Source organism: Hyaena hyaena, unplaced genomic scaffold (assembly GCF_003009895.1).
Source record: "Hyaena hyaena isolate Hyena2069 unplaced genomic scaffold, ASM300989v1 scaffold_0, whole genome shotgun sequence".
Classification (NCBI taxonomy): domain Eukaryota; kingdom Metazoa; phylum Chordata; class Mammalia; order Carnivora; family Hyaenidae; genus Hyaena; species Hyaena hyaena.
In genome coordinates this window covers 5838670-5910758 of record NW_024080632.1, presented here as the reverse complement: position 1 = coordinate 5910758, position 72089 = coordinate 5838670, and the positions used below count along the sequence as shown (strand labels likewise).

Sequence of the window (72089 nt, the reverse complement as noted above, 5' to 3'; positions counted from 1 at the left end):
ATACAGTTTGCTAAGTCTACATGATGTTCATCAGACATGAGACATTTGGAGGTCTGAAATTCATCCCATGAAGATTAGTAAAGAGAAAATGCTATGAAAGCTGCTTTAGAAGAAAAAGAAATGAAACCTTTTGGGTAAAAAGGGAGGATGACTATAGGAAGGTCTTGGAAATACTAGGAAGTAATAAATTGGATATACATACATCATATTAAACATCTGCCAGATTTGAAAAAGTACATTACTTCAACACTTGCCCCTTGACTTTGGGACAATCAGGGTCTTCTGGATTACAAGGTATAGTACATCCCACAGAGTCCCAGAAGAAAGTGGACCCAATAACTATGGCAGGTGGAATCTGAAGAGATGTACTGAATAGAGTTTTATTTATTTTTGGATTTAAACACTCCTCGTTTTCTGAATGCACATTTATAGGGCAAATTAAAATGCTACATTAAAAACTGTCCTCATAATATGTAGTGGTATTGCAATGAAAATGTAAGTGAAAGTAATAAATGCAGGAACATGTGGTAATGTATGTCAAACAACTTAGATGAAAGTTGGCATGTCCTAAAACTGCTGGTGAATGGAAAAAGTGGCCCAAGACAAAGACTGATGTCTATAGATGCATATGAGGAGTTCAAATGAAATGTGGAAGAGTAAGAAGTAGTAAAATAAAACATTTAGTATATTAAATAAATAAAACCTCAGCTACTAAAATGAATAATAATAGTGGATGAATCCCTCCTCCTACATTAGTATGTTTTTATAGACTGAATAATTCTAGTTAGAGCCACTGGAGCTGTCAATTCCCACTTCCCCTTTACCTCCCTGAGCCTCTCATTCCCACTCAGTGCTTGAGATGTGTGATATATTTGACTTCTTCCTCCTACTACTTGTCTTAGGACTCTCATATCTCCTCTTCTTCTTCCTCCTTCTCCTCTTCCTCTTCTTCTGATGGAGCCTCTTTGGCTGCATCTTCTGCAGCAGGTATTTCAGGCTCTGGTTCTGGGGACTTTAACGCAGCCTCTTCTGGACCCTTTTCTGTGGGTTCTGGAGGAGCTTCTTTTGAATGTCCATGAAGGATGGTGACACAAACAATTATCGATAATAATACTATGCCCAAAAGTATCGGGAGTAATATGAGCAAATGGTCTAAGAATTTTTTTTCATCTTTGTGAACAGTGGTAGTGTTTTGAGTTTCATCTGGGTGTGGTGCCCTAGGAGTCCACGCTACCCCCATTTCCTGCAGCTTTGAAGTTGGGCGGGTCATAGCCAGCCTCACAATGGCAGTGCTTTAAATTGTTGCAAACTCCTTTCCCATTACACATTTCTTTTGGTTCACAGTTGTAGCTGAGCACAGCATGACCAATGCAGGAGTGATGCATACAGATTTTGTCTGGGGCACAAAGAGTGCCATTGTGCACATGTCCATCATCAGGGATATCAGTAACATAATAGGCATCCATGCTCCAGCAGAAATCATCTTTATGAGGAACCTGAATCATTGTTTGATTAGGTTTAATTTCTGGTAAGTGTCTAATATTTGTACATATAATTTTCCCACAATATATGTTTTCATCTTCACATTTAACATATTCTGAGTGAGGTGATGTGGGAAGGCCACAGTTTCCAAATCGGTCCTCTTTCGTATTAATGGAAATGTAACAGTCTTCTGGGGCAGATCTTGCAGGGTACCCAAAAACATGTAGACAATGAGTATCAGGGGTCCTACAAACACCTGCAACAGAATAGTGAACTCTTTCACAAGGTGTACCATCTTGCTTGTATGTGTCATAGGGGCATATGTCAGTGGTACCGTCGCAATATTCAGGGAGGTCACACTCTCCAAAAGCAGGACGACACATGAATCCCTTTTGTGCAAATCCACATGTTTCATTACAGCAGGGTCCAGGATTACACTTTGCATTTTCTTTCAGCCTACACATTTGGTCACAGCACTGGTTATTACCACAGTCGGGTCCACAGTCACACTCCTCATTGTCCTCCAAGACACCATTTCCACACTCTGTATTCCTACGCAGGCGACCTTGGGGCCGAGGCTTGTTAAATAGGCAGGTCCCTTTGTGTTCCCGGAGGAACTGGTAGAAGTAGTCAGAGCTGCAGTTGCTGAAGCCACCTTCTTTGGTGATATTTTTGTGCATGAGGCACAAGTGTTTATCCTCACAAACGCAGGCTGAGTGGTCGTGCCGAATACCCAAGTTGTGCCCAAGCTCGTGGGCCATGAGCGCTGCAGACAGGAGGACATCTTCATGATGGAAGGCTTCAACAGCTGCTGCAAGGCCACTTGAACAGGCGCCATTGAGAAATGCCTGTCCCACATCTCCTTCAGGATGATGTCCAACGATCATGTGGGCAACATCGTACTTCACACGATGGGAGAGCTTCTCCTGTCTCCAGCTGTTGAAATTCCTGAGTGTAACTTGCAAGTCCGCTGGGACTTCTATGAGGTCCTCCTCGGTCCAGATCTCCATTCCAGCCAGCACCACCTCTGTGTTTATTCCCCTAGTGAAGCTGTTGGCCAGAACGGTGATGTCCATTACCCTCTGGACTGTCTCACTGACGTTACTGCCCCACATTTGGAACCGCTGGTTGTCGACCACGACAAATATCTCCACGTACTTGGTGTGTGACCACGAGGAGGGCAGTGCCTGTGGACTGCGAGGCTTCCGGCTCGCCTGTTGCCGGCTGGCAGACACCACTTGGCTGCCTTTGGAGGTGACCCCACAGGAGACTCGAGCTTGGTGTGCCATGGTGTACAACACATGTTCAAAGTGTTTTGAAGTGTCCTTGGGCTTAATGCCATAGGGATTCCCCTCCTTAATCAGGATGCCCCTGAGGCCTGAACAGGTGTTAAGAGAAACAAAAGAACCTGGGACTCCTTCTATGTAGCCCTCATAGTGACAGTCATGTGAGATGAAAGGCATTTCTTGCCGCAGGACACCACTGTGGTAGCTGAAGACTGGAAAGTTCTTCACAAAATAGTCTCTCTTCACCTTCAGGTGAATCACCCATTTCTGGTCCTGCATAAATATCATATAGGATGTGTCTTTCACTGGGGTGTCCCTTTCCTGAACAGTCAGCTGCCTGGGGATGACTATTTCATAGGAAGTATAATATACAGATCCCAGGTCACAGTACAAGGTTGGCAGGAAAATCAGCGCCAACGCTAGCATGATCCCTAACCCGACACACAGAGGTCCTGGCACCACTAGTGCCCACCTGGAACCCTTCATTTGGGAACCCCAAGTCTGAAGCACTCTGCCAGCCTCATGCATAACCACTTGGTATTCTGCAGACAAGACAAGAAGGAGGTAGAGTGTCTCACAGAGGCTGCCACTGACATGGCCATTGTGAATCAATTGATGGTGTGTGGCCTGTGTCCATTAGCACCAGCTCTCCCTGACACACAGACCCTCAGTCAAAGCATTAGCTCCAGATCTATGCTGGCTGTGTGAAGGTTGGCTGCTGCCTACTTCTGAGAGGCACAGCCTCTGGCTGTGTCCTTTCCAGTCTTTCTGATCTCTCTGTAATCCTTCAGATAGTGTCCTTTCTCTGTGACTTCTTCCACAGCATCAGCTTTGGTGCTCCTTGGATAAAGTCCTTTTGACACGATGGGGTGATGAAATTATGAAGGGCGGCTAACTCTAAAATGCAAGACCATACCTTGAAAATGGAAACAAAACCTGCATGCCTTCTTCAACTGTGCCACACGGAACGCCCGCCCCCACCCCTCCTGTCGTCCGTTGCTTGGCTAACTCCAATGTTCCAGACGAGGGGGCTTAGACATCTTTGGTGGGCACACTCTGTTGCTCACTTCCCCTCTTCTAAACCTCTTGCTCTGTAACACGTGTTCTTTATCCCTCAATGAGGTATTATACTGATATGCACACCTCCCAGGCCAGTCTGTTAGATAAGGCAAATGAAGTGGCGGCCCTGTGCTGCAGGACAGACCCAAGTGGGCTGGTTGACCACTAAAAAAAGAACAGCTGAGCCAGACACACAGGACAGTATTTTATGATTACATTCATATGATGTTCCTCAAAGAGTCAAGTTCATAGAGACAGAAACTAGCATAGAGATGACCAGGAGCTGGGGAAAAGAGTAATGGGGAGTTATTATTTAATGGGTACAGAGCTGCAGTTTGGGATGATGAAAAGTTCTAGAAATGGATGGTGGTGACGGTTGCACAACAGTGTGAATGTACTTAATGCCACCAAACTGTATACTTAAAAACAGTTAAGATCGTTAATGTTGTGTATATTTTACTCAGGGAGAGAAACAGCTGTGTGTGTACAACCCCAATGAAGTAATCAACAGTTTTAGCTCCACAGAAGTTGCCCATTTACCTTTCATTGCCAATCATACACCCTCCTGCTTCAGAGAGAACCATGATCCTGTCTCTTACGGTAACTACTTTCTCACTTTTTAAATTGTTTTGCTTCCTAAATAGGCATCCCAGAATTGTGTGACTTTAGATTACTTGTCTTTTAGTGACACCTTTATTGAGCTACAACTCACATACTATAGTAGTTATGGTTTAAAGAGTATAATCCAGTGGTTTGTAGCATGTTCAGAAAATTATGCATTCTTTGCCACAGTCGAGTTTGGAGCATTTTCCTCACCCTCAAAGGAAAGCTCTCGTATTCATTAGCAGTCCCTCTCCATTGTTCCCTCCCCTGAGTCCCTGGCCAACACTAGTGTACCTTCCAACTTTATGACTGTTTGTTCTGGGCATTTCATAGCAATGGATTTTCTACCGTGTGGTCTTCTGTGACTGCCTTATTTCACCTCACATCTTTTCAAGGAGGAGCCATGTTGTAATATGTATCTGTACTGTGTTGCATTTTGGCCAAATAATATATGCTTTTTGAATGAGTAAATCAATGTACCACATTTTATTTTTTGACCCATCAGTCAATGACCATTTTGATTGTTTCCACTTTTGGGCTATTGTGAGTAATCCTGCTGCTTTGGTCATTTGAGTACAAGTTTTTTCATGGACAAATATTCTCATTTGCTTTGGGTAGGTACTTGGGAGTGGAATTGTTCAGTCATATGTTAAGTCTGTTTAGCCTTTTGAGGAACTGCCCAACTGTTGTCTAACGCAGCTACATGATTTTACATCCCTGGCAGCAGTAAATGAGGATTCCAGTTTCTCCACATCCTCACTGACATTCGTTCCTGCCTGTCCTTTTGATTTTAGCCATCCTAGTGGATGTGAAGTGGTATCTCATCGTACTTTTGATTTGCACTTTTTTGGTAATTAGTGATATTGCACAGTCTCCTTCCTATTCTTATTGATCATTTATTTCTTCTTTGGAGAGATGTCTGTTCACATGCTGTGCCCTTTTAAAATTGGGTGTCTTTTTCTTCTTGAGTCGTGAGAGTTCTTAATATTGTCTGGGTATTAGTCTCTATCACATAGATGATCTACAAGTATTGTCTCCCAACCCATTGTCTTTTCACTTCCTCAGTGCTGTGTTTCTCTCTGAGCAGACAACTATCTCATTTTTTTCCTTCTTCTTTTAATGTGTTAAAACACACAGAACATAAAATATAGCATTTCTAAGGGCACACTTCACTGGTATTAAATACATCAATAATGTTGTGCTACCACCACCACTATGGATCTCCAGGACTCTTTTCATCTTATAAGTGAAACTCCATAGTCATTAAGCTGTAAGTCCCCGGGGCCCCCTTGCCTCTGTCCCCTTGCAGCCACCATTCTACTTTCTGTGTCTGTGATTGTGACTGCTCTGAGTACTTCCTGTGAGTGGAATCATAACAATATTTGTCTTTTGGGGACTGGCCTATTTTGCTTAGCATAATTTCTTCAGGGTCTATCTGTGTTGTGGCACGCGTCAGGATTTCTTTTCTTTCTAAGAGTGAATAATGTTTCATTGTATGTGTATACCACATTTTGCTTATCTGTTCATTTATCGTTTGTCAGTGGACACTTAGATTGCTTCTGTGTTTTCGCTACTGTGAATAGTGCTGCTAAGCACATGGACATACAGATCTCTCTTCCAGACCCTGCTTTCAGCTCATTTGGGTATATACCCAGAAGTGGAATTGCCAAACCATACAGGAATTCTATTTCCGATCTTTTGAGGAACTGCGACACTGTATTCCGCAATGGCTGTATCATTTTATATTGTCACCAATAGCACACATGGATTCCAATTTGCTCCACATCCTCTCCAACACTTGTTATTTTCTGATTTTTTGGACAGTAGCCATCCTCATGGGTGTGAGGTGGTACCTCACTATACTTTTGATTTGCATTTCCCTAATGATTAGTGATGTTGAGCATCTTTTTATGTGCTCAGAGTCCATTTGTGTATCTTCTTTGCAGACATGTCTGTAAAGTCCTTGGCCCAGTTTTCGAATCAGGTTGTTGATTTTGTAGTTGAGTTTTAGGAGTTTTTCTGTATATTCTGGATATTAATCCCTTCTCGGATACTTGATTTGCCAGTATTTCCTCCCATTCTGTGGGTAGCGTTTTACTGTGTTAATAGTGTTTTTTGATGCAGAAGATCTAAAAATTTTCATTAAGTCCATTTTGTCTATTTTTTTGTAGCCTGTGTCTTTGGTGTCATATGTTGGAGAAATCTTTGCCAAATCCAGTGCCGTGAAACTTTTGCCTTCTGTTTTCTTCTAAGAGTTGATAGCAAGGCAAGTCCTGTGAGTGAGGATTTTCTGGGGAAGTGCCAGATGTGTAAATTAGTTACAGTTCTATGGCCATGGGGCTTTTGAAGAAGCTCCAAACTGTTCTGCCCCTTGCACTGGATGCTAGGCTGCCTGTTTTCACAGCTACAGCTGTTGATATGATGTGGTTTTTCAAGGCTACCGGGGACCTGAGGGAGAAGGGGGGTATGGGACTAGGGCAATTAAAACTTCACAGAGTTCACTTTTCTAACCAAGACTCAGCTGCTTTACTGTATTTGTTTTTGAACAAACCAGCGTCTCATGGTTCTGTCTTGGATTAATTTCCTTACTTGCAAGTAACTTCCTTACTTTGACTATTTTTGCTTGTGTTGTAACTGCTTTTATAGAGGAGGGGTTTTGGGGGGGACTTTGCTTTCACCTTTTGGAAGTCTTCCCTTTTTACCTCTTACCTTCCTGTGAATTCAGGGGAACGCAGTGTGGCCTCTTTTGCTCCACATGGTATTAAGTTTACACTTACTCTTTTTGGATGCTGCCATAGCTCACTCCTTTCCACATAGTTCTACACTTGCATTTCTCTGTGTGGATCAGTCACAACATTCACTGGATTATCTGTGAACATGGGGTTCTTTTCTTTTGGAATACTATGAAGAGTGCTTCTGTGACCATTATTGTCCAGTAACATGATGCCAATAAGCAGAAATTTCTGGGGTATTTGCCAAGGAGTAAAATAGCTCAGTTACAGGGTACTTGAGAAACTGAATGTAACTGCAAAGTAAAACGTGCTGTTTGAAAGCGCATGGCAGTGAACACTTCTGAAGCAGTTTATGAGCGTTTCCGCTATTCCACAGCAATACTTGGAGTTTTCAGTTTTATATGGCCAATCTTTAGGTGTGTGGTGGTATCTCTTTGTGGCTATATCATCTGTATTTTTCTGAATACTGATGATGTTGAACACTTTCACAGATGTTTGTTTGACTCATCCTTTACATTTCAGCTCCAGTAGAATGAGTTTTCATTCCCATCCATCCATCCAAGTAACTCTCCGTTGTCAAATCAAAGATCACCACTCAGTCCTCACCTTATGGGCCCATTGACAGCATTTAAAAGATTATGGGTAGATTCTGCCTTGCCTTTTAAAATAATCACCCTGCCTGCTGGGTGGAAAGTAGGCTATTCCACCAGGGTGGAAACAGAGAGCTCAGCTAGAGACTGCATTTGGCAAAGAGGGAGCTGACAATGGCTTGCAGTGCACTGAGAGTGGGGTGGTGGTGGTGATGATGAGGTCACGTTCTGGATATGTTGAAGTTACAGCCAAGAGAATTTGCGGATGGATGGGTTTTGAAGTGTAAAACTCTTCCAGAAGCATATTCTTTCTTGGTTTTCAGGAAGGCATTTTCTCCTGGCGGTACCTCCACCATACCAGCCACTTCTCCCACTTCTTTCCTGAATCCTCATCTTATCAATACCTACACAGTCCTCAGATCTGTTCCTTTCTTTCACTTTCTTCTTTATTTATTTAAAATTTTTTTTTAAATTTACTTATTTTGAGAGAGAGAGACAACGAGAGAGAGGAAGGAGCAGAGAGAGACAGAGACACAGAAACTGAAGCAGGCTCTGGGCTCTCAGCTGTCAGCACACAGCCTGACACGGGGCTCATGGACTGTGAGATCATGACCTGAGCTGAAGTCAGATCCTTAACCGACTGAGCCACCTAGGTACCCCGACTTTCTTCTTTTAAAAAAGTTTACTGTTTACTCTCAGAGAGTTCTTCCTGGTTGGATTCGTTAGGCTAGGAGAACACAAGACTCAATGCTTACACAGCACTCATGCTGTTAGCATCCAAGGAGAAGAAAACAACTTTCACAGTGCTTAGGAAAAGTAATCTATTGCTTTCTCTTATGCTTGAGTTGTTTTGTAAAACACTACTAGACATCTACAGTGGTCATCAAAACAGCGAACATGATAAGAAAGGTGATATTAAAAATTGTATCTGTCTTGGGGGCGCCTGAGTGGCTCAGTGGGTTAGGTGACTGACTTCAGTTCAGGTCGTGATTTCATGGTTCGTGAGTTTGAGCCCTGCTTTGGGCTGTCTGCTGACAGCTCAGAGCCTGGAGCCTGCTTCAGGTTCTGTGCTTCCCTCTTTCTCTCTGCCCCTCCCCTGAATATGCTCTGTCTCTTTCTCTCTGTCAAAATAAATAAACAGTAAAAAAAAATTATATCTGTTTTGGAAAAAAATCATCAATAAAACTAACATAAAACTAACAGTTTATTTTTCTAGATGTGTATTATTGTAGAAAATATAAATACTTCAGTAGAGAATGAATAGTTGGGGGATCTGATGTACTTGGTATCATTTTGTTGCAAAAGTTGTATAAAGAGATTTCTGTCTGTGGCCTTTCCTTAAATCATGACACATCAGTTACCTCCAAGTTGGAGTCCATTCTGATTTTTACAAAGCACAGAACTGGTAGCCTTTGCTTTATTTCACATACTTAATTGCATAGCTGTATTTTTCTAATGCCGTAGCTTACCTGTGGATCATAAAGGAAGCTGTGGGTGGAAAAGGGGTCAGTGGATGGTATGAGGGAGGGCCTTCTCTCCTGTACCTTTTTTATTTCTGTTTTTCTTGGGAAATTGTCTGCACTGACACCCCACTCGTGATTATTTGGCCACTGGAAACGCATTACTAGAAGAAATGCCGCAGCTTCAGAGATCACTTTTTTGTATCTCCTATAGGTTTCTTTCCATTTCTCCACTAACGCATGAGTCCCTCCAGAATTTGAGGTTCTGAGAACATGTTGCCTGAGTAAACACGTTGCTCACTCTCAAAGTACTAATTGGAGATTTCACTCAAGGAAGGACAAGGATGGGTACTCCCTGTTCTCTAGAAACCATCACTTGATGGTCTGTTTCAGACTGACTCCCCTCATAGTTCTTTCTATGAGTATCCTCAAAGGGAACCCATGTTTCCTTCAAAAATGTAGAGAAAGGTATGCTGGAGCAGTTTCAAGAGCCTCCCTGGAGCTGTGATGGTTGAACCAAGCAAGGGTGGGGAAGGGTTAGGTCATTTGGTGCAATCATAAGCTCAGAGCTGGAAGTGGCCATGGCGTAGTGAGGACACAGCTCCTTCCTGTCAGACATAGGTGAGGAAAGAGGGCATGCTTGTTTTCAAAAGTCATAGGAGACAGTGGCTGGAAATGCACAGGAGGACCCAGTTGTCACACCCTTTAATGGCACACCAAGTTTACATCTTCTGCTCTAGAAAACCGAGAGAGCAGTGGAAGTTCCTGAACTCCAGACTGTGGTGACGAGATCAGTGTCTGGAGAAGCTTAGGAAGGCCTTTAGAAAGCCGGTCTTGTAGTTTACAGCAGTAAAACGGGCAGGTAGTTGTAATTACTTGGTCAGCCATGATTCCACCTCTGATATTTCCTTTGTAGATGTTAAAACTTGGGGCGCCTGGGTGGCTCAGTCGGTTGGGCGTCCGACTTCAGCTCAGGTCATGATTTCAAGGCTCGTGGGTTTGAGCCCTGTGTCAGGCTCTGTGCTGACAGCCAGCTCAGAGCCTGGAGCCTACTTCTGATCATGTGTCTCCCTCTCTCTGGCCCTCCTTGCTCACTCTGTCTCTCAAATTAAAAAAACAAACAAATGTTTTCTAACTGTGAGAAGAATCCCCATGCTTTGTCATTCACAAACTTGCTTACTTACCCTCATGCATTTCCTTGCATAACCTCCTCACGTGAGGCGTGCATAATTTTATTAAATAGCAAAATCAGTATTGGGCCTTTTTTCCTATTCTTCCCTAGTCCAAATATTTTTAAAGATTAATGCCGAGAAGCAGGGGGAATATTAATTTTAAAGAGTCAGCATTTTGCACAGATTCTTGGAGGAAGTCTGCTCTTGGTTTGGAGAAAACATTTCAATTAGCATATTTGCCCAAAGGAAACAGCAATATTCTGTTCTGAAATTAAGTTTGTAAATACTGGAAGTTTTTAATTTTTAATATGATGTCAAGAAACTTTGCGAACTCGGGCAAAATGTTATTTAGTGCAGAACTGCCTCCCTGTGAGGTTGATAATATCACCTGTGTTGAAGGTATATCTTTTTGTTTTCCTTCAGCTGAGCCCCAGAGGAGAGGTTAGTGTTTGAGTCCAAGTTATGAGGACGTTCCCCATAGCACTCCTACATGGACAAAGAAAGATGTCAGGTTGGGGACATCCAAAGAGAGCACCTATCCAAGTATCCCAGGGAGGGAGGGGCAAGACCGCTGGACTCCACCGGTATTAATACTGGCCACATCCAAATGCCTTCTTTTCCATATTGTAGTTTCCCTTTGTTCCCTCAAAGTCTGGACAAAAATCTAGAGCCTGGACTTGGCTGTGCTCTGGGAAACTAAGGGAAGGGGCTTGGTCTCCACCAGCCTTAGGGAGCACAGAGAGGAAAATGGCCACCCAGGGAAGACAGGTAAAGGATGACAAGGAGTCACTGTCAGAATCTCTTGGGGCTGCAACTGGCGGGGTCATGAGTGACTACCAACACAGATCACTGGAACACGTAAGCAAGCCTTCCTCAGAATCCCCCAAACATAATGGGGGTAGGGGAGGAATCCAGTGAAAGAACGTGCTTTGTTGAAACAGTCACACAAAATGCAGAACGTTGAACCTTGAACCCAAGCTCCCCTACCTCCTCTCTTAAAATTGGTCACCTCCCTTCTATAGCGAATCTTAAAGAACCCAACTTCAAACCCTGGAATTTGGGGGCTCCACACATTTTAAGATCTACCTGGCAGTCATAAATATGTCCAATTTTCTATCACTTTTTCAGAGGAAGTTCATTTGAATAGCCTGTCCTAACCTTTGTTTCCTGCCTTCAACCTTGTCTTGCAATCATAAAGACAGCAACTAAAAATAGACTATTCCACCTGCCACTTCTGTAGTGCTAAATTTTTGTAAATTTTGTTGTCAAACATTGTGAAGTTTTAAATAGGTTTTATTGATTGATTCCCAGTTTTCTATCTGACTTTTGGTCTGATAAGAACACCATTTAGTTAAGCATAATCGCCCCATACATAAATCATGAGTCCCTTATACTTGAGAAGCTAGCAAAAATGTGATGCTTTTTAGCTTTTATCATAGTCCCCATCACCTGTGCAGTTAGGAATGTCACCCCGCCTGCTCTCCACTGAAGTGTTTCTGAGCAGAAATCCTCCACATCGTTTTCAAAAGTCTCTGATGACAAGTTTACATGTGGAGGCCTTCACTTACCCAGTTTGCCCTTGTTCCCAAAGCTCTCGGCTGACTACCTATTAATGGTATGTTTTCACCATGAATCCTGATCTGTCATAAAACACTCTGAGATTTGGTGACCAGCAAATCTCAGGACCTGGAATCTTTCTTACATACCTGAGACCCTGATTTTTTATTTTCCCCTGAAGTCTAGTTTTGTTCCACCAAAAGTAATTAATGTGAGCTTCTAAAAAGCAGAAATCAGGTCTTATCCTTCCTTTGTCTGCACTTTTCTGCTAACGTAGGTCAAGCAGTTAGAAGAGGGACTCAGCAAAGGTATCGTTAGGGACTGATGCTCAGGAACTTCCCTGAAACTCTGAACGCTCAGCCTGTAGCAGCAACACTGCACCTGAATAAGGTTTTGGCTAGTGCCATCCATAGATATTACCCTCCTATTTTAAGATTGGCTCTGGTTAAGTCCTTCACTTGGTCAACATTTACTGAGCACCTACAATGAGCTGAGACCTCACAGCTGAATAAGATAAAAATCTGCTACTCCATGAGGTCAGGATGTAATGGGGCAAAGAAACTTTTCATCAGTAATGACTACACAATGTGGTAGGTTCACAACAGCAATCGGCATCCATCCCATAGGGGTTTCATTTCCTTAGAGTCACTGAGGAAGAAGCCGTGTTCTGGGCAATAAAAGGACATACCGATTGTTGTTCCGGTCACTTTTTTTTTTTTTTTTTTTTTTTACTGAAGGCAGGGCTCATGAGGCAGTGGGGAATGCAGATTCAGTCATACCTGGGGCAGGACACAGGTTCCACCCAGCACTAGAGCAGAACTCTTGATGTCTGTTTCCTCATGTAGAAGATGGAGGTCTCAGAAGATGGATGGGAGGATAAAATTAAGGCAATGAATGTAAAGTGTTTGGCACAGTATCTTGCACAGAATGGTAGTGTTATTGTTATGTGCTTTGTGCTCTCTCTACAAATATCTACCAAGTTAATGTATTGTTACAGGTAATTTGGAGGTTCCCATGAATTTTCAGTAGATAAATATCAATCTTATAGAAATTAAGAAATCAAGAGAATTAACAAATATTCAGATGTGAATTCCACACCACTGTGTACATGTCCCTGGGCCTCAGATGCCTACTCCTGCCCCATTCACCCAAATTCTTGAATCAGATGCAGCCCCCCCCCCCCCCAGAGACTCTTAAAATAAAAATTAAAAAAGCATTACTAGGGTCCATGGAGTCTGAAGTGATGCTTCATCCAAAAATTGCCATTTATTTATTTTAAAAGACGTCTATTTCATGAATAGAAACTTCATGGCAAATTAGGGTACTCAATAGATAACATTCCTAAATAATGCATTGTTGTGACTTGGGTGTATAATCAGTAATGACATAGGTACTGATAGTACATTGTGCCAGACAATGTAGATGGAAGATGGTATTGCTATGAAAAATAATTTTAGTTCAGATATTGACCCAAATAGTACAAGACATTGCTAACAATGACCCATGAGAAGAGCTTAAATAAACTTGTTTCATGAAATGAGAAAGAGCAAAACTACAGAATATTTTGTATGAGTTCTTATATCAATGTGTAACCAAAGTACTACAAGAAGTCTTGAAATCTGGGTTCCCTCCTCCCAGGTTACTGTTTCTCTAGACCCTATAGTCCAGTTAGAGCCACTTGGAGCTATCAGTTCTCACTTCACCTTTGTCTCTGTGAGCTTCTCATTCCCACTCAGTGCTTGAGGTATTTGATGTATTTGACTTCTTCCTCCACTATTCTGCCTTTGGTTATTCCTGTCCTTCACCTGCTACCTCTTATGATGCAGGTTTTCCTGGGGCTTCTGGTGGTGGGGCCTCCGGCAGTGGGGCTTCCTATGGTTAGGGAGCCTCTAACAGTGGGGAAGCCTTCTTTAGTGGGGGGGCTTCCTTCTCCAGTGAGGGGACTTTCTCTGGAGCCTCCTCTAGACGCTTCTCTCCAATATCTGTGGGTTGCTTTTCTAAGGACTGTGTTTTCTTGTCCACAGTAGGCTCTGTGATCTCTGAGGAGCCTCTTGGCATCTCTACTGACTCAATTCCAGCCCTAAGGGTAATGGAAAATATTAAAACCAACATTAATACTAGAAGAAATCCAGGGAGTATGAAAATTATCATGCCATGAGGCTTCCTTTCATTCTTACGTTTAGCAACATTGGCACTTCCTCCTGCACTTAGATTGTCATGAGTGGGTTGCCCAGGGGGACCACTGTCCACACTACCCCCATTTCCTGCAGCTTTGCAGTCAGGGGGTGCATAGCCAGCCTCACAATGACAGTGTCTTAAATTGTTGCAGACTCCTCTTCCATTACACATTTCTTTAGGTTTACAGTCATAGTTGAGCACAGCATGATCAGTGCAGGAGTAATTCATGCAGACTTTGTATGGGGCACAAAGAGTGCCAGTGTGCACCTCTCCATCATCGGGGATATCAGTCATGTTATAGGCATCCATGCTCCAGCACCAGTCATCTTTGTGAGCTACCTGGATCAGAGTATGGTAGAGTTTGATTGTTGGTATCCGTCTAATATTTGTACATACAAGTTTCCCACAAAATATATTCTCATCAGAGCACTTAACATACTTTGTCCTAGACGAGGCCCTCAAGCCACAGTTTCCAAACCGGTCTCCTTTGGTGTTCATGGAAATATAACAGTTTTCTGGGGCAGACCTTGCAGGGGACCCATATATATCCACGCACTGATTATCAGGGTTCTTACACCGGCCACCAAAACAATAGTGAATCATATCACACAGTGTACCGTCTTGCTTATAGTGGTCTCTGGGGCATTCTCTGGAGATACCATTACAATATTCAGGGAGGTCACACTCTCCAAAAGCAGGACGACACATGAATCCCTTAGGTCTCAACTGGCAATGAGAACAGCATAGTCCATCACTACACTGTGCATGCTCCTTCAGCCTACACATTTGGTCACAGCACTGGTTATTACCACAGTCGGGTCCACAGTCACACTCCTCATTGTCCTCCAAGACACCATTTCCACACTCTGTATTCCTACGCAGGCGACCTTGGGGCCGAGGCTTGTTAAATAGGCAGGTCCCTTTGTGTTCCCGGAGGAACTGGTAGAAGTAGTCAGAGCTGCAGTTGCTGAAGCCACCTTCTTTGGTGATATTTTTGTGCATGAGGCACAAGTGTTTATCCTCACAAACGCAGGCTGAGTGGTCGTGCCGAATACCCAAGTTGTGCCCAAGCTCGTGGGCCATGAGCGCTGCAGACAGGAGGACATCTTCATGATGGAAGGCTTCAACAGCTGCTGCAAGGCCACTTGAACAGGCGCCATTGAGAAATGCCTGTCCCACATCTCCTTCAGGATGATGTCCAACGATCATGTGGGCAACATCGTACTTCACACGATGGGAGAGCTTCTCCTGTCTCCAGCTGTTGAAATTCCTGAGTGTAACTTGCAAGTCCGCTGGGACTTCTATGAGGTCCTCCTCGGTCCAGATCTCCATTCCAGCCAGCACCACCTCTGTGTTTATTCCCCTAGTGAAGCTGTTGGCCAGAACGGTGATGTCCATTACCCTCTGGACTGTCTCACTGACGTTACTGCCCCACATTTGGAACCGCTGGTTGTCGACCACGACAAATATCTCCACGTACTTGGTGTGTGACCACGAGGAGGGCAGTGCCTGTGGACTGCGAGGCTTCCGGCTCGCCTGTTGCCGGCTGGCAGACACCACTTGGCTGCCTTTGGAGGTGACCCCACAGGAGACTCGAGCTTGGTGTGCCATGGTGTACAACACATGTTCAAAGTGTTTTGAAGTGTCCTTGGGCTTAATGCCATAGGGATTCCCCTCCTTAATCAGGATGCCCCTGAGGCCTGAACAGGTGTTAAGAGAAACAAAAGAACCTGGGACTCCTTCTATGTAGCCCTCATAGTGACAGTCATGTGAGATGAAAGGCATTTCTTGCCGCAGGACACCACTGTGGTAGCTGAAGACTGGAAAGTTCTTCACAAAATAGTCTCTCTTCACCTTCAGGTGAATCACCCATTTCTGGTCCTGCATAAATATCATATAGGATGTGTCTTTCACTGGGGTGTCCCTTTCCTGAACAGTCAGCTGCCTGGGGATGACTATTTCATAGGAAGTATAATATACAGATCCTAGGTGACAGTACATACTTGGCACGAAAATCACCAACAGCAGCACAATCCCCAACCTGACACATGAAGATTCTGGCACTTGCCCCAGCCTCAAGTTCCTCTTCTGCTGAGCCCAAGTCTGAAACTTTATCTTATCCTCTTTCAGGGCCCTTTGGTCTTTCCACAGAGATGACAGTATAGAGGCAGAGTGTCTCAAAGAGGCTGCCACTGACACAGCCATTGTGAATCAGTTGGCACTGCAGGGCCTCTGTCCTGCAGCAGCACCTCTGCCTGGCATGCTGAGCCTCAGAGACTCGAGTATTAGCCCCAGATCTGTGCTGGCTCCCTTAGGGGTGTCCAGCTCTTGGGTTGCAGACTTAAGGGCTGTATTTCTATTTACTCTTGGCCTTCGTTAGTTCCCTTACCATATGACTTCCTTCCAACAGCAGTAGCTTCAACGTTCCTTGGGTAAGTTCCCTTTATCCTCACAGAGAGATATGCCACGTAGGTGGACTGTAATGATCCAGTCAGTACTATAACTCAGGCAAATTATCCTTATTCTCAGCCCAGGCCACACAACTCCTGATATCCGTTAATCTGCTCATTCTTTGAAACCCAACATTCTGGCAGGAGGTTGGGGGGAGGGGACAGGGATTCTTTGGGGATCTCTAAACAGGACAAAGTTCTCTGTTGCCCACTGCCTCCTTTCCTCATTTCTGTAGTATTCAGGATACAGTTTCTCAGCCCAACCCTCCTTTGTCAGCTTTTGTTCATAACACATGAGCTTAGACATTTTATATTTGCATATAAACGTAATTTTTTCTGCTATGAAGTTTTCCTAATGCACATACTAAGAGGCAAATGAAATGAGCTCAGTTTTACCATGGAAGTACCTAAGTGAGGAGGATCAACATTCAGTTCCTCCCAAGTGACCCAACATAAAAACAAACTGATTAAGTAGGTATCTAGTTACCATTTCATCAAGAAAATAAAAATGGAGTCTATAAGAATTTTTTTGAAGAATTCTTCACTCTTTAACTAAAATTGAACTGTAATGTCTGTGTAAGTCCTTGGATTCGTTTCTGTGTCAATTTCCTGGAGTATTTTGCAGTACAAATCCGAAAGGAAAAAAAAGCACTATCTGTCACATTCCTTGCACAGTTATACTCCTGTACATTCTAAGATGAACTAAAATAAGACTACGTATTTTATAGTGCATAGAAATAATTTTATATCAAGTAAAATATTTACAATATAAAACCTTTAAAGTAAGGGTTATGACTACAACTAACAGTCAGAAATGAGATATCCCCTATCTAATTAAAAAAGGAATGGAATGGTACAAGATCTCAGATATGAGCAGAGCAGGTCACCTCAATATTTAACTCCTAATACAGATGATAGAATTTGTCATTAGCATCTGGCAAGAAGATTTATACTGTCATACCACAAACCCATTGAAAAATTTATAGCAAATAAGGTAAAATAATTTTTAGCTAGATTTCTTCTTTTATTTAAGAGAAAGCCTGTTCGAATTCTATAATTTGGAAATTAATACAGACTTAAGGTATTTCCCTGTATTTTAACCAAAGAGGCAGGACAAATGGAGTCATTTTGTGGGATAAAATAAACAAATCAATAATGAAAGAACACTTCTACTTTTTAAATAGAAATATAATTAAAACTAAGTATATCCAATTTTCCATTTCTCAAATTGAAACACATTTTCTTTAATACATACGCACATATGTGTTCACAGACAAGCTCTGATTTGGACCATTTGAGTTCTTTAACCAATAATTCCTTCAATTTGTTCTTCCTCACGTGAATACAACAAACTCTTCTTAAAAAGTTATCTCTTTGGGGCGCTTGGGTGGCTCGGTTGGGCGTCCGACTTCGGGTCAGGCCATGATCTCACGGTTCGTGGGTTTAAGCCCCCTGTCAGGCTCTGTGCTGACAGCTCAGAGCATGGAGCCTGCTTCGGATTCTGTGTCTCCCTCTCTCTCTGACCATCCCCTTCTCACGCTGTCTTTCTCTCAGAAATAAAACGTTTAAAAAAATTTTTTTAAAGTTATATATTTAAAGAAAAAAATTTTCACTTGTTAAGTAGACTCTATGCCCAATGTGGGACTTGAACTCACCACACAAGATCAAGAGTGGCACACTCCACTGACTGAGCCAGCCAGGTGCCCCTAAAAAGCGTTATCTACTTCTAGCTTTAAAAAGCTAAAAAGCTACCCTCCTGTGTTTCAAACACATTTCTGACAGGTATTCTCCTATGCTTATACAATTAACCAGAAAGATACACAAATTGTTATACGTCAAGCACATTTATAACCATGTTCAAGTCTATAGGCATTGGAGTGGAAAGTAATGGTTTTAGTTAAACAGAGGGATAGCAAATCATGTGGGAAAACTGGAGACTAATCTCCTGCCTAGAAGAACTGTTCTTACAACGTGAACTGCCTGCAGGTATAGGCATTTAGAGGCAGGAAAAGACGAAGATGATTTTGTTTCACATCCAGTTACATGTGAAATTTGCTTTATTAGGAAATCTGGTTGGCATGTCAAAGCAGAATTTGCTACTGGCCTACAAACTCCACAAGCAAAACTGCACTTTGAGGACCACAAACAGTGCTGAGTCCTTTGGGAACTACTGTTCTGTCAAGGACTGTTTGCATTATAACAGCTAGACTATCCTCCAGGGTATTCAGCAGCATCCAGCATGGAGCTCTCACGTGGGCATAGGTGGGTGCAGCACTTCTTTTCGGGGCCAGATTAATTCGGCCTGGCATGACTAAAACGTGGGCAACTGTTGCTTAGAGTAAAAGGAAGCACTGTTGTGGCTGTCCTTTTAGATCATGCCTAAAATCCACCACACGCTAAATTTGGGGGAAAAAAATCATCCAGAGTCTTTGGAAGAAGGTACCCTGATGAAAAATTGAGAAGTTAATGGTAGACTGGGCATACCAGAGGTTTACTCTGAAGAAAAAGAGTAACAAAATTTACTATGGCCTTCCTCCCTCCAGCCAATACCTCTGCCCTGAGAAAAACAACAGGCGAACATTTGTTCCGTTGTTCTAGAAATAAGTGCAGTGTTTTTCCTGATTTTAATAAGCGATCTGTAAGACTGCATTTCACTAAAAAACAACAATTTAATTCAACCCTTAATTCAACTCTCAGCTAAGTCTTCTGGTCAATAAATAAGAAAACATTTTGTTTTTGTCTGCTGCCTCACTGTTCGATTTTACTACATTTAAAAGCACTGAATTCTCCTTACGGGGAGAGTTATTACAAGAGTTATTAGTCACCTAAGATTAAGGAGCCTTACCACAAAAAAAATACCTATTACCCAATATAATAAGGTAATCCTTGTAAGATGCTTTGTGTTTTTATCATGTTATTTCCAGTCAGTCACATACACACGATGCACACTAACCAGATGTCATCCTGAGGACATGTTCAGCAAAGTGGACGAATCAGAAAAGAAGTAAAGTCTATGAGGTCAATTTTGATTGAAGAGAATGTGACAGGACAAAAGTGAAGAATTGTACCTGCGACTGTCTTCCTCTGCTCTGTGAATTGGAGTTTGCCTGTTAGCTCTTCTATTTACCAACACAGGACCCACCAAAAACTGATAAACACACAAACAAACAAATAATGGTTTGTTATGGAAGCCCATGTGCATAACAGAAAACTAAAAAAGCATCCAGCCTTCTTTTCCATTCAAACAGCTGACCTCTGGGCCAAAACCACCCTTCCTGAAAATGAATAACACTGAACGAAACAGACATAGCCTGGGGATGCCAACATGAAGTGCAGGCTGAAACATCAAAGAGTAAAAGGGCAGCTTTAGGAGAAAAAACTGGACCATCTTAGATGCTAATCCAATAGTCCAGTTTACATGATATGTAACTTTCTCAGAAAAATTATCTGATAAAAAGGGCCAGGAGAACAGAAAAAAGGAAGCAGCAGCAACGGAGCTTGGTGAGGCCTGTGGGGAAGGGAGGAGGACTGAGCAGGTCCTCAGAGGAGCAGAATAAAGCTCTAGTTCTACATGAAAAGAATAAACTCAAAATCCTGTCAGATTTAAGCAACCCACCATATCTTTTAAAAGATATGACAAAAAAATAAAAATAAAAAAGGAAATGTTACCACTTCTAAGGAATTAGAGACAAGAGAAATGAGGGCTTAGCTCCTTGCCCCTTCCATCATGGGAGTTGGCATCCTGTGGGTTCCAGCAGGCAGTCTGCAACATGGATCCACAAAATTTTTTTGGCCCCAGAGCTAATCTACCAATGGTGCAGAAAGCAAACACACAGGGCGAGTAAAACCAGATTCCACAGTACTTGATTCAGATGTTTACTGGACAGGTCAGTATAGTCGGCCCTTCGTCTATCACTGGCAAATGATTTTTGTACACTTTATTACAAATAAAACAATCTTGTTTGACAGTACCATCTGTCATCTTACAAACATATGAGAAAACAGTCCTAGAGTAATAGTATATCTCTAGGAACTGGGCTTTTCTTAAAAACAAACAAATGAACTATACTATGAGTAAGTCCTGTATTTAAATCTATACAGTGTCTTTAAGTAATGTGGAAATGTAATTATGATTTATTAATTTACATAAAAATTACTTTATACATTAAAGAATAATTTTTCAAATTGTTAAAAAAAAAGTCTGAAGTTGTCATTATTGGGATTCATGGGACATGGTTTGCTCTTCTATCACTTGCTTCACAATTTCTGCCAGTTTTAGTCGGTCCACTTTATCTGTGAATCCACGACCTGAAATGCAAAAAAAAAAAAAAAAGTCAGTCTCCAAATGTTTGGAGGTGAGATTCTTGACAGGGACCCAGTAAGGTACCCAAGGGGTGTGAGACAGGGGCTCTGCAGTGTGGAATCTGCAGCACACAGTTCATCTGAACTCTGGAAAGCAAGTGAGAGGGCAGACGTCCATGCCTGTGCAGTTAATGTAGGACTAACCCTGTCCTAGAGTATGCCATTCACTTTCTAGCCTCCACTCACTTACCCTCAAAACAGCCCCAGCTCAGCCCCCAGACATCCTCCATGTTCCACATGCAATCACTTCTCTGCATTCATGGAGAAAGGGAGAAGTTACCTACCATTCCAACTGAAGCTTTGCAGAGTATCTCTCAGGAGTTTGCATTCCCGGTTATACTTCCAAGCCTCCTGCATTACTTCATTCAGCTTTTCATCTTCATTCTCTCCTATTAATAAAGATGAAGAAGAAGTTGCGTTTTCCTGTGGCATCATGGGATGTGAAGTGTCAGAGATGGAAAGACCTGATGTCCAGCTTGTTGAGAAGTGGTGAGTTAAGGGGAAAACTTTCACAGATGCTGTACTAGTCCTTACATTACATGGAGGCCACTTCTGGGCTTTGAACTCTTTTACTCTGACAGCCTCACACAACTCCTCTCATAGCCCCAGGGTCTAAGCACTTGGCACTTAGCACAGGCAGTCAGACTCTGCTGCGAGCAAAAACACTTGGTTAACCTATGAGACCAAGAGAGGAAGAGAGGGCAAGGCTGAGGGGACCACCTCTTTCTCCCAGGCTCATTTCTTACTTTGGAAGCTGAGGTACACTGTGAGTTCTCTTAAAACCCAAGAAATCTACACGGTTTTCTGATCTACTACTTGAAACCTCTCATTCATGTGCTGAGAAGAGCCCATGACACTCCGCTGAGTGTATTAAAAGAAAGCTCACTCAAAAGGAGACATGTACAAGTCACACTCTGCCCATGATACAAGTAGCAGCAGGGGTCACTTCTGAACTTGGAAGGTATTCTCTTTATATCCATAAGTTAATGACAGCCTTACACTCTAAAGGCTCTGGAAATGTTCCTGACCTCCACAAAGCTGATCCTGACCCTGTCCACTTTTCCATTCTCCATCTTCTATCCTGTGCCCTCGTTAACAAACTAAGAAAACACAAAACTGCATGCTGCACGAGATGCTGGCAATTAAATGTCAACCAGTAGTTTCACAGAAAACCAAAAAAGGGATGAAATGTACCACCTTTCCGAGTTCCCACTACTCTCTCTTTTTAGTGGGCACAGATTATATATATACACACACACACACACACACACAATTATATAATAATTTATATAAATTTATAACTTAAGTAATTTATATAATTATTTTCTTACAACACAAAGGTGGAACAGACAGCCTCAAATTAAACCAGTCCTGTCATGTGCATGTTTGTGCGTGTGCGCACACACGCACGCACGCACACACACACACTCACACACACGGAACATTGGTAAATGGCGTGACCTTTACCAGCCTGGGGGAGAATACACTGAGCAATCACATCTCGGAGCTTTTCCAAGGCAACATTTGAATCTTCGGCTCCATTTTCACGGTCGTGGATATAAACACCGTCCTTTGGCTTGGTGCTTTAAAAGTTTGGGAGAGAGGTAATAACAAGGTGAAACCTCAAAACAACTCTCCACAGCTGTTAACTCTAAAGATAAGGCAGCACATTTTTCCGATAAATAATTAACTATAGAGTGTCTCCAACCTCTGATGCTATTTAACAAGCCATCCTCTCCACCCTCTTAAGATGTAGAAAAAGGGCAGGCCCCTGGCTGACCTCTCCCAATCCTGCACTCAGCCACACCAACCATGGAGAATCCACAAAACAAGCTTAGTTACCCGAGTAATTTCCTCTTCCTCAGAATGGGGTTGTTCACAGAGTGCAGGGGTTTGAGGCTGACTTTCAGATCCTGGATTCTCATGTTGGCCAACTGTTCCGCGTGAGCCTGCTGGATTCCCGCAACCACCGCCTGAATGTAAACACTGTCATCAGTTTCCACTCACTTTGAGGCACCTAAAGAGCCAATCTAAGAGAGTATGGAGAAGCTCAAGGAACTAAGAAAGGAGTTTCACTGTTATGCTGGCAGAAAACAAATTTTGATAAGCTAGAGCATTCTTCCCATGGATTGCCAAGCCCAGGGAATACCAGGCAAACCAAGGGCCAAACAACAGCTAGCTCGTCTTCCCTGCATGTGGACAGAAATGCAAGTAAGACGTACTAACAAGATTCATGTTCACAGTCACTGGCAAGAGCAACTGTAAAGAGAGGCATTCGTGTCCATCAGGGGAAAGGCTGGTAGGCTGCTGCCTGAGAAGCTTCCCATAGTGGCATTTATTCACTGCCCCCACAGTGTACACAATCATTTCAGCCCTGATGGCTCAGAACCCCAACTACTTCATATGGCTAAGCATGGTAGATCATCAGAAACTGATCTTTAAGCCAGTCAATTAATTTACAATGAGAAATAACTGTCAATGGAGTCTAGAACTTCTGAAGTCTGTGTCTTTATGACCAGTGCTGGCTCCTACTATGGGCAGACCAATTAAGAAAGATAAATAATCAGCAGAAAGCTTTCTAAGAACAAGATGATCCCAGGTTTATATTTTTAAAAAGGACAAACTGTGAGTGTATGTGTGTCTCTGCAGAAAAAGATCAGTAAGGATACATTAAGCCATAGATGACCTCATCTCTGAGAGGTGAGACTGAGGCCAGGGGAATGAAAAGGAATTTATGCTATTTTATATATCTCTGTACTATTTGAATTTCAACAATAAAATTTGACAGTTTTAAAAAGTAGTTCCCTGTTAAGCATGCAATTAGATCAGGGAGAGTTTGAATTCATTTAAGGGAACTATAATAGCTAGCCTTGGCTAAACTCCACTGCATATACACATCACCCCTATCAGTGATGGCTTGATAAAAAAGATGAGAATAGCTCAAGGCTGTCAGCTCAGACTCCATCTCCTAGGCAGGGCTTAGATGGGACACTATTCAATATCCACATATGTGGCCATTTTTCTACACTTCAGAGTTGGCCATCCTACATCATGACCCCATCATTTCTTTAAAAATGGGAATATACGGTCTGTCACCTTGCAATTCCATCTTCTAGGCCTAGGGGCTGCTCTTTCTCATTAAGAAGATTCTGCATCTTCCGGGGCGCCTGGGTGGCTTAGTCGGTTAAGCGTCCGACTTTCGCTTGGGTCATGATCTCGCAGTTCGTGGGTTCGTGCCCCGCGTCGGGCTCTGTGCTGACTGCCAGCTCAGAGCCTGGAGCCTGTTTCAGTCTGTGACTCCCTCTCTCTCTGACCCTCCCCAGCTCACGCTGTCTCTCTCTCCCCTAAAAATAAAAACATTAAAAAAAAAAAAAAAAGAAGATTCTGCATCTTCCTATTTGGCTTCATTATGCACTAAGTCTAAAGTAACTCCAGAAAGCAATTTTACTTCTTCAATCCCACGATCTTGAGGAAAGCCACACTATAACCCCCATGTGCCAATTTAAATAATCTCTTAGGATTTTGGACTGATCAAACCAATTCTGGACTATGGGCATATTTAAACAAAGAGGAGAACCACACAAAATCAGATATGGCAAAGAACTCTGTTCCTTCCAGCTCTTTCTTTCCTATACTCCAGCAAAACTAAGGGGGACTTAGAATTTTTTCCTATCCCCTTATTCTTTCTCACATTTCAATCCCATGCCTTCTAAGTGGGTAAAACTCATGTCTGTGTCACTGCTTTTACCTCTCAACTACACTATAGTCCAACACAACCCATCTCATTCATTTGCATGTCCATCTAAACAATACCTAAACCAGCTTTGTTCCTGATTTCCCTCTATTTGTCAATGGTATCACTGGATATGACACCCACTGTCCCCTTCTTATCTACTAAGTCACCAAAAATTGTAGAAATCTGTCTTAAAAAATATTCAGTCTATTCATATGTTTCCACTTCTCTGTTCCTAGAGCTGCCCCTCAGCTTGCAGATTACTGCAGAAGTCTTAGGTTGGCAAGATCTGCAAGACTGGCTGACCCTCCCTAAATACCTTCCCTGTGGCAAATCTCTTCCTCCAAATTTACAAAGCCCTCTCAGCTATGCTCTACTAAGACTTAAGCTCCTCTGTGTACTTTCAAAGACTAGCCCTGCTGCAGATGTCTCCTGGACTTCCCGTTAATAAGCCAGGTGATTTTTCCCACTCAGGCACTTCGGTCTGTAATGGTTAGCTCCTGGTGTTCCCTACACCTGGGCACTTACTGCAGTCTGCTCAAGTTCTCTGAGGCAGCTCATAGCTAAACCTGTGAACAGGTTAAAAACTGCCATGTAGTAATTAATAAGTATGGGGGAGTTGCCTTCTCTTTGGGAACTCTCCGTAATTACACCCCTTCAAAGATGTTTTCTTTTTCTGAATTCCCACAGCATTCATAGAAGATGCAGCATGCAAAGCTCTGATATCTAAAATATTGCCTCCCTGTTTCAGGTAAACTAGTCTTTCCAACAGGTCTTGTTTAAGCCCCTCGGGGGAAGGGAGGGTGTCTCATAGTACTATGTTTCCCCCAGCCCCATAGCATAAATATGGAAGATCTGGATTTTCCTTCACCGGGCCTTGATCTGGTCTTTATGCAAAGAAGTTTTATTTCAGATCCTGACTTTCAGGAAAGCAGGGATATCTCTCTGGTAAAGACTGAGTGCTCTGTATTGCTCTGCCTTTGGCCCCTCCCTGAACTTTGTTGAGCATTCCTTCTCAGCAGAGCCTTTTTGGTGAATAAAGTAAGCATCATTCAAAACCTTATCCATCATCAGTTGAGCAGAGGGTAGCACATTATCCAAGGCCTCAGTTGAGTTGAGCCATGGGTGGTCCAACACGCCCTCAATGGTGAGTCTTTCCTCTGGTTTGACCTTCAAGAGCCTGTGGAGAAAAGGCCAACAGGGGTGCTGTGCATAGTCACTTCCAGAAGGCCAGGAAGTTCCTGAGTCTGGTTCTTACCAGCTCTAGCTTCTGACTTTCTACCAACTCCTACAAGCTTAGGCTTTCTATCTGCAGGCAGGGGTGGGGTTCTAGTTCCTAGCCACTAGTTGTGAGGGCACTGTGTCCTTTGGTAGTCCTTTCTACACTAAACAGAGTGAGATAAAACAGACAGGAAAAGGCTTAATTCAGTGATACTTCAGACTGAGTTCTAGATTCAGTAAGACCATACACAGCTTACAGTTCCTGAGACTTGAATCTCCATACTCATGTTTTTAGAACAGTGGGGTCCAATTTCCAAAAGGGACTCAAAGTGCTCTTTTCACTGACAGTCACTACAAAATTAAGTGAAGGGTCATGTAGTAATGAAAATCCAGGTTGGTACTTGTGATAAAACTGTTAGATTGTAACCACATGAACCCTTTATTCCAAAAATATTCACAAGCTAAAAATTTAGTCTCTGAGAAGGGGAAGAAGGCATTTCTTTCTAAGTCGAATGTATTGCTGTGTACCATCTGCATTTTGATAATTCTTTACATCTTGTCTGTTCATGCGGATATAATTCTTAGCTCACTTCAGCATGTTTCCTGGCCTTTTTACAGCCCCTCCAACTACATATGCTCTGACTATATACGTCAGAGTAAGGACAACATGTGCACTTGTTCTTTCAGGTTCTCTGCAACCTTCTGGATCGTTCTGAACAAACAGCTTCAGATTCTAAAGAAAGGATTATTTAGAAAAGAATCCAAGGGGCACCTGGGTAGCTCAGTCAGTTAAGCATTCGACTCTTGATTTCAGCTCAGGTCATGTATGATCTCACGGTTCACGGGTTTGATCCCCGCATCAGGCTCTGCACACATAGTGCAGAGCCTGCTCGGGATCTTCTCTCTCCCTCTCTCTCTGCCTCTTCTCCCCCTCAAAAATAAACAAACATTGAAAAGGAACGAAGGAAGGGAGGGAGGGAGGGAGGGAGGGAGGAAGGAAGGGAGGGAGGGAGGAAGGGGAAAGGAAAGGGAAGGGAAGGAAAGAAAAGAAAAAAAAAAAAGAAAAAGAAAAGAATCTGGAAACTGAAAGAAGATAATCAATGTCACTCTAGGGACAGGAAATATATTCTACAGAACTGACAAAGAACCACTTAGAGGACACTGATGTTTTGGTTAAGTAGCTGAGAATACAGTGTGGAAAAAGCATGGCAAGACAAATGATGCTGTAAACATTCCCTCCACCCTCCTAAAAACTTTTATTTGTATAGTTTAGAAACTAATCCCTCTTTATACACACAGATTCTTAACCAACAGGACAAGCTCACTTTTGAAAGGGAGTAATCTCCACAGAGAAATGGCTGTACTGTCAGGAGACAGCTCCCGGGCACTGCCCCTTTAATGCTTATCTTCACTGCATTGCAGATAAAGAAAACTAAAACCAAAAGAGGGAAAATTGCTCAGTGAACACGAAGCAGTAGGATTGCTGGAACAGTGCCCAACATTCTAAGAATGCAACAGGTGGAAGCAAAGCTCCATTTTCACCAAGGTGGATATGCAGAGCTCTCATCTCAAACCGCAGGAATGAGATATCTATGATGTGCAAACAGGAAGGAACATGCCTGGGAAACCAATGACTTTTCCCCTGTGTTCCACCACCACCTCAGGCCTCCTTGGCCTCCCCACCCTGCAGGCTGGGGACTCACTTCCTCACAACATCTTTGGCCATCTCTGAAATCTGGCTCCACTCTTCTTCTGGGAACTCAAAACTGCCTGTCATGATCTTTCTCCGCATATCCTTTGGGATTGTCCGGCTGTGGTGTTTGGAGTAAAAAGGAGGGTATCCGCACAACATCACATAGATGATCACCCCTAGGGACCACAAGTCACAGCTCTGAAAGAAAAAAGAAAACAGTCACTTACGAGCAGAGGTACAGCCCCAAAATAAAGCCCCCAGGACCAGCCCAGGAAGAGCCCCTAACATACACAGGCTGGCATCTCCAAAAACCACTTAACAGAGACTGGAAAAGTTTCAGAAGTCTTAAGGGAACTAACCTTTCTCTCCATATGTTTTCTATGCCACCACCGCTACATACATACACACCAGCATACAAGGCCAGTCTAGGGTAAAATAAACAGTCAATTTTATTCTCACCACTCAGGCCCAAGCTGCTAACCGATCCTTGGGTACAGGTGTATGACACTTCGTCTCCAGCTATATTAGTAACAGATATAAACCAGCTGGTTGAGAAACATGTACTATGTCAACCTGGGCAGGGTTGAGGGTACAGGAACAAAGTAGCTAAGACACAGACAGGCTGACCCTTTGATATACCACAAGTCATTTCATCAAAACCCAAAGCAGTTTGCCACAGATCAGAAAGAGGCAGTAGAGGGAAGAACAGGAGGTCTACAAGCACTCCTTTGCCCACAGATGACTCACTGCACCCATGTGCAAGACCATATGCCATTCTTGGGGAAGATCGTCTAAGAGAAAGAAAATTACCACCAACTACTTTGTCTGTAGGTGTTAAGGTGCCTTCATGGGCAAGAGCCACAACATGATTATTAATAAAGGGCTCCTAAGTTAGTTAAATGCACATCTACCTGCCTCAGAACCTGGGTCCTCAGAGGCTTCAATTCAAGCCTGTCTTGAATTGCAGGACAGAAGCAGTGTGTGCCTGAGAAAGGCAGCCCAGGGAGCCTGCCGCTGCGGCCACGTGCTCTCGCCATACCACAGCTGCATCTTGCTGAGAAGAGCTTGAAAACAGGGTGTCTCAGGTACTCCCCCTACCCATGTTTTGGCATCATACTCATGGGTGTTTGTAGATGACATGACCCATGCTATAGAACATAATTAAAAAATCATAGAAATGAAAGGAATCTTAAAAACAATTCAGATCCCTCATTTTCCGCACGAGGAAACTGATACTACTGTTTTTTTAAATTGAGGTTGATCTGTTTAACTTCTAAAAGTTTAATTGCGGGGCGCCTGGGTGGCTTAGTCGGTTAAGCGTCCGACTTTCGCTTAGGTCATGATCTCGCGGTTCGTGGGTTCGAGCCCCGCGTCGGGCTCTGTGCTGACTGCCAGCTCAGAGCCTGGAGCCTGTTTCAGTCTGTGACTCCCTCTCTCTCTGGCCCTCCCCTGCTCACGCTGTTTCTCTCTCTCCTAGAAATAAATAAAAAACATTAAAAAAAAAAAAAAACTTTAAAAGTTTAATTGCATCTTACTATGTATTTTTGTTAAAATATTATTTGCAAATATAGCATTCAGTGTTCATTTAGTTGCCAGTATAAAGATTATCTCTAGACAAACATATATCCACATTCAAAAGTAATATGAGCTCTTTGTTATTTCAACATGTTATTCATGTGCAGTGTGTAATTTTTATGAATGCCATGCTAGTTAGTGAGCACCGTAAGGTTTACAAAATGGAACAGGAAAAGAAAAAAATAGCACCAGAAAATAATATATCACACAGGAATCCACTGCATTCATGCCGAGAAGATTTTAGCAAGTAAATCAATGTCATCTAAGTGCTTCTACTACTCACTTCCAGCCTGCATCAAGAAGCAGGAAGCAGTTTCTGAATCTGATGCCATAATCAGCACAGCCCTCAAACCTTCACTCCATAAGGGCAGAGCTGCCTGTGGTTTTGAGTTTGTGAGGCCAAGAAGATGTGGAGCAGTAAGTACTTGGGGACTGACAAGTGTTAATCATGAAACTAGATGTTCAGGGTCCTGGTTACACTGTGTCAGTGACAGTGTGAAGTGCGGAGTCATGAGTGGAGCTGTGTGTTCTTTGTGCGCTGCCCTCTAAAGTGCAGGACCCAAGAAGAGCCAGCCTACTGCCTTTTTACCACACCCAGGTCCTTCTCTGTCATCTACATTCAGGCATGAGTCCCCCAGCAGCAGTTTTTTTTTTTCTGATCTACTCAGTGACTCCAGGACCTGCTTTAAGAGGCCCTAATATTCTTGTGCTTTCGAGCAGATATCCTGATGTGTAGACTGCAGACTGAGAACTGTGATAGTACCAGTAACACATGCTGTGTGTCACAGACGCTGTTCTAAGTTCAGTATTTTGGGGTAAGAAAGAATGGTACCATAAATGGCCATGAAACGTTCTCAGAAATGGCCTCCACCTCAAAAAATCAAGACAACCATGTCTTTTAAATGTGGTCAGTGGACTGTACAGTTACCCAAATACATAACCTACAGGCGACCATCGCCCTTGGTTCCTGCTGCAAAACCTCAATTGCCAGGAACCTTATGTCACATTTCATCAGAAAAAAACTTGAATTCCAAGTATTTTCTGCATGTGTGGCTGCTGCCAGCCTTTTGGGCAGGAATAAGAATGGATTTAGCCACATTCCCAAAGAGCCACAAATACCTCACAGGAGAAGCAGAGCTACACCTGAGGGGTGAAGGCAAGTATCTCTTCCCCTACCTTGTTATAAGTGTAGGGTGTTGGTGAGGTAGGTATGATGCCAGATTTCTCCTTCTGATGCCTTCTCTGAGCCTCCAGTACCTGTCAGAATCAGACCAAAGGGGACAATTTACTGAAAACCACAGCAATGACCTACAACTTGAGAAAGAATTCTGGAAGGCTGAAGAGGATAGACACTGGTGGTCAACAATTCAAAACAAAACAAAACAAAACAAAACAAACCTCTGTAAAACACAAACTTTCAAAAACCTTTTACCCCTTTTACAACCAACAATTTATCAGTGTTTACCCAGGTCAAGGACATGATGATCAAGTCCTTAAAAGAGACTGAACTCTTCTTCCTGTCCATCAAGGCATCTGAGATCATATACTTTTTCCTGGAGACAGACATTCCCTTATGCCTGTATAAAAGCGGAGCAGTGCTGGCCAGTCGGTCAGGTTTGAGGTACTTGTTGCCATCAAGGACTATAGCAATCATGCTGGTCTGGGTGTTAAGTGTTCCAAGGAGGTAACCACTGCCATCCATGGGGCCATCATCCTGGCCAAGCTCTCCATTGTCCTGTGCAGGCAGACCCCTGGGGGAACACTACTGGCACATCCTACAGATTCCTTGAAGGTGACAGGATGATGTGACTCTGCGCTGGTCTGCTTCCCCCTCACACCCAGACACCCATGCCCACAAAGCTGCTGATGGCAGGTGTTGACAGCTGTCACACCTCAGCCAGGGGCTACAGTGTCACCTGGGGCAACTTTGCCAAAGCAATCTTTGATGTCATCTCTAAGACCTATAGCTGCCTCCCCCCACCCAACACTCTGGAAAGAGGCTGTGTTCACCAAGTTTCCCTGTCAGGAATTCACTGACCATCTTGACCACATCAGAGAGTCTCCATGCAGAGAACTCAGGCTCCAGCTATGGCCACCACATAGTGTTCTTATACAAGAGGAATAAAGCGAATTAATTAAACCTGAAAAAGAAAATATCATTTATAACAGCACAAAAAATAGTAAGGATAAATCTAACAAAGATGGGAAAGACCTGTACATTGAAAACTACACAAATAAAGTAAAAATAATGGCAAAATAAAAGGAAAAATAAATGGAGCAATATAGTCTTCTTATGGGTTAGAAGGCTCAGTGTTGTTTGGATGTTAGTGTCCCTATTAGTTAGTTCAATATTTGAACCGTACCTCTAAAAGAACCCAAGTCAAAATCCCAGCAAGGTCTTTTGTAGAAATTAACAGCTGATTCTAAAATTCATATAGAAATGTAAAGAAATTAAAATAGCCAAAACAACTAAGAAAAAAGTTGGAAAGCTAACACTACCTTATTTTATATAATTATAAAATATTATATAATTATTATAAAGCCACAGTAATCAAGACAGTACAGTACTGGTATAAAGACAAAGAGATCACTGGAACAGAACAGAAAAATCCAAAATTAAACCCACACATATACATTCAGTTGATCTTTGACAAGGGCTCAAAAGCAATGCAATGAAGATACCCTTTTCAACAAATGGTACCAGAACTGGATATCAAAATGCTAAAAAATTACTTGGATCCATACTCCTGCATTATACAAAAGTTATATCAAAATGGATCACACACCTAAATGTAAAGCCTAAAACTATAAAACTTGTAATAGGAGATCCTGGGTGATCTTGGGTTAGGCAAAGATTTCTTACATAGGAAACCAAAAGCTAGGTCCATAAAACATTTTTAAAAATTAATTGGCTTTCACCAAAATTAAAATCTTTTGCTCTTCAAAAGACACTGTTAAGAAGAGAATGAAAAGATAAGCCACAGACTGGAAGAAAATCTTTCCAAAGCATATATCTAATAAAGGACTTATATCCAGAATACATAAAGAACTCTCAAGTTCAGCAATAAGAAAACAACACAATTTTAAAAATGGGGTGGAGCACCTGGGTGGCTCAGTCAGTTGAGCGATCAACTCTTGATTTCGGCTCAGGTCATAATCTCATGGTCTGTGGGTTTGAGCCCCATGTTGGGCTCTGTGCTGACAGCATGGAGTCTGCTTGGGATTCTTTCTCTTCCTCCTCTCTCTGACCCTCCCCACTTTCACTCTCTCCCTCTTTGTCTTGCTCTCTTTTTCAAAATTATATAAATAAATAAAAAAATTAAATCAAATTAAAATTAAAGTGGGGGGAAAGATTTGAACAGATGCTTCACCAAAGAAAATATACAAAAGGCAAAGAATCACCATGAAAAGATGCTCAACATCATTAGTCATTAGAGAAGTGCAAATTAAGACCACAGTGAAATACCACTACATCCCCACTAAAAAGACTGTCTGGGGCGCCAAAGTGGCTCAGTCGATTAAACGTCTGACTTTTGATTTTGGCTCAGATCATGATTTCACGGGTTCATGGGTTTAAGCACAGAGCCTGCTTAGGATTCTCTCCTCTCGCTGCCTCGCCACCTCCCTCAATAAATAAATTAACTTAAAAAAAAAATAATAAAAGACTGCCCATACCAAATGCAGGTAAGAGTGTGGACACCTTACACTCTAAGACACTCTAAGGCTGATGTGAATGTAAAATTGTACAACCACTCTGGAAAATAATTAGTCAGCTTGTAAATAATGATCTAGCTATTCCACTTCTAGGTATTTACCCAAGAGAAAAGGAAATAATTTTGTACAAAAACTTGTATACAAATGTTTATAAGACCTTTATTTGTAATAGCCCAAAACTGAAAACAACCACATATCCACCAATAGATGAATGGACAAACAAATCAACATACGGAATACTTATTAGCAGTAAAAGCAACTATTTACTGATACATGTAACAACATGTAATTATGCTGAGTGAAAGAAAACACCAAAAGCTGAAAATACTGGATGATGTACTACTTTACACATAAATCTGCAGAAAATGCAAATAATCTATAATGACAGAAAGCAGATCAGTGGTTGCCAGGGAACGTGAGGACAAGAAGAGAGGCAGGGAAAGGTTACCAAGGAGTATGCTACAACTTTTGGGGGTGATGAATATGTTCACTACCTTGATTGTGGTGATGATTTAATGAGAATATATAAATATATATATTAAAACTTATAAAGTAATTAAATATGTATAATTTGTCATGTATCAATTATATTTCAATAAAAGTTTTTTCCCTTAAAGAGGGCTTCTTTGGTAAAACAAACCTTGAAAAGAATAAGTATCAGCTATATAAAAAATATGACACTCTGGCCATGATTAACCATCTTTAATTAACAACTTTCTTTCCCACCACATACAACTTGAACATTGGACAAGATATAAGAGAAAGCGAGGGCATCTGGGTGGTTCAGTCAGTTAGTCGTCCAACTATAGATTTTGGCTCAGCTCATGATCCCAGGGTCGTGGGATCAAGCCCTATATCAAGTCATGGAGCCTGCTTGAGATTCTCTCTCCCCCCATGCCCCTCTCCCCCTTGCTTATGCTCTCTCTCTCTCTAAAATTGAAAAAAAAAAAAAAAGATTCCTTCATTTCTTAAAAAAAAAAATGTAAGAGAATACTTGTTTTCTGACACTGAACAATATACAACACAGTTCAGTGAACCCTGAGATATAGCAAGCAAATGTGGTAATCCATATGATTTATCAAGAGGCATTTTCTGGAATGCAGTGCAGGGAGAGGATCTAAGCAGAGTACAGAGGGCTCACAGGAATTCAGTAGTGTGGCTAAAATTTGTGGAGCCAACTACCAACTGTGGGGAAGGTACATAAAAACCTGCATAAGGATCCCTTTGATCTTTGGGTAAATGCAGTAAGCTGCACATGGAAGAGCAATACTCCATGAGACCAGAGAAGCATCCAGCTACTAGAACAACTACTCGGGAGCTATATAAGCTGAATAATTCCCAGATGTCGCAGAAGACTAGCAGGTACCTAAGGACCAACTAGCCAAAGTAAAGAGATCTTACTGATCATCTAGGGCATCAATAATTGGGGACCACAAGTTTTCCTCTAGGTAGCAGGGCTGAGGTAACCTGAGAACAAGGCCTCATCTAGACTCACTGTGGCAGAAGCAAAGCAAGTTTCAAGACAACCAAGTGGATCTGCATGTAACTTATCACTCACCAAAACAATACTTTTACTTAAAAAAAAATTATTTTTAATGTTTATCTTTGAGAGAGACAGGCATAGAATGCAAGCGGGAGAGGAGCAGAGAGAAGGGGAGACACAGAATTCAAAGCAGGCTCCAGGCTCTGAGCTGTCAGCACAGAGCCTGACACAGGGCTCAAACCCAACGAACTGTGAGATCATGATGTGAGCTGAAATCGAACACTTAGCTGACTAAGCCACCCAGGCATCCCTTTTTAAATACTTTTAAATGACAACAAAACCCAACATTCACCAACATAATATTATAACATCCAGCATCCAATCAAAATTTCTTCAACATGCAAAGAAGCAGGAAAATGTAATCCATAACCAGGAAATGTGATCTGTAACCAAGAAGGAAAAAAATCAGTCATAAAAGCAGACTCAGAAATGACAGGGGGTGGTGCAAGCAGCAGACAAGGATTTAATTAAGTTATTAAATATGTTGAGGTACTTTAAGGTAAGCATGAACAAAAGGAGAAAAGAAACAGATGATATAAATCAGAAATATGGGGCACCATGGTGGCTCATTTGGTTGAGGATCCAACTTCTGACCGACTTTTTCAGCTCAGGTCATGATCTCACCATTTGTGGGTTGAAGCCCGGCATTAAGCTCTGCACTGGCAGTACAGAGGCTGCTTGAGATTTTCTTGCCCTCTCTCTCAAAATAAATAAATAAACATTAAATAAATAAGTAAATCAGAAATGAAGAATTCTCAGGGCGCCTGGATGGCTCAATTGGTTAAGTGTCTGACTTCGGCTCAGGTCATGATCCCATGGTTCATGGGTTTGAGCCCTGTGTCGGGCTCTGTGCTGACAGCTAGCTCAGAGCCTGGAGCCTGTTTCAGATTCTGTGTCTCCCTCTTTCTCTGACTCTCCACTGCTCATGCTGTCTCTCTGTCTCTCAGAAATAAATAAAAGACATTAAAAAAATTTTTTTAAAGAAATGAAGAAAATCACAGATTAGACAATGCAGAAGAGTAGTGAAATTCAAATCATAGTAACAGAATTCAGCCAAAGTGAAACAGACAAAAAAAGATGGAAAAAAAAAAAAAAAAAAGACCATGGAGTGCCTGGCTGGCTCAGTCGAGGGACCATAAAACTCTTGATCTCGAGGTTGTGAGTTTGAGCCCTACCTTGGGTGTAGAGATTACTTAAAAATAAAATCCTAAACAAACAAACAAACAAACAAAAAACAGAACCTCAATGCTCTGTGTGTGATCTAACCTACATGTAACTGGAGTCTTGAGGAAAAGGCAAAGAGGACAAGCAGAAAAATATTTTTAAAAATGCGTGAAAATTGTCCTAAACTGATAAACACCATAAACTGACAGATCCAAGGAACTCAAGAAACCCCTAGCAGGAAAAACAAACACCTACACTACAGTCAAACTGCTGAGACCTGATTAGGATCTAGGATGTAGAAAGCTGGAGTGTTACTCCCAACCTGACAATAAGGAAAAACTAAACTACAAAATCCTCACTTTTCGTGAACCCATTAGAGATCAGAGGTCTCAAGACAATGAAAGATTCTGCAATCTAAAGAAAGACAGGCCCTTCCAAGAAGAAGCAAGATGTAAAAATTGGCTCACCTATGACAGAACCAGGAGGGGGCATTATAGCATGCCATATGAGTAAAAAGAATTCAGCTAAATTTTTAACAAACTGCTAAAAGACCAAGTATGGACTAACAGGAGGGGCTAGCAGACCCTGTAGGAACCACAGAAACAAGGGGAGTTTGCACCGCTCACAGACGCTTCTGCACAGACTTCCACCTGACACTCAACAGGCCCTGCACAAGACTGAGGCTGGTTCAGAAAAACAGATACCTGTTGTTGCCAATACCCTCCACCAGGCTAGCACGCACAATCTAGTGCTAGAGGAGAAGACGTGAATTGAGAGCCCCTCTGAGGTACATGGCATATAGGCAAGGCCAAAGCTAATGGTGGAGAAGAAACATTAAAAAGAAATAAACAGGGGGTGCCTGGGTGGCTCAGTCAGTTAAGTGTTCAACTTCAGTTCAGGTCATGCCCCTACCCATTCACACTCCGTCTCTCTCAAGAGTAAATAAACATTTTAAAAGATTAAATACAAAACTTAATAGATCTGTTTTATTAAATTGACTGAATCATTAAATATTTTCTACAATGCAAACTCCAAAATACCAATCTTTTTATTTATTATTTTTTTAAATCTACATCGAGTTAGTTAGCATATAGTACAACAATGATTTCAGAAGTAGATTCCTTACTGCCCCTTACCCATTTAGCCGGCTCATCCCCCCTCCCAGAACCCTCCAGCAACCCTGTTCTCTGTATTTAAGAGTTTCTTATGTTTTGTCCCCCTCCCTGTTTTTATTATTTTCTTCCCTTCCCTTATGTTCATCTGTTTTATACCTTAAATTCTTTTTTTATACCTTAAATTCTTCATGAGTAAAGTCATGAAGTTGCATCCACATAGTTGCAAATGGCAAGATTTCATTCTCTATGATCACCGAGTAATAATCCATATATATATGTGTGTGTGTTTACTTTATCCATTCATCTATCAATGGACATTTGGGCTCTTTCCACACTTTGGCTATTGCTGATAGCGCTGCTATAAACATTACAGTGCATGCACCCCTTCAAAATATTACACCTATATTCCTTGAATAAATACCTAGTAGTGCAAATGCTGGGTTATAGGGTACTTCTATTTTTAAGTCTTTGAGGACTCTCCATACTGTTTTCCAGAGTGCCTGCACCAGTTTGCGTTCCCACTAGCAGTACAAAAGAGAGCCTCTTTCTCCGCATCCTTGCCAACATCTGCTGTTGCCTGAGTTGTTAATGTTAGCCATTCTGACAGGTGTGAGGTGGTATCTTACTGTGGTTTTGATTTGTATTTCCCTGATGAGTGATACTGAGCAATTTTTCATGTTTTGGTTGGCCATCTGGCTGTCTTTTTTGGAGAAGTGTCTATTCATGTCTTTTGCCCATCTCTTTACTGGATTATTTATGTTTTGGGTATTGAGTTTGATAAGCTCTTTATAGATTTTGGATACTAATCCTTTACCTGATGTCATTTGCAATTATCTTCTCCCATTCCATCAGTTGCCTTTTAGTTTTGCTGTTTCCTTCACTGTGCAGAAGCTTTTTATCTTGATGAAGTCCCAAGAGTTCATTTTTGCTTTTGTTTCCCTTGCCTCCAGAGATGTGTTGAGTAAGAAGTTGCTGCGGCTGAGGTCAAAGACGTTTTTACCTGCTTTCTCCTGTAGGATTTTGAGGCTTCCTGTCTTAGGTTTAGGTCTTTCATCCATTTTGAGTTTATTTTTGTGTATGGTGTAAGAAAGTGGTCCAAGTTCGTTCTTGTACATGTCACCGTCCAGTTTTCCCAACACCATTTGCCAAAGAGGCGGTCTTTTTTCCATTGGATATTCTTTCCTGCTTTGTCAAAGATTAGTTGGCAATATGTTTGTGGGTTCTCTATTCTGTTCTATTGATCTGAGTGTCTGTTTTTGTGCCAGTACCAGACTGTCTTGATGATTACAGCTTTGTAATACAGCTTGACATCCAGAACTGTGATGCTTCCAGCTCTGCTTTTCTTTCTCAGCTTGCTGTGACTATTGAGTCTTTTCTCGTTCCATACAAATTTTAGGACTGTTTGTTCTAGCTCTGTGAAGAATGCTGGTGTTATTAGTGATTGCATTGAATATGTAGATTGCTTTGAGTAGTATCAACATTTTTAACAATATTTGTTCTTCCAATCCATTGATCATGGAATATTTTTCAATTTGTGCGTGTGTGCGTTGTCTTCAATTTTTTTCATAAGCTTTTTATAGTTTTCAGTGTATAGATTTTTCACCTCTTTGGTTAGGTTTATTCTGAGGTATTTTATGGTTTTTGGTAGAACTGTGAATGGGATCAATTCCTTGATTTCTCTGTTGCTTCATTATTGGTGTTGTACATTGATTTATATCCTACAACTTTGCTGAACCCATTAATCAGTCCTAGCAGTTTTTTGGTGGAATCTTTTGGGTTTTCCTCTTAGAGTATCATGTCGCCTGCAAAGAGTGGAAGTTTAAGTTTCTCCTTGCCGATTTATGCCTTTTACTTCTTTCTCTTCTCTGATTGCTGAGGCTAGGACTTCCAACATTATGCTGATTTACAGTGGTGAGAGTGGATATCCCTGTCGCGTTCCTGTACTTAGGGGGAAAGCTCTCAATTTTTCTGCATTGAGGATGATATTAGCAGTGGGTCTTTCATATATGACCTTTATGATTTTGAGGTATGATCCTTCTATCTCTTTTTTGAGGATGAGGATTTTTATCAAGAAACAGTGCTGTATTTTGTCAAATGCTTTTTCAGCATCTATTGAGAGGATTATATGGTTCTTATCCTTTCTTTTATTAACATGATGTATCACATTGGTTGATTTGTGGATATTGCACAAATTTATTTGCACATCCCAGGAATAAATCCCATTTGATCATGGTGAATAATTCTTTTAATGTTTTGCTGGATCCAGTTGGCTCATATCTTGTTGAGAATTTTTGCATCAATGTTCATCAGGAAAATTGGTCTATAGTTCCCCTTTTTAATGAGGTCTTTGTCTGGTTTTGGAATAGCTTCAAAAGAATAGATGTTAACTCTTCTTTAAATGTTTGGAGAATTCCCCTGGAAAGCCATCCGGCCCTGAACTCGTTGGTTGGGAGATTTTTGATTACTGATCCCATTTCTTTACTGGCTATGAGTGTATTCAGATTTTCTATTTCTCCCTGTTTCAGTTTTGGCAGTTTATATGTTTCTAGGAATTTGTCCATTTCTTCCAAATTACCCAATTTGTTGGCATATAATTGCTCATAATATTATCTTATTATCATTTGTATTTCTGCAGTGATGGTTGTGATCTCTCCTCTTTCATTAGTGATTTTGTTTATTTGGGTCCTTTCCTTTTTCTCTTTGATAAATCTGGCTAGGCAGTTATCGATTTTGTTAATTCTTTAAAAGAATCAGCTTCTGGTTTCATTGATCTGTTCTGTTTTTCTGATTTAATATAATTTATTTCTGCTAAAATTTTTATTATTTCCCCTTCTGCTGATTTTGGGCTTTATTTGCTGTTCTTTTTCCAGCTCTTTTAGGTGTAAGGTTAGGTTGTATATTTGAGATCTATCTTTCTCCTTTAGGAAGGTCTGGATCGGTTTATATATAGTTCCCAATGCCTTTGGCACATCCCAGAGGTTTTGGGTTATTATGTTTTCATTTTCACTGGCTTCTATGTATTTTCAATTTCCTCTTTAATTTCTTGGTTAACCCATTCATTATTTAGTAGAATGTTCTTTAATCTCTAAGTAGTCATGGTCTTTCCAAATTTCTTCTTGTGGTTGATTTTGAGTTTTATAGTGTTGTGATCTGAAAATATGCAAGGTATGATCTCAAACTTTTTGTACTTGTTGAGGGTTGATTTGTGACCCTGTGTGTGATCTACACTGGACTATGTTCCATGTGCACTCAAGAAGAATGTGTATATTCTACTGCTTTAGGATGAAATGTTCTGAATATATCTCTTAAGTCCATCTGGTCCAGTGTGTCATTCAGAGCCATTGTTTCCTTGCTGATTTTCTGCTTAGGTGATCTGTCCATTGCTGTAAGTGGGGTGTTGAAGTCCCCTACCATTATGGTATTATTATCAATGAGTTTCTCTATATTTGTGATTGATTTACACATTTGGGTGTTCCACACTGGGGGCATAAGTACTTACCACTGTTAGATCTTCTTGGTGGATAGACCCCTTAATATAATGCCCTTCTTCATCCCTTGTTACAGTCGTTATTTTAAAATCTAGTTTGTCTGATATAAGTATGGCTACAGCAGCTTTCTTTTGACAACCATTAGCATGATAGATGGTTCTCCATCCCCTTCCTTTCAATCTACAGGCGTGTTTAGGTCTAAAATGAGTCTCTTGTAAGCAGCATATAAATGGGTCTTATTTTATCCATTCTGATACCTTGTATCTTTTGATTGGAGCATTTAGTCCACTGACATTTAGAGTACTGAAAGATATGAATTTAGGACCATTGTTTTGCCTGTTGAGTTGGTGTTTCTGATGATGCTCTCTAGTCCTTCCTAGTCTTTGTTGCTTTTGGTCTTTTCTATTTTGTCTTTTTCTCCATGCAAAAGTTCTCCTTAAAATTTACTGCAGGGCTAGTTTAATAGTCACAAACTCCTTTAGTTTTTGTTGTCCAGGAAACACTTTATCTTTCCTTCTATTCTGAATGACAGCTTTGCTGGATAAAGAATTCTTGGCTAGGGGCACCTGGGTGGCTCAGTCGGTTAAGCGTCCGACTTCAGCTCAGGTCATGATCTCACGGTTCGTGGGTTCAAGCCCTGCATCGGGCTGTGTGCTGATGAATAGCTCAGAGCCTGGAGCCTGTTTCAGATTCTGTGTCTCCCTCTCTCTCTGACCCTCCCCTGCTCACGCTGTCTCTATCTCAAAAATAAATAAAACATTAAAAAAAAAAAAAGAATTCTTGGCTACGTTATTTTTCCCATTGATATATCCTGCCACATCTTTTCTGGCCTACCAAGTTTCTGTGGATAGATCCGCTGCAAACCTGATTTGTCTTCCCTTATAGTTAAGGACTTTTTTTTCATTTGCTCTTTCGTAAATCTTTCCTTGTCTGTGTTTTTTTGTGAATGTGATTATGATATGCCTTGGTGATGGTCAGTTTTGTTGAATCTAATGGAAGTTCTCTGTGCTTCTTGGATTTTGATGTCTGTGTGCTTCCCCAGATTAGGAAAGTTTTCCACTATAATTTGCTCACATAAAACTTCTGCCCTTTTTTATCTCTCTTCATCTTCTGGGACTCCTAGGATTCAGATGTTCTTCCTTTTTAATAAGTCACTGAGTTCACAAAGTCTTGAATCATGCTCCTTTGCCTTGGCTTCCCTCTTTTTTTCTCCTTCATTATTCTCCAGAGTTTGGTCTTCTAAATCACTGATTTTTTGCTCTGCTTTATCAATCCTTGCTGTCGTGGCATCCATTTAAGATTGCATCTCGGTTATAGCATTTTTAATTTTATCCTGACTAGATTTTCTTTCTTTTATATCCACAGAAAGGGATTCTATGATTTTTTCAACCCCAGTTAGTACTCTTATTATCGTGGTTCTAAATTCTAGTTCAGACAAACTTGCTTACATCTGTGTTGTCATTTCTTCCTGGCTGTCATTTCTTCCTCTTCTTTCTTTTGGGGTAAACTCCTTCATTTTGTCATTTTGGAGGAAGAAAAAATAAAGTAAAAAATTAAAAGTAAAGAATTAAAAACAAAACAAAAAAATCAAATAAAGCTAGACCGTACGTGTGTTTTGGTCTGCTTGTTGAAAGAAGCTCGATAGAATAGAGAAAAAAGGGAAAGGGGAAAAAAGGTGAGAAAAAATTTAAAAATTGAAAAAAAAAAACTTTATATATAGTAAAATGAAAGAAAATGAAACCAAAATTTAAAAATTTTAATAAAATATAAAGGAATAAAAAATGAAATTTTCTTTCTTTATTCAAGAATAAGGAAAAGAAAACAATTTAAGCAAAAACAGAAGGAAATAAAATGAACAAATAAATGAACCAGTGAACAGAATGAAACCCCAATGAAGTTACATCCAGTCTCCCCTAGAACTGAAACTATGAAACCTTCCGTAGTCCATACGCTAAGCAGGTGGAATGACTTATGCTGTTTTTCTAGGGGATGTGCTTGAAGGGTGCACTTGGGCAGGATTCGGTGTAATGCTTCTGTCTCCACTAGGTGGCACTGCTTAGCTTACTGGGGTGGATCAGTGTGGTGTGCATGCATGTACGTGGGAGAGGTGGAAACAGCTTCACCCAGCAAATTAAAAAAACTTTTTAAAAATAAAAACAAAAAGTGTTGCTATTCAAAAGACCACTAAGAAAACTGAAATGCAAGCTACAGTCAGAGAGAAATATTCATAATATATATGTGGTAGCAGAATAATGGCTCCCCAAGGATATCCATATCCTAATCCCTGGAGCCTGTGAACATGTTATGCCGCAGAGCAAAGGGACTCTGCAGATTTTATTAAATGCAGGATCTTGAGATGGGGCACTATCCTGGATTATCTGGGTGTGTCTAATGCAATCAAAATTATAAATGGGAAGCAAGAGTATCAGAGAAACTGGAAGATGCCATACTACTGGCTTTGAAAATGGAAGAAGAGGCTACCAGCCAAAGAACACAGGCACCTCGCAAAGCTGGAAAAGGCAAGGGAATGAATTCCCCCTTAGAGCTTCCAGAAGAACACAGTGCTGCCAACACCTTGAACCATTTCAGATTTCTAACTTCCAAAACTCTGAGATAATAAATGTGTTGTTTTAAGCCACTAAATTTGTGGCAATTTGTCACTGTGGCAATAGCAACAAAAAGTAATACAAACATACAACAAAAAACTTGTATCCAGAAAATGGTAAGAACTTTTTATACGTCAATCATAAAACAACCAAAAAAGGGCAAAAGATTTGTACCCATACTTTATAAAAGAATGTTGTACACATATTTCACAAAAGAATGTCCCACAAACACATGAAAAAATACTCAAGAATAGCCATTAAGAAAATGCTGTAATTAAATCCATAATGAAATAATACTATGGACCTACCAGAAAGGCTAAGATTATAAATTATAACATAAGTTGGTGGTAAGAACATGAAGCAACTGAACCTCTTCAACTAGTGAATATGTAAAATTGTACAATCATTTTGGAAAAGGTGTCCCCCAAAATTTGTAAATTAATGTTCCTAGCAGCTTTATTCATTACAGTCCAAATGGAAAAAAACCAAAATAGCCATTAGTCAGTGAATGGATAAACAAATGAATGGCTTAGTCCTATGATAAGAATACTACTTAACAATAAAAAGGAACTGATGGTATGTGCAGCAACATGGATGAATTTCAAACACATGCTGAGCAAAAGAAGTGAAATACAACAGGTACATGAGTTCCATTCATAGGAATTTCTACAACCAGCAAAACTAATCCATGATGACAGAAAGCAGATCAGTGGTGGCTAGGGGTAAATCCGGGGGCAGACTGACTGCAAAGGTTCATAAGAGATTCTGAAGTGATGGAAATATTTTATATCTTGATTGTGGTGGTAATTATGCAGGAGTATCTGCTTGTCAAAGCTCATCAAACTATGCTTAAAGTAGGAGTATTTTATCGTACATTAAAAAAACCTTTATTTTATTTTATTTTTTTAAACATTTTTAAAATTTATTTCTGAGAGTGGGGGCAGCGTGAGTAGGGGAGGGTCAGAGAGAGAGGAAGACACAGAATCCGAAGCAGGCTCCAGGCTCTGAGCTAGCTGTCAGCACAGAGCCTGATGCGGAGCTCGAACCCACAAACCGTTGAGATCATGACCTGAGCCAAAGCGGAACACTTAACCGACTTAACCACCCAGGCGCCCCCGCTCAAAAAACCTTGATTTTAAAAGTAGTTGATTTTATTTTTTAAAATTGTTTTTAATGTGTATCTATTTTTGAGAGAGAGACAGAGCACAAGTCAGGGAAGGGCAGAGAGAGAGGAAAACACAGAATCTGAAGCAGGGTCCAGGCTCTGAGCTGTCAGCACAGAGCCCGATGGAGGGGCTCAAACTCATAAACTGCAAGATCATGCCCTGAGCCAAAGTTAGAGACCTAACCAACTGAGCCACCCATGTTCCCCTTAAATTTTTTAAATGTTTATTTATTTTTGAGAGAGAAGAGAGAGCATGAATGGGGAAGGGGCAGAAAGAGAGGGAGACAGAATCCAAAGCAGGTTCCAGGCTCTGAGCTATTAGCACAGAGCACGACACAGGGCTCGAACTCACAAACTGCAAGATCATGACCTGAGCCAAAGTCAGACACTTAACCAACTGAGCCACCCAGGTGCCTCAAGAAGTTGATTTTAAAAGAATAAAATGCCTGCACCTAATTAAGCAGACTGTCGGTTTCTGAAGCTGAGTTCTCCCCTTCCCGTCTGTAATACACACCTCCTTGTGCTGTAGAAGAGAAGAAACCTGAATCTATAGACAGCATGGTGATACATCCTATGGCAGAAACAGCAAATGCTTACCTGAGGTGCTACATAATAAGGGGTGAATTGGGGTGTCATCAAGTCACCTTGGTCAATTTTGGCAAACCCAAAGTCACACAACTTCACTGGGGCATCCTGAAATAAAGCAAATGGAAGTTATTGCTCCAGAGTTCTCTAACAGAAAATCCAGGTGGAGGACATGTTACCTTGAGCTCTCGGCTCATGAGTTTCTAACTGACACCTGAGCCTATGAACAGCATGTCCTCACATCTGAAGACAATGATTCATACTGAAGAATTTTTCTTAGTAATACAGAGGTAAAGAATATCTGCCCACTCATAATTGGCTTTGTTTCATGACTAGTAATATGCAGTACTAAAATCAAGTTCTTAGCCAAAAGGAAAAAAAAAAAAAAGAGATCTTAGCCAAGAGCCCCCTGACTCTATCTACTGACCCATCATCTCTTTTCAATCCAGGGTGAGATATCACTTTTACCATCAGCTTCAAGATTGCCAGAGCAACTTATTTGGTAGGACATGGTACATAAGGCAGGGGGTGAGACTGGAGAGGAAAAAACACCTGATCAAGATTAACAGCAAATACAACCATTATGCTTGAAGGTAATTTTTAACAGCATATAGATTACTGCCCCTTCCCAAAGTACCTCCAAATAATATCCAAAATCTTAAGTCTTATACATGCATATCAGTACCAATCCAACATTATTAATGCCAGGGTTACAGAATTTCTCTGAGCCTCTAGGAGGGAATCAAGTGGAAAAAGTGGGCTGCCTGAAGCACTTTGGCTTAAAGCCTCTTCAGCATGGATTCAGAGCACTCCACACACATACACACCTACACACCCATTCCTGAACTATGTTGAGAGTGGCAGCACTAAAATGCAGAAGAACAAGTCATCTCACCAAAGAGTTATCCTTGAAGAGCAGATTTTCAGGCTTGAGGTCTCTGTGAGCGATGTTTAACAAGTGACAGTGCTGTAGAGCCAAAGCTATCTGGAAAAGGAGAGTGGAGCAACCACATCTTAGAAAAGATAGCTCTTTAATGCACTTGGCTTAGAGAACACAGGATGTTTAAAAAAAAAAAAAATCCTTAATTAAGTCAATTGCAACTGTGGTCAGTTTTCAGTTTTAAAGTAGAAATTAAGTAAGACTCTGGGTACCAAGGAATAGAAATGAATTAGGCTTACTTTAACTGCAACCTGTATTTTATTAAACAAAGAGAAAAATACAACAGCAAAATACTTCATTTGTCAAAGTAAACTGATGGTTAAATCCTGTATGAAATGGGAAGAATGAAGTGCTTCTAATTCCACTCATGTGAGATGCAATGAGGCTGCAGAGTAAGCTTTGGGCCCGCAGCCTTCATAGGCGTGGGTTTCGCCCAGCAGGGCAGTGGCCACTATCACCTGACTCAGAAGGGACCTGCACTATCCAGGGGGCTCAACTCCAAGCTCTGCCTCTGAGAAAAATAGAAAGTAGCTAACTGGATTTTTCCACTTGATGTTCCAATTTGCTCATCCCATTCGTTGAAATGAAATTTCACCTATTTAGGTGGGTTTGAAGGGTTTTTGTTTTACAAAGATTATCAGAGCACATCCTAAGATTCGAAATATTTGAAAAATACAAGGTGTAATTTTTTAAAAATTACATAGAATAATTTCTACCTGTTCTTCAGTTCTCAGTATGAAATTGTGTTGGCATTGCAAATATCAGTTCCTCCCTACCAGAAAGGAGGTTTCAAATAATGCATGAGGCTCCTTCACCTTGGTGGAGCTTGGATTTGAGGCTGCTGCTGCCCGCTGCACTCACAAGTGTAGGTAGTGTGCTATAAAGGAGCAAGTCTTCCACTAACACCGCAAGGGTCTCTAGCCCAATAAGTAGAGTTTGATAGTAATTCTTACTACAAGTGGAAAAATTGCTTGAGGCTCATGGATAATTTGGAAGAATTTTTTATTAAGAACGAATTGGGCTGTGCTTCCTGCTTTTTGCCTTGCTTGCTTGGCCTGAAGATAAGCTTTGAGGGTCTAGCTTTTCACCTTTTCAAGAGGTAATTTCCAGTTAGAGTCCTAGTATTGTTTGTGATATAAACCATTTCTGTAGCAAAAAAAAACACGATGTCAAAATAGAAAGATTATAATCAGGAATAACTCAGAATTACAAAGACCTTAGAATTCTATTAAAATCTGGTAAGGTGACTCAGAAGCAAAATGTATTTTGTATACAATCATCTTAGAACATATTTTTATACCATACAATCTTTCAGGTGTTATCAGTAGCAATTTATCTCAAAGTCCAACAACAGTGCTTGGACACAACATGTTTAATATCTACAGTCTAAAAAGGAATTAAAAGATTACCTTCCTTCCAGAGTGCATTTAAATCTTAAAATAGACAAGCAATTGACAACCACTTAAAAATACAGTGCCCCCCCACCAAAGCATAAAAGGGGTCACCTTTCTCCTGTCAAAGCATCTTTTCTGATTACATAACAAAGCAGGCAATGAGAGATCAAATAGAGCTTTTCTTCAAGCTTTCTTTTATTCCCCCCAATGAAATTGTGCTTGTTAACCAACATTGTTGGCAGTTTTATTGGTACCCGGGGTTAACTTGCCTGCTTTGTTACTTGGCTGGCTTGCTTCTCTGTAAAGTGCCGGTGCTGGCTGATTCTGTGAAATAGCTCTCCCCCTTCCATCATCTCCATTACAATTAAGAGTCGAGCCCTGTTTGAAAGCATTTGATTTTGTTAAGTTAAAAAAAAAACCTGAAACATCAAGTAGCTAACCTAAAGATGCCTCATGTACCAAATGTGTAACTGCTTCCTAAGTCTGACCCACCCACGCCCCTCTGAGTGGACCCTTGGCACTACCAACTGCACACTATAAATGGGAAATATCCCACACCTAAAATTTTCTAAGTTAAATGGGAGTAAAATAAGTTTTGAAGACAATGATCCTTTTGAAAATACTATCCTTAACTTATTACTAGATGTTAAGGGTGGGGGGGTGATCTCTTAAGTGACATGTTTTGTATTGTATTTTAGAGCAGCTAGATGGAAAGTGTATTGAAAACAGAGTATGACTTTGTGTAGGACGTGAATTTCAAGTCACTTGGCTGGTGTTGGGCCACCTGGTAATTCACTCTCATTCTTTGTCTGTGTCTGTATCTATGTCTGTGTCTCTCTGTCTCTTTCCACTCCTTCCCCCACTACAGTGGTTTTCCATGTGACCCACAGCATACCCAGCAGGACAGCTACTAAAAAAAGCAAAAATTCTCATGTTGTCAAAAAGAAAAATCAGAATTCTAGTTACCATTCTTTGATATAAATATAAACGCTTCCAGCTTCCATCCAAATGCTTTCACCAACAGAGCACAGTTGTAAGAAATAATCATTTGATTTCCCCTTTGTTTTTACAAATCCATCTTCTTTGTCCACCCAGAAGACTCCTACCCATCCCTTCATGTCCTAGCCCCAACATAAACGCTGTGTGAGACACCCTGTTTCCCTAGCCTACAGTTAGCAGCTCTCCTCTCCTTTATGAGCTCAAAATATTTTATGGATGCCTCTTCTTGGTGCCTATCACACTGCTATGATGATAGGTTTACATCTCAGTACCCCCAGCAGAAACCATATCTTATTTAACTTTGAATTCCCTAGAAGACACTTAGAATGCCACACAATAGGCTTGCCAAATATTTGACAGCTAAAAGAATAATGCTGATTTCTTCCTTTAAAAGGAATGTCAGACTAAACAATAAGGGCTTTTTGCCATATCGACTTCAAAGACAGTGCCTTGTAATATTTGGTCCTCTTTCACTAATTTGAAATAGAATGTTTAATTCCACAGTACATACTTCTTTTTAAAGAGAAAGTAATCAATAATCAAGGGGCCCCAGAGAGTAGGTGGGGTGGAGATGAAACACGACTGGCAATGAGTTGGTAACTGTTGAGGTTGGGTGATGGGTACCTAGGGATGCATTACATAATTCTGTCTGCTTTTACAAATGTTTGAAATTTTACAAAATAAAAAGAAAAAAGAGGGAGGGAAGCAGGCAGCTAGGGACGGAAGGGAGGAAGGATGGAGAGAAAGGGGAATGGGGAGAAAGCACAAAAGAGAGGAAAACCCCACTACACTTTGGCCTACATGTGGAGAGGTGGACATGAGGTGATGACCCCTATGTAGTCTTACCTGGGGCTGGACTCATGAGGAAACTGTACACTGTTAGCAAACACTTCAATAATTTGAACTATATTTGGGTGTGTGGCACACATCATGTGCAGACGTACCTTAAAGAGAACAGAGATTCACCTCACCAACAAATTTACTTTCTGCTGCCCCATCTATTACCAAATGAAAAATCTGGCAAAGAGCTCATTTTGTTTCAAAAAGTATTCATCTGTCTCTAAGCAAAAGACTTAGGTCCTCCATCGTACATGTTCCTAACATGTCATCACCATATCCAGATTATTTAAAACAAATGTGTATTTTTTTTAAAACTAGAAACACATCCTCACAGCCCTCCTAGAGCACACTGACAGGACACCAATCACCATTCTCCACTCTTCAAGGACCTTGTCCAATAAGTCCAAGCTGAGGTAAACCTGAATAGTTCAGGGTACAAGAACCACATTAATTGAGAAAGAATAAGAGGTGGTTGAAAGGAAATAAGGCTCTACCAGCCTTTGGCACTGATAGATATGGGACTGCTTTATAATGAAAACATGAATAGGGGTAAATATGGATATAAAATTCTTTGTGCATCTCTCTATTCTCTGCCTGACTTGTAAAAAGAATAATTCTTAGGCACTTCCAATACTTAGACAAATCAAGGCAATAAAGGGCCATACCTCATTTCTAGCTTTTGGACGATCAAAAAGAATTTTCAGTGCAAACCGTTCTTGAGTAGATTTCTTCACACAGACTCTAGATTTGGAGGAAAAAAATTCAATCAGAAATCATCTATATAATAGTGAAAACTAATTTAACAAGTTTGTTCTTCTAGAATTGTACTTTTTTTTAATGTCTACTTATTTATTTTGAGAAAGAGAGAGAACATGAGCAGGGGAGGGGCAGAGAGAGAGGGAGAAAGAGAATCCCAAGCAGGCCCCACGCTATCAGCACAGAGCCTAACACAGGACTCAATCTCATGAACCATGAGATCATGACCTGAGCCAAAACCAAGAGTCGGACACCCAGCTGATTGAACCACTCAGGTGTCCCCTTAGAATTGTACTTCTAATCAAGAATGTATCCCGATACATCCAAACAACCTTGCCCCTAGGGTTAGCAGGCAGAGAGGCAGAAAAGCCATCTCACCTACCCTACACAGGCCTCAGCTCCTACACCATGTGAAAGCAACTTGAGGATGGCCAAGGAAGGAATAATGGCCTCTGCTGGCTAGAGGCAACTCTCAAGAGAAGCTCTACAATCTCATTATCTTAAATGATTCTATGTTATAGACCACATGACTCATTTACATATATATTTCTAAATGGATGAGAAAAAGCCTAACATAAATACCTCCACCTGTCAAATTAGTTATTTCACAAAAGTGGCACACCTCCTGCTTCTAATGGACGATGTATGTCAAATGGCCTTTTTAAAAACAGTTTTGCCATATTTTGCAGGTGGGTTTCTTACCTAACTGGACCACTAATTCCAGCTCCCAGCTTCTGAGTCCAATTGATACTGTATTCCTCTAAAATGGAGGTTTCCTATTAAAATAGAAAAGGGAGGGGGCAGAAAATGATTCTCCAATTAAAAAGCTGAAAATTAAGCAGGGTGGGACAATAGAAAACCTTATCACTCAATACTTCAGCTTCTAAGAGAAACTGAGAAGCAGAGATTTGCATTCTTTTGGTTTTATAATTAGATATTTTGTCTAAATAACTAGGTTAGACACTGTTTTCCAATAAAAGAGAAAGCAAACACTGTAAAATAAGAAGAAATTCTTCACCTCATCTACAAGGTCCATTTGAGTAGATACTCAATGTTTTTTGGGGGGGAGCGTGAGAGGAAGACATTCCTTTAAAATACTTCACTACTAAATATTCACTTGCTAAAATTGTCAAGTACATTTTTTGAGGTTCCATAAAGACTGATCTGATGTATGCTTCTATGATCCAGAGGCCTATACTCTTGAACAAGTTGACCAAACAGTAAATTGTTATTTAATAAATAAATTGAGACTTAAAAGTTCAAATAAGGTACTAGTGAATAATAAATTGATCTGATTTTCAATGGCATCATTATGAATATAAAGACATTATCATATTCATTGGGTAACTATATTTTTTTTACAGTTTTCAGTTGTTTTATTTATACTTTTAATAGCTTTCAGTAGTTCCAGGTATAGCCTCTATCGTTTTTATGGAATTCCTGTCTAATCACTATATGTTAAACTTCTATTGCCATATGCTTTCAAGAAAGCCATATATTTAAGTTGTGGTAGGCTAAAATTCATTTTTAAGGTTCCACAGGAAGAAAAGGAAACCAAATGCAGACCTTGAAAAATTAGGCTAAAACTCATGAAACACTCAAATTGTTTTGTTGCAATGAAAATCTAATAGAACACCAATTCCCAGTATATGGGAACAAGTTATCTGTCCACGTAACACACACTCATTGAGCAGCTGTTATGTGCCAGACACTGCGCTAGGTTTAGAGATGAAAATAGAGCTTCTGTCCAATTAATATAATATGCAAGCATATAAAATAGGATTAGAATAGCCATCAACTCCACATCTCTCTGCTGCCCCGTTCTTGATAAAGGTTCCCATCATATAGTAAGTGGTCAATAACTGGAATGAATGACAAGAAAGGTAGACTAAACCCAATGACAGGAGGGGTACTGATCTGGGAAAGATCAGTAAGGTCATTACATAAACTCCCTTCTGACAAACTGTATACTGGGATTAAGAAATTTGTCAAAGTCACATGGTGAGTTACAGGCATTAATTAAGACTAGAATATTTGGCACTTCCCTAGCACCATTCCAGCTATCAAGGGGTAACCGCCTTAACACTGAAGATTGGGGACAAATCTTGCCCAATTAGGGAAGTCCCAGGCTCTGTCTCCAATCACCATCTCCTAAACAAAATTCAAGCCTACCCATTTAACTTGCCTACTTCTTTCATGTTTTCACTGCAGATTGAGATCATTAGATTTAGAAGTGTTTGAGAAGACAGGAATATAGGATTGGCAAAGAGGGATTTGGGGGCATCGTATAAGCTTCATGGTAGAGTAAAATCATTTGCCAAACCCGTCCTTCTCCTCAACTCTAATTAAAACATACACTCATAGGAGATTCACAGAAAAGAGAGATTTGTTCCATTTAATTATCTGTCATGAACAGATCAAAGGACTGTTTACATGCCCAGTTCCTGGGATGTGAAAATAACGTTAGACCAAATTCCTTACTGTGCTGGTGCTTACTCAGATGGTACTCTACCTGATGGGCAGCCAAGACCATTCAACTTGTGGAGGCTCTGACAGAAGTTTTAACACTTGACTTTACAGAAGATAAGACAGGCACTACCAGGCTTCTCTAGAACCCTCATTTCTGAACCTGTTTTCCTTACACCTCTTATCCTTTTTCCCAGGTTTAATTCTTGCACCTTTATTGATGATGCCATAAACACTAACCAGTCTAAGATTTCACTAAGCCCAGCTGGACAAGAGAAGTAACACTCTCATACCTGTCAACTCTGCTGTGTATATAAATGGCATATTTTCTCACATACTTCAATGACAAAGAATGTAGGAAGGCATAGGTCAATCAAAACACTTCACTAAATTATGGACTACTTCAAAAGCATCAATGACAAACACACTGAATTTTGCTAAAGAAAAATATATAATGTCTTAAACTAAAAGGATATAAATGTGTGGAATGCAGTAATTCTTGAGATTCCTTTAAACCAAGGGTTGGCAAATCATGACCCACAGGCAAATCTCTCCACTGCCTGTCTTTGTAAATAACAATATTTACAAAATAATAAACAAAATATATTTGTGACAAATACATAGTAAAAGTTAATATATACTGGATTTAAAAAAAGATCCAACTATATGCTATCTATAAGAGATATACTTTAGAGTCAAAGAAACAAACAAGTTAAAAATAAAAGGATTTCAACAAGTGGTTCTGAGTAGACTGGGTATCCACATGCAAAAGAACATGTGTTGGACCATTAACTCCATACACAAAAACTCAAAATGGACCAAAGAGCATACTGTAAGACTTAAGACAATAAAACTCTTAGGACATGAGTTTCATAACGTTGTCCTTGGCAATGATTTCTTGGATAGGACATCAAAGGAACAGGCAACAAAAGAAAAACTGACCATGAAAATTTAAAAATTTTGTGCATCAAAAAACACTATTACTAGAGTGAAAACAGCGAGCCACATCATGGGAGAAAATATTTGCAGATCAAGTATCTGATAAGGGATTAATATCCAGAATATAGGGAGAACTCCTAAAACTCAACAAAAAACCCAAACAGCCTCATTCAAAAAATGGGCAAAGAATTTGAATAGACATTTTCCCAAAGATATAAAAATGGCCAATAAACACATGAAAAGATGCTCAGAATCACTAATCATGAAGAAAATGCAAACCAAAATGCCAGATACAACCTCACACCCATTAGGATAGCCACTATCAAAAAGCAAACAAACAAACAACAAAATAACAAGTGTTGGCGAGGATATGGAGAAACTGGAACCCTTGTGCACTAATGATGGGAATGTACAATGGTACAACTGCTGTGGAAAATACTATAGCAGCTCCTCAAAAAAATTAAAAATAGAATTCCCATATGACCCAGCAATTCCACTTCTGGCTATATACTCAAAAGAACTGAAAACAAGAGGTATGTGTACAACTATGTTCATAACAGTACTATTTATTCACAATAGCTAAAATATAGAAGGAACCTAAATGTCCATATACACATAATGGAATATCCTTCAGCCTTAAAAAGTAAAAGAAATTCAGTAATATGCTACAATATGATAAACCTTGAGAATATTATGCTAAGAGAAATAAGTCAATCACAAATAATGATTCCATTTTTCTAAGGTGCTTAGAGTAGTCAATATTTTTTTTTAAGTCTCTGAGATTGTTTTCAGTTACAAATCTTTTAATTTTTTTAAAAGTTTATTTGTTTTTGAGACAGAGAGAGAACATGAGCTGGGGAGTGGCAGGGAGAGAGGGAGACACAGAATTTGAAACAGGCTCCAGGCTCTGAGCTGTCAGCAGAGCCTGATGCAGGGCTCGAACCCATAGACCACGAGATCATGACCTGAGCCGAAGTCGGACACTTAACCGACTGAGCCATCCAGGCGCCCCTAGAGTAGTCAATATTATAGAGAGAAAGTAGAATGGTAGTTGGCAGAGGCTGGGGGGAAGGAAATCAGTGGGGGGTTACTGCTTAATGGGTACAGAGTTTCAGTTTTACAAGAGCAAAAGAATTATGTGGCTGGATGGTGGTGATAGCTGTGCAACATAAGAAATGTATTTAATGCCAGTGAAGTGCACGCTTAAAAATGGTTAAGATGGTAAATTTTATGTTTAATTTTATTACAATTTTTTAAATGGGAAAAAAGTAAAAGGATGGAAAAAGATATACTATGAGTAACTACAAGAGAGCGTAAGTGGCTATACAGACAATAAACAAAATAGACTTTAAAACAAAAGATGTTATAACAGCATGGATGGAACTAGAGTGTATTATGAGAAGTGAAATAAGTCAGGCAGAGAAAGACAAATATCATGATCTCACTCGTGTGGAATTTAAGAAACACAACAGATAAAACATAGGGGAAGGGGAAAAAATAAGATAAAAACAGAGAGGGAGGCAAACCATAAGAGACTCTTAAATACAGAGAAGAAACTGAGGGTTGCTGGAGGGAAGGTAGTTGGGGGATGGGATAAATGGGTAACAGGCATTAAGGACGGCACTTGTTGGGGGTTACATGGTAAGTGATGAATCACTGGGTTCTATTCCTGAAACCAATACTACACTGTATGTTAACTAACTTTAGTTTGAATAAATAGATAGATGGATAAATCAAAAGATGGTAGTAGAGGAGGAGAAGCACTTTTTATAATGATAAAAAGGTCAATTAACCAGGAAGATATAGGATGACTATAAGCATATATGCAGGCACCTAACAGTGGAATCCAAATATACATGAGGCAAAAATGGACAGAATATAAGAGGAAAAAAGATAAATCAAAAATAGTAGTTGGAGATTCCAATATTGTCACTGTCAATAATAGAAAAGCTAGACAGAAAATCAGCAGGATGTAGAAGATAACCATGTCAACCAATTTGACCTGACTGACATCTACAGAACACTGCATCCAACAACAGGGGAATATACATATTCTTTTTTTTTTTTTTAATGTTTTATTTATTTCTAGGAGAGAGAGAGAGAGACAGCGTGAACAGGGGAGGGTCAGAGAGAGAGGGAGTCACAGACTGAAACAGGCCCCAGGCTCTGAGCTGGCAGTCAGCACAGAGCCCGACGCGGGGCTCGAACCCACGAACCGTGAGATCATGACCTAAGCGAAAGTCGGACGCTCAACCGACTAAGCCACCCAGGCACCCCTAGGGAATATACATATTCTTCAGGATAAACCATATGCTAGATCATAAGTCTCCATACATTTTTTAAGTTGAAATTACATAAAGTTCTTCAACCACAATGGAATTAATCTATAAATCAACAAGGAAATTTGGGAAATCGACAAAAATTCAAAAATTATGCCACACTGCTAAATAATCCATGGGTCAAAGAAGAAACAGGAAAAATTAGAAAAAATTTTTTAAAAATATTTTGATCTGAATGAAAATAAAAACATAATACAGTAGTCTCCCCTTGTCTGTGAGGGATACATTCCAAGACTCCCAGCAGATGCCTGAAACCACAAGGCAGTACCAAATTCTAATATGTTTTTCCTATACATACATACCTATGGTAAAATTTAATGATTCAGTTGTAACTTATATAATTTAGCATTTATAAATTATAATTTATAAGTTAGGCACAGTAAGAGACTAACAATAATAATAAAATAGAACAGTTTTAACAATATCTTCTAATAAAAGTCATGTTAATGTGATCTCTCACAAAATATCTTATTATACCATACTCACCCTCTTGTGATGATGGGAGATGATAAAGTGCCTATATGAGGAGATGAAGTGAGATGAATGATGGTAGGCATTGTGACAAAGCATTAGACTACTGACCTTCTGATGATTCAGAAGGACAGTCTGCTTCCCGACCATGGTTGACCGCAGATAACTGAAACCATGGAAAGCAAAACCGTGGGTATGAGGGGACTGTATGTTTGTTAAAATTTATGTGCAGCTAAAGTAGTGTTTAGATGGAAATTTATAGCTATAAATTCCTATATAAGAAAGATCACAAATGAATAACCTAAGCTTCTACCTTGAAAAACTACAATATAAAAGAAATATACTTAGGGTCCTTGCATGGCTCAGTCCATATAGCAACTGACTTGATATAGGCTCTGGTCATGATCACAGTCATGGAATCGAGCCCCATTGGGCTCTGCACTGAGTGAAGCTTACTTGGGATTCTCTCTCTCCCTCTCTCTGCCCCTGCCCCGCACACACTTTCTCACCCTCTCTCAAAATAAATATAAACTTAAAAAAAAGAATATACTCCAAGCAAGCAGAAAGAAATAATAAAAGAGCAGAAATCAATAAAATAGAAGACAGAAAATAGAGAAAAATCAATGAAAACCAAGTTAATTACACAGGATATGAAAATTAACAAACCTTTAGTTAGACTGAGAGAAAAAAAACACTCAAATGATTAATATTAGAAATGAAAGACACATCACAATCAACCTTACAGAATCAAAGCATTATAAAGGATCACCATAAACAACTTTATGCCAGCAAATTAGACCACTAGATGAAATGGACAAATCCCTAGAAAGACGTATACTGCCAAAACTTGCTCAAGAGGAGATAGAAAATCTGAATAAACCTGTAAGAAGAAACTGAATTAACAACAAAACAAAACAAAAAAATCTTCCCACATAGTAAAGCCTACCTAGGCCCACATAGCTTCAGTGGTAAATTCTACCAAATCATTTAAAGCATGGTTTCTCAACCTCAGCATCACTGACATTATGAACCAACAGTTTTTTGTTGTAAGGTTGTCTTGTGCATTGGTAAGATGTTCAGAAGCATTCCTGGCCTCTACCTGCTAGATACCAGGTGTATCCCCTATCCATACTGAACAACTATAAAGTCTCCAGACACTGCCCAAACTAGTGACTTAATGAAATAATATCAAGCGTCTACACAAACTCTTCCAGAAAATAGAGGAGGGTATACTTCCCAACTCATTCAGAGGTAAGTATTACCCTCATACCAAAGCTAGACAAAGGCATCACAAGAAAACTATAGGCCTTTATCTCTCATGAATGCAAATGCAAAAACCCTGAGCAAAATTAGCAAACAGTACAGAAACATGTAAGAATAACTTTACATCAGACTAAATGAGGTTTATACCAAGAATGCAAAATTGGTTTAATACCTGAAACTCAATAATATTAATATACCATAGTAACAATAAAGAACAAAAACTATATGATCAACTCAATAGGTGAAGAAAAAGCATTTAACAAAAATTCAACACCTCCATCAGACAACAAAAGGAAATTAAAGGCATCAGAATTGGCAAAGAAGAAAACAAACTTTCTCTTTTTGCAGACGACATGATACTCTACATAGAAAACTCAACAGACTCCACCAGAAGCCTACTCGAACTGATCCAAGAATTCAGCAAAGTTGCAGGGTACAAAATCAACGTACAGAAATCAGTTGCATTTTTATACACCAACAATGAAGCAACAGAAAGAGAAATCAAGAAACTGATCCCATTCACAGTTGCACAAAAAACCATAAAATACCTAGGAATAAACCTAACCAAGGATATAAGAGATCTGTATGATGAAAACTATAGAAAACTTATGAAGGCAATTGAAGAAGACACAAAGAAATGGAAAAACATTCCATGCTCATGGATTGGAAGAATACAGTTAAAATGTCATTACTACCCAAAGCAATCTACACCTTCAATGCAATCCCAATCAAAAGTGCACCAGCAATCTTCTCAAATCTAGAACAAACTATCCTAAAATTTGTACGGAACCACAAAAGACTCCAAATAGCCAAAGTGATATTGAAGAAGAAAACCAAAAGGGAGGCATCACAATCCCAGACTTTAGCCTCTACTACAAAGCTGTCATCATCAAGACAGTATGGTATTGGCACAAAAACAGACACATAGACCAATGGAATAGAATTGAGAACTCAGAACTGGACCCAAAAGTATACAGCCAACTAATCTTTGACAAAGCAGGAAAGAGTATCCAATGGAAAAAAGACAGTCTCTTTAACAGATGGTGCTGGGAGAACTGGACAGCAACATGCAGAAGAATGAAACTAGGTCATTTTCTCACACCATACACAAAATAAACTCAAAATGGATAAAGGTCCTGAACGTGAGACAGGAAACCATCAAAACCCTAGAGGAGACAGCAGGAAACAATCTTGACCTCAACCACAGCAATTTCTTACTTGACACATCCCCAAAGGCAAGGGAATCAAAAGCAAAAAGGAACTATTGGGACCTCATCAAGATTAAAAGCTTCTGCACGGCAAAGGAAACAATCCATAAAACAAATAGGCAACCAACGGAATGGGAAAAGATAGTTGCAAATGACATCAGATAAAGGGTTAATATCCAAAATCTATAAGGAACTCGTCAAACTCCACACCCGAAAAACAAACAATCCAGTGAAGAAATGGGCAGAAGATATGAACAGACACTCCTCCAAAGAGGACATCCAGATGGCCAACAGACACATGAAATGATGTTCAGCAGACACATGAAATGATGTTCAGCATCCTTCCTCATCAGGGAAATACAAATCAAAGCCACACTAAGATACCACCTCATGCCGGTCAGAGTGGTGAAAATGAGCAAATCAGAGGACTCCAGATGCTGGCGAAGATGTGGAGAAACAGGCACCCTCCTACACTGTTGGTGGGAATGTAAACTGGTGCAGCCCCTCTGGAAAATAGTGTGGAGGTTCCTCAAAAAATTAACAATAGAACTCCCCTATGACCCAGCAATAGCACTGCTAGGAATTTACCCAAGAGATACAAGAGTGCTGATGCACAGGGGCACATGGACCCCAATGTTCATAGCAGCACTCTCAACAATAGCCAAAACATGGAAAGAGCCTAAGTGTCCATCAACTAACGAATGGATCAAGAAGATGTGGTTTATCTATACAATGGACTACTACATGGCAATGAGAAAGAATGAAATCTGGCCATGTGTAGCAACATGGATGGACCTTGAGGGTGTTATGCTGAGCGAAATAAGTCAGGCAGAAAAGGACAAATATCGTATGTTTGCACATATAGGAGGATTAGGAGGAACTTAACGGAGGACTGTGGGGGAGAAGAAGGGGGGAAACAGGAGGGGTGAGGGAGGGAGGCAAACCATGAGAGACTCTTGAATGTTGAGAACAAACTGAAGACTGATGGGTATGGGGGAGAGAGGAAGGGGGGTGATGGGCATGAAGGAGGGCACTTGTGGGGATGAGCACTGGGTGTTGTACGGAAACCAACTTGACAATAAACTATTAAAAAAAATTCAACACCTATTCCTGATACAAATTCTCAACAAACAAGGAATAAAAGGAAACTCCTCAATTAGACAAAGGATATCTACAAAACACTTACTTAGTGCTAAGTCTTTAATGCTTTCCCACTGAGATCAGGAACAAGGCAAGATGTACACTTTTGCCACTTTCATTCAACTTTGTACCTGAGATTCTACCCATGGAATAAGGCAACAAAACAAAATTAAGAGCATATATCCTATAACGGAAGAAGTAAAATGGCATTTATTTGCTGAAGACATAATTTTTATATGTAGAGAATCCTAAAGAACATAAAAAAAAATCTAGAACTTAGCAAACGTGGTAAAGATGCAAAACACAATATCAAAATACAGAAACAAACTGCATTTCTCTACACTGGTGACATACAAAAAATAAAATTTAACAATTCTTAACAGCATCATAAAGAATAAAATATTTAGGAATAAATTTGTTACAGAGTGCAAGGTCTATACAGTGAAAACTTCAAATACATTGCTAAGAGAAATTGGAGAAACCCTAATGAAATGGAGAGCTATACCATGTTCATGGATTAGAAGACAATATTGTTAAGATAGCAACTGTCCCTAAATTAACCTATAGATTCAATGGATCCCCTATCAAAATCCTAGCACACATTTTTGTAGAAATAGACAAGCTGATTCTAAAATTTACTTGGAAATAAAAGAACTTGAATAGCCAACTTAATTTTCAAAAAGAAAAATCAAATTGGCTCTCACACTACCCAATTTTGGAAACTTACTATAAAGCTTCAGTAATCAAATAAGTATGATACTAGTATAAGGATAGTCATATTGATTAACAGAACAAAACAGAGAATCCAGAAATAAACACACACTAGGATCAACTCATTCTCAAAATAGGTACCAAAGTAATTCAATAGGCAAAAGACAGTGTTTTGAACAAACTGTCCTGGAACAACTGGATATCCATGTTAAAGACAAACAAACAAAACCTTAGACCTTTATGTAACACCAAAGACTCCAAGTAGATATCAGACCTAAATAAAGAATGAAAAACTACAACTTCTAGAAGAAAACATAGTTGAAAAATCTCATAACCTAAGACTAGGCAAAGATTTCTTAGCTATGACACCATAAGCACAATCCATCAAAGAGAAGAGAAAGGAAAAAAAAGATAAACTGGACTTCATCAAAGTTAAAAACCATTAAAATGAAAGAGCCAAGCCACATACTGGAAAAAAATATGTGCAAATCTACATCAGATAAATCTTTTTTATTCAGAGTTTATAAAGAACTCTTACAACTCAAAAATAAGACAAACAACTTAATTTAAAAATGGTCAAGGGGCACCTGGGTGGTTCAGTCAGTTAAGCGTGTGAATTTGGCTCAGGTCATGATCTCACAGCCATTGAGTTCAAGCCCCACATTGGGCTCTCTGCTGTCAGTACAGAGCCCACTTCAGATCCTCTGTCCCCCTCTCTCTACTCCTCCCCTGCTTGTGTGCTCTCATTCTCTCCCTCCCTCAAAAATAAGTAAACATTTAAAAAAATTAAAAAGAAAAGAAAAATAGGCAAAGATTTTAGTAGTTAAATACCAGGAAAAAAAATACATGAATGGCAAACACATGAAAAGATGCTCAACAGCATTAGAATTAGGTTTTATTCAGAGTATATGAGGAACTCTTGCAACTGTATAATACAACAAATAACCCAATTTAAAAACAGGCAAACGTGGGAATGCAAACTGAAGCAGCCACTCTGGAAAACAGTACGGAGGTTCCTCAAAAAATTAAAAATAGAACTACCCTACAACCCAGCAATTGCACTACTAGGTATTTATCCAAGGGATACAGGTATGCTGTTTCGAAGGGGCACATGCACCCCAATGTTTATAGCAGCGCTATCAACAATAGCCAAAATATGGAAAGAGCCCAAACGTCCGTCAATAGATGAATGGATAAAGAAGATGTGGCATACATATACAAAGGAGTATTACTCAGTGATCAAAAAGAATGAAATCTTGCCATTTGCAACTACATGGATGCAACTAGAGGGTATTATGCTAAGCAAAATTAGTCAGAGACAGACAAATATCATATGACTTCACTCATATGAGGACTTTAAGATACAAAACAGATGAACATAAGGGAAGGGAAGCAAAAAAATATAAAAACAGGGAGAACAAAACATAAGAGATTCTTAAACATGGAGAACAACAGAGGGTTGCTGGAGGGGTTATGGGAGGGGGGATGGGCTAAGTGGGTAAAGGGCATTTAGGAATCTACTCCTGAAATCACTGTTGCACCATATGCTAACTTGGATGTAAATTTAAAAAATAAGAAATTAAAAAAATTTTTTTATCAAAATGGGCAAATGATTTGAAAAGACATTTCACCAGAAGGGATACACAAATAGCGAATGAGCACATGAAAAGTTGTTTGATGAGTCATTAGGGAGATGCACATTAAAACCGCAATCACATACTACTACACAACCATTAGAATAGCTACTACACGACCATTAGAATAACTAAAGACTGACAATACCAAATACTTGTGAGGAGGATAAAAACAAACAAACAAAGCCCAAACCACTCAAATACTACTGGTGGGAATGAATTTTGGTAAAGCTAATTTGGAAAAGTTTTGCAGTTTCTTAAAAAGTTAAACATAAACTTACCATACATAAAATTACCTAGTAATTCCACACCAAGGTATTTACCCAGAAGGAATTAAAACAAATGTTTACACAAAAACTTGTATGGGCAAGTTTTATTCATCACTTTGTTCATAGTAGCTAAAATTCAAAAACAGTGTAAATGTCCATCAACTGGGGATGAATAAAAAGATTACTCAACATTTAAAAAGAAATAAACTCTTAACACATGCACTAACATGGATGAACCTCGAAAGTATTTTAAGTAAAAGAAGCCAAACACATAACACTATGTATTACATACAATTCATTAATTTGGAATTTCTCAAGACAAAACCAGTGACAGAAAACAGATCAGTGTGGGAAAACAGATCTGGAGTGGGAAATGGGAGTAGAGGCTGACTACAAAGAGCCAAAAGGAACTTTCTAGGCGGGGTTAGAAATACTCTAAAACTGGATTGTGATGATAGTTGCACAGCTCTGTAAGTTTATTAACAATTCTTCAACTATACACTTACACTGAGTGAATTTTATGGTATGTAAATTATATTGAAATTTTAAAAAATATTTTTAAAACTAAGGAAATGAATTTTCACTAAGTTCATCAAATATTAAGGACTCTTCCATATACAATATAAGACATATGCAAGACAATCCCTAATCCCAAAATGCTCATTCTCTAGGTTTAGCCAAGTACCTTAGGAATAGTGAGGTCGTGGGGCTATGGGAGAAGAGACAGAAATGAGAAGATAGAGGCTATGGTTGTTGCCTTGGCCTTATTCTAATTATTCTTAAGATTAATAGGATGAGATGTGAAAGTTCAATTGGACTGCTCTTAGGTAGTCAGGCAGCAGAAGTTTAAATGGTCTAGCTAGAGTCCAGGACAAAGGCTTTTCCAGCTGAACTCTAGAGGTCAGTCCTCACCAATGAGGGACATCCTAAAGAAAGCAAAATAATGAATAAAGTACAATGTTACAGGCCAGAAGTTTTATTTATTATGATGCTGGCTTGCTTCCAAGGGAGTACATCCTAGTCAGTACTGGCTGTCAGATCAGATATTTTCAACTCTACTTATGAGTATTGGTTGGACACACTCAAATTCGTAGGAAGACTCACCAGTGACCAATTAAGTACATGAAGAAAAGCTAAAAATTTTTTTTTTTTTAAATTTTTAATGTTTTATTTATTTCTAGGAGAGAGAGAGAGAGCGTGAGCAGGGGAGGGTCAGAGAGAGAGGGAGTCACAGACTGAAACAGGCTCCAGGCTCTGAGCTGGCAGTCAGCACAGAGCCCGACGCGGGACTTGAACCCACGAACCGCGAGATCATGACCTAAGCGAAAGTCGGACGCTTAACCGACTAAGCCACCCAGGCGCCCCAAAAAGCTAAAAATTTTTAAGAAAATTAGATTGGGCAATAATGACCAAGAAATCATGACTTTCTAAAGTGACTGTTTAGTTGCTACGAGCGAACATTCATCAAGTTCTTACTAAATGTTAGTTACTGTAGGCACATTTAGATATATTTGCTCACCAAATCCTGAAAAAACTCTGTGGGGTGTTTTTATCTCATTTCCAGGAATGAGCAAATTCAGGGACAGAGAAGTAAAACAACTTACTCAAGGACACAGCTAATGAATGCCTAAGCTGAGATTTTAATCCATAAATCTACCTAGAGAAACTACTGTAAACAGTATGTAACACTGCCTCCCATTTATGTATTTACCCACTAAAACTAAGTCCCTCTTCTGTTAGAAACTCCCCAGAGTTCCTCTTCTACTCAAGATCAAAGCCAAAATGCCTATAATGGTCTACAAGTCCCTCTAAGCTCTAGCTTCCTATCACCTCTCTAAAATGTAATCTGCACTGACCCAATGCATTCACCTTGCCTTTCCTGGATCACACAAGTCTTGAACATACCTCAGAGCTTTTGTATCTGCTGTTCCCACTGCCTGGAATATCCTTCCTCAAGACACTGGAGGTTTGCTCCCTCATTCCCTTCAGAGCTCTACACAAACGTCACCTCCTCAGAGGCCTCCCCGGACTACTTTTTCTAATATAGCACTCCCTGCCCTTTTTATACTTAATTATAACCAGCTGGCAATGTTTTGTTTTCTTTTGTTAACCTAACTCCACCATCTAGACTATAAGCTGCATGAGAGCAGGGACATTTAGAAGTTTGGCTTTGTACCACTAGTGCCTAAGACAGCACCTGGCACAAAACAGACAACACTTGGATTTAAAATTCTGCCACATATGCTTTGATTCAACCCCATCATGTAACTTTAGGTAATGATTCATGACCCTGAACCAATAAAGTCCAAACCATACACACACACAAGAAAAGCGGTCTTTTGGAACATTTTTTTGTGTTAAAATTTGATCTTCCTTAATGCATATATTTTCATGCCTCCTTTAAAAGGTTAAGTTTCTTTGGAATGACTGATTTCTATAAACTTTACTACACCCAAGCGGCAGGGGGAACCTGTTAGAAGCGTAACTTTTTGTGTCCTGCGGGGGAAAATAACTCCAAGTTGTCAACGGATGCCTTGTCCCTCAAGAGAAAATGAAATTTTTTTTCAGGTTTATTTTTTAGTAATCCCACGGTGGGGTGTGAACTCACAACCCCAAGATCAAGAGTTGCACATTCTTCCGACTGAGCCAGCCAGGCACCACAGAAAATGAAAATTCCTAAATGCTCTGACTTAATGGTGCAAAGTAGATAATACAGATCTAACTTTAAGCTTCAGTGTTCAACTTACACAAGACTCTAACTTCCAAACTACAGCTAGATAATAACTCTCTAGTAGTACCTCAAAGTTTGCCTGTTTATGTGTGTTTTGGTTTGTTTTTTTTGTGGATTTTAGAAAAAAAAAGTGAAAAACAGATTTTTAAAAAACTTCGTTTTATTTGGGTCATTTTAAAACACACATATTTGCTTTCTGTTGTTGTTTTGTTAACAGAGCAGTAAGTCACAGGACACCATGAGCTCTTCTTCAATAAATTAAATGCTGCCTAGGAGGAGAGGGAAGAGGAAAAGGGGAGGCAACAAACGCAGAAGAACAATATTTGCCAAAAGACGGGTTTTGTAAGAAGGCGGACCACCTCCTTCTGAAACTGCAGGTTTCCAGGAGGCCGGTTTCAAGCAAATCGAGAGTGATGGGTAAAGTCCAACTCTCCGAGTATTGTAGCAGATCATCCGGAAACAAATACTGGCGGCACTTGGGGAGTGATCGAAAGTGTAGGAGGACCCCCTCCGTCCCACTCATATAAAGCATCTTCACGCCACTCACCTTCCGTTTTAGCTGGGCACAAATTACATCCCTGCTTTAACCAGAGAAGAGGGAGTCGGACATCCCTCCCTATACATACACAAACCATTCGCCCCAGGGCTGTAAAATGCAGTCCACGGAATCCGGGAAAATCGAAACCCGGCAGTCGCTGGAATCTCTCGCTCCAAGTTTTCTCCGCTTTCTGAGGCTGAGCCCAGAGAAATGCCACAGGGACAAAGCGGGGAGGAAGGGGGCATCTCCCCCTTACCTTGATGGCTTTCTCCATGTCGCTCTCCTCGGACATGCTCCGTGGGGCCTCTACGGCTGGGAGCGGCGGAGGCTGTGCAAGTGCCCGGTCCCACCGCAGCCGAGGGAGCTCGGAGCTCGGCGCTCGCGCCCCGGGGCCTCGGGGAGACCGGCAGCCGCCGCCCCCAGGGACCGGCGGGGATGAGGGCCCTGGCGCCGGCTCGGCTTCGACGGGCGGCTCTAGGCTGGCGGCGGCGGCCCCCGGGGACAAGCTTTTGTGCTGGGCCCCGCGCGGCCGCCCCCCGGCTTCATCCCCAGCCGGGGAGGCAGGCTCCCGGGGCAGGGCGAGGCGGGGAGGGTCCCTGTCCGGGGCGCTGTGCAGAGGCCTCGCGGGGCCGCCGATTAGGCCCGGGTTCGCCAGGTCCTAATGAGGAACCTGCGCCTCCGTCTCCGCCGCCGGCACCGCCGCGAAGCCAAGGCCGAGCCCGCCGCCGCCGCCGCCGCCGCTGCCGCTCCCGCTGCCGCTGCCGCTTCAGCGCCACACATCGCCAGGACACCCGCGCCGGGCAGCCCCGCCGGCCGCCCGCCCGCCGGCGCTGTGCCCCGCCTGAGCTCCGGGCCGCCCCTCCCGCCGCCCGACTCCGTGCCCCCACGGCTCCACGCGCCCCTCGCCGACGTCCGCTGGGGTTTCCGAGCGCCCCCAAACCACGCAACTGACTTGCAGGCGTCCGCCAGAGCCTCCCCAAGCAGCGCCACACTCGGGACAGGCCCCCGGGCCCTCCGCAGCGCAGGCGCCGCGCTGATGACGTAACGCGTCGGGCCCCGACGGGGCGGGGCCATTGGTGTGCGCCGCTTGATTCGAGCGGCTTTCGGGTTCTGTCTCTGCTCCCGGCGCAGGGGAGAAGGGTCATCCCGCCGGTAACTGCGCGAAGGAGCCGGGGGTTTCGGCTCGTAATGAGCAAGAGGAAACAGAGTCCCCGGCCGGTCCAGAGGTAAGAGAACAGTTGTGTATAGTAATAGTTAACACATTCGGAGGGTTAACTTTACGTAAAGCTCTCTTCCTCCATCAGTTTCTTCTTCACGAAGTAAGCATTTGACGCTGTGAGGTAAGTAGGTTCTTATCCCTCGTTTGCAGATTAGGTAACTAAGTCTCAGAGAACCGAACTCACTTGCATGTAGCTGAGACGTGATCAAGTGAGAATTGGACCCCAAATTGGTGCTCCTTCCGCTACACCAACAACCCGCTGGAGGCCCTGGTAGGAGCCTCTGGCTTGGCTGATCACCGCTTGGTGGTTCTTCATTCGTTCCCTTACGTGCTGAGTTCCAGGGTGCACCAGGCCTACTCAACACTTGGGAAGCAATAGAGAGCCTGTCCTTGCTCAATGGATCTCACTTTCGGAAAAGCTAAGCAGCAAATAAACAAGGGGAAAACACTGGGTTTATAAATGCTAAGAAGAAAACGAACAGGATGCTGAGGTAAGAGAATAACCTGATGTGAGGACTTTTCCTAGTAGATGATCAGGGAAGGTCTCCCATGAGGTAACATTGAAGCTGAGACCTCTGAGGAATGAGACGGAGTTGTCTATTGGAAATCCGAGGAGGAGATTTCTGGGCAGATGGAACAGCAAGTGCAAAAATCTTGAGGCAGAAATAAGCTGAATAATGTTCAGGAAGCAGCAAAAAGTTCGTTGTAGCTGGAGCAGAGGGAGCAGAAGGACCAAAAGATAAAAGGATGAGGTTGGAGACGTGGATAGAGCTGTGTCATACACGTTTAAGGTCACAGTAATGACTTTGAATGTTATTCTGTGTCATGGGAAGGTTTTAAACTGAAGAGTGATAGGATCAAAATTATGTTTTGAAAGCTTTCTGCTATATAGAGAAATATGGGCAGGCAAGAGTGGAGACGTGGAGAACTATTAAGAGGTGGCTGGAACAATCCACATGAGAGATTATTTGATACTTGAACTAAGGAGGAGGCAGCAAAGATCAGGTAGATGGATTTACGATACGTTTTGGGAGTAGAGTTGACAGTATTTCCTGAAGCATTCGATGTGGAAGGTAAGAAAAAGAAATGGACTGAGAGTAACTTCCGGGAGTCTGACTTCAGTAATTGGATGGATGATGGCGCCATTCAGTGAACGAAAGGCTTGATGCAGCTTAGGGTGGGGAATCCACAGGTTTTTTTTTCCTGTCGAGGTTAATTGGAGGGTTTTGTGCCATATACCAGAGGATAAGTCAAGTTACGGTGCAGACCAACTGTCTCTTTGTTGGCCATACGCCTACAGTCCATTCCTCAGCCCCCTAAAGTGGTGGGTGTGGCCACGTGTCTGTGCTCTCCCCAGTGGAACGTGTACAGAAGAGATGTGCAGTTTCCAGGCTTGGCCCAGAAAATTCATCAACAGGTGCTCCTACTTACTCTGCCAGCTGGAAGATGATAAGAAGTTTCTGGAGAAGGCACAGCCTCAAGATGGAAGATTGCTGAGTACAAAACATCTGCCCCCATTGATCTATATATCTACCCAGGACTATTATATGAGAAAATAAATAAACATTTATTGTTTTGTGCTTTTATGTATTTGGGTCTTTTTGTAATAGCAGCTTTGCCTATGGTACCTAATACAGTTAAGAACAGTGATCAGTAGTGAGCATTGGGAGGAAATTTCTAAATGAATTGACATTATCCACAACAGTTAGGAAATTGAAGGTGCCTTGGATTTATTCATTCATTCATTGAGTAGTAATTTATCAGGTGCGTCTCCATGCCAGGCACTGTGCTATGTAATAAAGATGCAGAGGTGAAGAAGAGAGTTCCCTAGCCTTCAACATTCTGAGTCTGGCAGCTTATGCATGTGCTTTCCCTCTACCCAGAAACAGTCTCCCCTCCCTCGCAACACACACACACACACACACACACACACACTCAACCTAATTTGTACACATTCTTTTTTTTCTTACACATTCTTCAATCACATTCCTTTTTTTTTTTTAATGTTTGTTTATTTTTGAGAGAGAGACAGAATCCGAAGTAAGGTCTAGGCTCTGAGCTGTCAGCACCGAGCCCCATGTGTGGCTCGAACTCACAAACCACAAGATCATGACCTGGGCTGAAGTCCGACGCTTAACCTACTGAGCCATCCAGGCACCCATCTTCAACCACATTCTAAATACCATTTTATCAGGAAGATATGCTTAATTCTTGCCCCCAGTCTAACTCAGATATTCCTATTGTCTCATAACTGACTTCCTTATACTTATCATAGTTTTGATTTATATATTTACTGTTCGTTATTCTTTAGTGTTTTTTCTCCGACTAGACTGTAAATAATCTCAAGGGCAGAATCTTATCTATTCTATTATTATTATTCTATTATTCTATCTATATCTATTATTAGCCACATCCTTGATACTCAGCCCACTGCAGGGGCTTAATAAATATTTGCTGAAGGAATCAATGAACAGAGAAGGCAGAGCCCAAAGGAGATGTTTCCTCCATTTTTTTCTGGGGAAATGACTGTGGTAGGAAGCCTTTAAGATAGTCATCAATGATGCCTACCTCTTGGTATCCATGATCATGTATAATCTCATGCTGTTTGAAGGCTGATCTATGTTGGGATGTCATGTCTGAGATTACATTACAGGAAGACTTTGGCTTTCATCTTGGGCACTCTCTTACTCTCTTCATTTGCTCTGAAGGATGCCAGCTCAAATGTGAGTTACTTTATTCATTTCCTGGGGTTTCACAATAAATTACCACAAACTGGGTGGCTTAAAACAACAGACATTTATTTTCTCACAATTCTAGATGCCAGATGTCTGAAATCCATGTGTTGGGAGGACCATGCTCCCTCTAAAGTCTCTAAGGTTGGATCCTTCTTTACCTCTTCGAGCTTCTGGTGACTCCCAGCAGTCCTTAACATTCCTTGGCCCACAGGGAATGTATTACTCCAGTCTCTGCCTCTGTCTTCACTTGGCTTTCTTCCTGTGTCCTCTCCTCTCATGAGGACACTCATCATTGGCTTTAGGGCCCACACTAATCTAGTATGATTTTTATGTTAGTTACATCTACGAAGATGCTATATCCAAATAAGGTCAGATTCTGAGGTTCCATGTAAACATGAATTTGGAGGGGAGGATGTTAATCAACCCACTATGGTTGCCCAGTATAGGGGTCTACATATCAAGGAACTAACGTCTTTCGCCAACTGCCAGTGAGAATCCTAGGCCTGCCAAAGACCATATAAATGACCTTAGGGTGGATCTTTCCTCAGTTGAACCTTGAGATGATTGCAGCCTTCTGTGCCAGAAAGAGGCACCCAGCTAAGCTGTGTCCAAATTCTGACCCACAGAAACTGAGCTAGCAAAAGTTTTTAGAGCACTAAATTTGGGGGGTAATTTGTCATGCAGCATAGATAACTAATACAGATTTTAGTGCCTAGAAGTGGGAGGCTGCCATAACAGCTACCTATAATGCGGGAGTTGCTAAGAACCAAACGGTGGACAGAGGCTGGAAAGATTTTGAAGAGTGTGTTAGAGAAAGCCTAAATTATCTTGAGCAAACTTAGTAGAAATCTGAACTTTGAAGATGCTATGAATGAAGACTGAAAAGGAAGTAAGGAGCATTATTGGAAACTGGAGGAAAGAAGATCCTGGTCATAAAGTAGTGCAAGGTTTAGCAACACTGTCATCAGCAATTACGTGGAAAGAGAGAATGTTCCCAATGAAGCTGGTGATCTCATAAGGCAGTTTCTAAGCAGAAGGTGCTGCCTGATTTCTTCTTGCTCCTTGTAGTAAAACATGAGAAGTATATTATTAAACAAGAAGGAGTCAGGACTTGATTGTTTTGAAATTTTTAGTCTCTCTAGATGGCAGCCACTGCTAAAATTTAGCAGTGGCTTTTAAGCAAGAATCAAGTCCAGAGTACTGTAAGGAAAATGTGGTCTGTCTTAGTTCAGGTTGCTGTAACAAAATACCTGCCCCACCCCCCCCAGTTCATTTCCTTGCAGGCAAAATACATTCATTCCATTTCAACAGCCTCAAAAATTAACTCTTCTAGGGAGGGGAAGGGGGTTGATGGGCATGGAGGAGGGCACTTGTGGTGATGAGCACTGGGTGTTATATGGAAACCAACCTGACAATAAACTATTAAAAAAAATTAACTCTTCTACATCAGCTCCAATGTCCAAAGGATGTAAATATCATCTAAATCAGATGTGGGTGAGAGCGTAAGTGTGATGCATCTTGAAACAAAATTCCTCTTCAGCTGTGGACCTGTGAAATCCGATAAGTTACGTGCTTCCAAAATACAGTGGTAGCACAGGCATAGGATAGCCATTCTCATTCCAAAAGGGAGAAGTCAAAAGGACTAAAGGGGTGATGGGTCGCAAACCAGTCCAAAATCTAGTAAGGCAAATACCATTAGATTTTTAAGGCTGGAAAATAATCTTTGGTTTGATACACTCTCCTCTAGACCCACTGGGCTTATAGCCCTGCCATCAAGCCTCAGATGAAGCTTCTCTGGTCTGTTGAAACCAAGGCATTGGCCTTGATGATTTCTGAATTACTTCTGGAATCATCCTTCTTGCAGAGAATAGTGCACATTCACAGCCAGTTAGCTTTTTGCCCTGTTGTGTAGAATCAAAGAAGTACAGAAGCCTTCCTTCATTTCTTCCTGTCTTGGTTCCCTTCAGTTCAAACAGGCAGTGCTTCTGCTTCTATAATCCAATAATTTCTATCACGTGATGGTCCAGCCACATCCTTAGCTGTTCTCTTCCAAACACACTTTCTAAATGTTTGCAATATGGACAGGCCGAGAATTTTCCAAATCCTTAAAAAGGTCTGGTCCCTTTTGGTTTAACAATTCCTTCTTAGGTTCATCTTTTTCCTCTCACATTTTATCATACGCAGTCAGAAGGAACCAAGCTGCTCTTCAAACACTGCTTAGAAATCTCTGCTGAATATCCGGTTTTGTTGCTCACAAGTTCTGTCTTCCAAAAGCACTAGGACATAGTCTGGCCAAGTTCTTTGCCACTTTGCAACAAGGACCATCTTTTCTCCATTGTCCAACAACACGCTCCCCATTTCCCTCTGATGCTTCACCAAAATGGACCTTCCCACCCACCCAGTTCCAAAGCCACCTCCATGTTTTTAGGTATTTGTTACAGCAGCACCCTTACTTCTCAATATCAAAATCTGCTATAACAAAATACCATAGACTGGGCATCTTAAAAAGAACATTTATTCCTCACAGTTCTGGAGGCTAGTAAGTCCAAGATCAAGGTGCTGGCAGATTTGGTTCCCGGTGAGACCCTCTTCTTGGCTTGCAGATGGCCACCCTCTTGATGTGTCCTCACATGGTAGAGAGAAATCAACCTCTAGTTTCTTCCTTTTCTTATAAGGACACTGATCCCATCATGGCACCTCTTCCTCATGACTTCATCTGATTTTTTAAATTTTTAAAAATGTTTGTTTATTAAAAAAAAAAAATGCTTGTTTATTTTTGAGAGAGAGACAGAGACCAAGCACAAGTGGGGGAGGGGCAGAGAGAGAAGGAGACACAGAATCCCAAGTAGGCTCCAGGCTCTGAGCTATCAGCACAGAGCTGGATGCGGGGCTTGAAAGTCAGGTGCTTAACCAACTGAGCCACCCAGGTGCCCCCCCTTGGCCTCATCTAAACCTAATTACTAC

At 40.9% G+C, this 72089-nt stretch overlaps 3 protein-coding genes and 1 non-coding gene across 5 annotated transcripts; 1 reads left to right on the top strand and 3 right to left on the bottom strand.

The window, feature by feature from the left end:
• Positions 1 to 1217: 1217 nt before the first annotated feature.
• Positions 1218 to 3364, bottom strand: LOC120232657 (disintegrin and metalloproteinase domain-containing protein 1a-like). Its single transcript, XM_039233537.1, is given in 2 exon segments — positions 1218 to 3313; positions 3316 to 3364. Coding segments are annotated over 2 exon segments (2145 nt in total).
• A 9828-nt stretch (positions 3365 to 13192) lies between these two features.
• Positions 13193 to 16501, bottom strand: LOC120232582 (disintegrin and metalloproteinase domain-containing protein 1a-like). The gene has a single exon (XM_039233422.1). It carries the CDS (start codon positions 16322 to 16324, stop codon positions 13820 to 13822), a length of 2505 nt encoding a protein of 834 aa, XP_039089353.1. The 5' UTR covers positions 16325 to 16501; the 3' UTR covers positions 13193 to 13819.
• Positions 16502 to 19199: 2698 nt separating this feature from the next.
• On the bottom strand, positions 19200 to 65930 carry MAPKAPK5 (MAPK activated protein kinase 5). Of its 2 annotated transcripts, none has more exons than XM_039233649.1 (14): positions 65428 to 65930; positions 50165 to 50238; positions 49372 to 49447; positions 48713 to 48810; positions 47137 to 47245; positions 45429 to 45518; positions 44546 to 44641; positions 30330 to 30410; positions 27589 to 27776; positions 25724 to 25844; positions 22774 to 22904; positions 22393 to 22514; positions 21216 to 21320; positions 19200 to 20877 (listed from the first exon to the last, which is right to left on the bottom strand). In XM_039233649.1, exons 1-14 carry the CDS (start codon positions 65461 to 65463, stop codon positions 20783 to 20785), a joined length of 1422 nt encoding a protein of 473 aa, XP_039089580.1. In that variant the 5' UTR covers positions 65464 to 65930; the 3' UTR covers positions 19200 to 20782. The 2 variants fall into 2 exon arrangements, with proteins under 2 accessions (XP_039089580.1, XP_039089660.1); XM_039233729.1 differs by having other exon boundaries at positions 22399 to 22514; positions 65428 to 65929.
• Positions 46282 to 46433, top strand: LOC120223650. Its single transcript, XR_005526354.1, has one exon. It is a non-coding gene; the product is annotated as a small nucleolar RNA SNORA62/SNORA6 family (small nucleolar RNA).
• Positions 65931 to 72089: the final 6159 nt, after the last annotated feature.

Bases quoted from the DNA above. Each gene is read 5' to 3' on its own strand.
- MAPKAPK5 (XM_039233649.1), bottom strand. From the start codon at position 65,463: ATGTCCGAGGAGAGCGACATGGAGAAAGCCATCAAG. The intron at 49,448-50,164 runs GTAAGAAACCCA...CTCCAAATCTAG, and splicing joins GGAATTAGTGGTCCAGTTAG to AGTCTGTGTGAAGAAATCTA. The intron at 22,515-22,773 runs GTAACTAAGCTT...AAACTTTTAAAG, and splicing joins AGGAAGAGGAAATTACTCGG to CACCAAGCCAAAGGACGGTG.
- LOC120232582 (XM_039233422.1), bottom strand. From the start codon at position 16,324: ATGGCTGTGTCAGTGGCAGCCTCTTTGAGACACTCTGCCTCTATACTG.